Source organism: Parasteatoda tepidariorum, chromosome X1, assembly GCF_043381705.1.
Source record: "Parasteatoda tepidariorum isolate YZ-2023 chromosome X1, CAS_Ptep_4.0, whole genome shotgun sequence".
Lineage (NCBI taxonomy): Eukaryota > Metazoa > Arthropoda > Arachnida > Araneae > Theridiidae > Parasteatoda > Parasteatoda tepidariorum.
Window position 1 is genome coordinate 27657175 of NC_092214.1, and position 62605 is coordinate 27719779.

General features: G+C 28.5%; 2 protein-coding genes across 5 annotated transcripts; both read left to right on the forward strand.

The window, feature by feature from the left end:
- The first annotated feature begins 1596 nt into the window (after positions 1–1596).
- On the forward strand, positions 1597–17512 carry LOC107446670 (transmembrane protein 107). Of its 4 annotated transcripts, none has more exons than XM_016061381.3 (4): positions 1597–1706; positions 7605–7705; positions 8047–8147; positions 15545–17512. In XM_016061381.3, exons 1-4 carry the CDS (start codon positions 1647–1649, stop codon positions 15700–15702), a joined length of 420 nt encoding a protein of 139 aa, XP_015916867.2. In that variant the 5' UTR covers positions 1597–1646; the 3' UTR covers positions 15703–17512. The 4 variants fall into 4 exon arrangements, 2 of the variants coding, with proteins under 2 accessions (XP_015916867.2, XP_015916866.1); XR_006225336.2 differs by lacking the exon at positions 1597–1706 and adding an exon at positions 1876–1994; XM_016061380.3 differs by lacking the exon at positions 1597–1706 and adding an exon at positions 1922–2153.
- A 7313-nt stretch (positions 17513–24825) lies between these two features.
- LOC107446659 (pituitary tumor-transforming gene 1 protein-interacting protein) lies at positions 24826–42691 on the forward strand. The gene is made up of 7 exons (XM_016061356.3): positions 24826–25226; positions 27382–27431; positions 31671–31773; positions 36633–36804; positions 39692–39738; positions 40715–40761; positions 42247–42691. Exons 1-6 carry the CDS (start codon positions 25076–25078, stop codon positions 40756–40758), a joined length of 567 nt encoding a protein of 188 aa, XP_015916842.2. The 5' UTR covers positions 24826–25075; the 3' UTR covers positions 40759–40761; positions 42247–42691.
- The last annotated feature ends 19914 nt before the right edge of the window (positions 42692–62605 follow it).

A 62605-nucleotide genomic window follows, 5' to 3' on the forward strand; every position in this document is an offset into this window, starting at 1 on the left:
TAGTTGTGCTCTCGCGTCAAACGAAAGGCGCTCTTTCTTTACTTAATTCTCAATGCCAATGGCAGGTAATTTTGGCCTGTCTAAGTGTCATTAAAGCAGCATATAAATACTGTAACAGGAACGTTTAATTATCTTTGCATATTTTATTTTACTACCGGGATTGAAGTTGTTGTAGTTGTAGTTCATTTACGTAGCACTAGAGCTGCACAATGGGCTATTGGCGATGGTCTGGGAAGCATCCCTGAATATGATCTGAGGACATGCCATCATAATTTTGATCCTCTGCACAGGAGATTGCAGCCCCGCTTCGGTAGCCCAACGACCTGCACGCGAAGTTGAGCTTTTTACGGTACAACAGTTTAACGAGGACTAATGCTGCTCACCCTTGCTCCCTACGCAGAATGATCCATGTGTTCACCCACCTGCACACTGGCAGCAGTCAGTGGTGCTTGACTTCGATGTTCTGCTGGGAACCGTGTCTTAACGATCAGTCCACTACAGGACAACCGGGGTTGAGAATCCGACCCAATTTTGAATGTCAACTATCAATGTTCAACTCCATAGCTGTAATTTTTAACCCAAACCAGAAGACAAATGAACTCCTGGATAAAGCATTGAGACATAATAGCCTTCGTGGTGAACTTTTTGATGGAGCTAACTCGCATTTGAGCACCGGAACTAACCCTCTCACGGTTAATCCAACAGCAAGGGGATCTGAACAATGATCCGTCTACCGCTAAGAATATTTTTACATCAGCACTGTGTTCGCTGCGAACCGAGAGCAGAATTTGTATGGATCAACCGTCGTTGGGTTTCGAACATGGATAACTTCATTGGTAGGAGAGGGCTCTATCTCCTTAGCCACCAAGCTTCTCACTTTACACCTTGCACTGGAAAAAGTGAACCAATTCTATCAATTATGGGGTCCACGGGGAAATGGGTCGCAGCAGTGGTCTTCACTCATGTTGGTTGCTGGCTGCTTAGCGAAAGGCGGGTGTTAACTTTATAAGTATTCTATCTGCTTTAGCTTTTATGTTTATCACAAAGTTTTATAAGTGCACGCTAGGTGAATGCGATTTTTTTTAATTTTAATATGATTTTGTTCTCATATCGAAATAAATTATTTGTGATTAATAATATCAGTTTTATTTACTCATCAGTTTTATTTTACTTAAAAAATTAAGTAAATCAATAAATCTAAAGTGTATAGTTAATACTTAAATTATAAGTTTAAAATATGCTTTAAAAGAGAATGCGAAATAAATGCTCCCGTTTCACAGCTGAGAATCGAACCCTCGACCTCTAGGTTTCCAGACTCGTTTTTAAATTCATTTTACTGTCAGAAAAAAAATTTATATGGAATTTTTAGAAAATACACACTATTCGTTGATAGGTAAGTACTTAATTTACGTCGCACTGGTGCAGCACCATGGGCAATCGGCGACGATCTGGGAAACATCCCTGGTGATGATCCGAAGACATGCCATCACAAGTTTATCCTGGGCAGGAGAGATGGCTCCTTCGCTGTGGCAGCCTGATGACCTGCACTCGAAGTTGAGCCCTTAACGGTAGAAAGGTTTAACGAGGACGAATACCTCGCATTTTCGGTCTCAACACAGGCTGATGAAAGTGGTCGTTAGTCAGTAATGCTTGAATTCGGTGTTCTATTGGGTTGGGAACCATGTCTTTATGATCAGTTCACCGAAGTACGTACACTATTCGTAATATATACATAGGAATATTCAACTCAAGTATTATATACTTATTTTTCATATGAAGAAATTAAGCAGTGCGAGGATTGCTATGTTATAAGATGGAAAGTTTCTGCGAAACTTCAGCCTGTTCCTACTACTAGCGCCACTAACGGGGTGTAGTAACGGGGCATTACCTCAGAACAATATTGGCGTGCGCGATTCGTCTTGCATAATATATCTCTGATTTTGTTGAAACCGCTCTTTTTCGTTCTGCTTTTTCTTAAGATGTAAATTTTATGAGTAAGAAAAACTTTTAATAAAAGATCTAGTCTAATATAATTAAAAAAATTAACTGATTTAAAGTTAATGTATTGATCAATAATGTATTTTTTAAATCATTTGAGGTTATTTGCTATAACTCTTCATATAATGATAGTGTATTATTTCATTGGACACATTGTAAGTTATTATTTAAGTTATTTATTTCAAGATTTTTATCTTATTTCTAATTAAAAATATTCACTCTTTGAAACTTATTGCACTAAGTTTCTGTAACAAGTAGTCACTGAATAACATCTTAAGTTTATAATGCTTTTAAGAAACATTATTTTAGTACCCCTATGTATCAAAGTATTTCTACAAAATAAAAATATGTCCTGTAAATTAAATTCGAGGGGGAAATGAGACTCTAAGCTTCTGAATCATTTCATGTTTGTTTTCTATTCAAATGCATTAACTGATGCAATAATATTGGTTTTTAAAACACTTTATTGTTTAGTTTTTGTTAAATATCTTTGGAAACATTTTTGTCAGCTAAAAATTATGTCTACCCTAGACTTTTTCATCAATGAGAATACAGATTTCACGGCCCTAGAACAGAATTTATTTCTGACCCTTCTTCAAACTGAAATATCCGTATTTTATTTAATATTTTGTAAGATTTTTGAAGTAGCAAAATTTTACTTTACACTTTGATTTTTAAATAATCTATTTTATAAATATGCAAAAATATTTACTTCCACTTGTGTTAATTGTTCTAGAAATTAAACATTAACAGGATATTATGAATGGGAACATTTTAGAATACCTATGTTGTCAAATATATATAGCCAAGATCTTTGGTGTTGCTATAAGCATAGATTGCCAAATCAACAATTAGCCTCAATTTAACCTCTTAAGTGTTACTGAAGGCTTGGCTTTGTTCATCTGTGTTTGAACTTCAGACTGTGTAATTTATTTTAGCATGAAAGAGTAAATAAAATGCACTCATTTCATTGTGAATAAGTTACACTTGATATTTTCTACTGATACTGTATATTCTTCCATACACTTGCAACTTTGTTTTGTTTTTTTTTTAATATTTGTTACCATAAATTATTACTGAATTGATGACAAATTTCACTCTAACCAGCTTGTCATGGTTATTATTATTAGAGGATTAGGGTACATTGGAAAATACATCTGTTTAGGAAATACTGGGATCAATGACACTTAACCTTTAAGTGATTATTAATAATAGCCATATTTCATACACTAATATTTTCCTTAATTTTTTGTAAGAAAAAAGAACAAATTTTTAAAAAACAACTTCACCCAACAAATTAAGTAAATAATTGTTTAAATATATAGTTAAAACATTGTAAAAATCAATAAATACAATTTAGCTCGGTGGAGAGAATTTTTTTAACAATTAAAGTAATGATGTTGGTAAGAATGAGTAGTAAAGAGAACAACTTAGTAGAATTATTTATCATTATTGGTGATGAGACACTCCTTACTAAATTGATGCAGGTAGATATGCTAAAATTATTCCGTATCAATATTTATTTTATGTATAAAAAAATTTGCTGCATTTTTTTATATATTTTTATTACATATTAAATTTTTTGTATGGAATTTTAAACTACTTAGCAGTCTTGAACCTAATCCTTCTTTCTTGCATAATCGAAGTTTTCAAACGATTCTTATCAGTGATGTACACAGACTGACTTGTATCTTCTAAAAGATTCATTTATAACATTATTATTAGTGTTGGAACTTTAGTTACTTGAACTAGATCTGAAAATAACCACTCGCCATGTGGCGAGTAAAAAAGAAGTGGCGGTTTAAATAAACAACTGGTCACTTTCTCCCATGTTTTTTTTAAAAAACTCGTTTATTGATAAAAGTACATTAACATAGAAAGAGACTCTGGAAAACAGAATTTTCATTAAAATGTCTGTCTCCATTCAAAACTTTGATCTTTCAGAATCCAGCAATTTGTGATGGAAAGATTCGCGAGGAAGAGTTTTTTAACAATTAATGTATTTCAAAGTTCTAATGTATACATTAAATGTATTGTGTCCCAAACAATTTTTACATGAAGTTTTTTTTTTTAAGTCGGTATGTTTAATAAATTATGTAACATATTTTTATTTTTTAATTAACTTTTTATAGCTGTTGATTATTTCTAATATGAATTTTTTTTTTTTTAAATTTAATATTCAATATTAAATGAAAAATACCTATTAAATGGAAAAGACCTATCGGTATTCGTCACTGACTTTTTAAGTTTGAGTAAAAAGTGGCTACTAAGTTGTTAAAGTCTACTAGTTACTGGCAACTAACTGAAAATTTAAATTTTCAGGTTTAATTGAACATTTAAAAGATTTTTGGTGACTGTTAAGTTAAAAAAGAGCTGACTGAATGCAATTGGTCAACAGTTTTGCCTACCAGATTCATTAGTTAAAATTTCATTATTTTTTAAAAATTGAATTTTTATTGTTAAAACTATCCTTATATAAAATGTGGTATTGTAAATTAAAGTGCCTTTTCTTGATTTTTTTTCTTCTGTTTTTCTTTTCAAATTCCCTTTGAAGCATTGATGCCTTTAGTTTTTGTGATTTGAAATTTATAGTCATTGTTATATACTTATATTTTTCAAAATAAATAAAGCTACTCTACAATTAATTTTAAAGCTCCAGATTAATGAAAAGTGATTTTATTTTTTCATGATTTTACAGCATCCTATGATGTAGAGGTATTTTGCAAAAGAGCTAATTCATGTAACTAATTATTTTTTATTGTGAATAATCAAGCCCATTGTTATTGTTGCTAAGATTCAGATTGGGAAAGAGATAATGTTTTTTAATGTCTCTACAAAACTTTCCTTTATCAAGAAAATATGTCCTATATTAGAAATGGTCTATTAATGTAGGCAAGCTCAAATTCACCAGTCTGCTAGTGATTTCAAAGAACTTAAAGCAAGTGTGAACATTCAACGATCACTACTTTTTGCAAAGACAAAAAAACTACGTAGATTGAAGAAATAATAATTTGTAGTATTTGTTGCTGTCAGGGTTGGGTTTTTGACGTCAAAAAGTGGTTTTTGACATGACAAGGGTATAATACTGGTTTAAACTGTCAAAAACCCGTCAAAAATGACAAAAACTGAAGTTNGCCCAAAAACGGCTATGCATCCGGCTCTGTGCACTTTTATTTCTAACGATGTCTAAAGCAAAAAAATAATATTAAGTCACTAAAACTTGCTGCCCCTTATCTTCTCAGAGCAGTTGCATATTCCAAGATTTATTGGTTACTAGTATTTTACTTTCAATCAAAAGTGATTTTAATGTTTTTTAATTTTTATTTTATTTTACTTTTTAGGTACATTTGTTATATCTCTAGAACTAATAAGTGTAATGAAAATTATTATTTTTCCCATTTATGAAATTCATTTCCTAATAATCTGCAGAAAGTAATTTTATATAATTTTTTTGATTATTATTTTTGAGTATTTGTTTTTTTTTTATTTACTAGTATTTTTCAGTGATAAAATATATTGCAAAACAAAAAGTGCAAGAAAGCAAGATTATTTGAGTATAGAAAAATTAAAAAGTGATTCTTATATATATATATATGTAGTCCCTGCCCAAATTATAAGATGCACTATAAGATTCTACGTAAAATCTTAATTATCAGGTCAGGGTTGGGTTTTTGCCGTCAAAAACTGGTTTTTGACATGACAGTGGTAAAAACCGTGTTTTTACCGGTAAAAACTGTCAAAAACCTACTTTTTTCTTTAATTTATAGTATGTAGCAAACTAATATTATTTTCACATAATTGCCTTTATAAATGAATGTTGTAAATGATTGCTATTGATTTTGCAACTATATACACATATTCATATAGAAGGATATGCATTCATATAGAAATATTGTAATATACTTACTGAAAATAGTAACACTTACTGTATCATTATAGCTTGATTTGCAAAGGATTCAAAATTTTGCACTTCTTAATTGTTAGAAATAAAGAAACAAACAAAAAAGCTTGGAACTATTAATAAATTCAGGAACTAAAAAGAAGAATTTAAAATTTGGCATATCTTAAATATTAGAAATAAGCTAAGCAAAATTTGCAACTGCTAACAAACTCTAAGTCAAGAATGACTTGACATTTTTCAGTAAATATGCCAAACAAAATGATGCTTGGAAATGTTGAAAATTTTGTTTAGTGTCCTAATATTTTACTTCAAATAGTATGTTTTGATATAATCATGTTGGGAAAATGTAAAAATCTGTTCTTAAATATCTTTTAACAACTTTTTTTCTAATTTTATTGCCCAAAAATGAATTAATTTTAAATTATAAACAGTTAACTCAAATAGAAATACAGTTTTACCAAAACTATGGGTTTTGGACAGCTTATGACGTTTTTGACAGAGGGGTTTTTGACATGACGGTAAAAACCATGGTATAAACCGGTAAAAACTGTCATGTGTCAAAAACTTGCCAACCCTGTATCAGGTAATACTGTATAGCTTTATTGTTTTTACGCGGCTGAAACCGGTTTGCATTTGTGTATCAATTGGTTGTCATTGTAAGTTAAGAATAAATACAGATGGGAAGTATATAAAAAAATCTCCTGTATAACAACCCATTACATGTATGCCTAAATATAAAAGTATTGCATATAAATGTGTGCAAAACATGTAAGTATTAAAAAACTACAGTGTGTCTAATAATTTGGTCAAATTATCATAATATACTAATATAATACCTGATATAATAAATATTCTTTATTTATATAATATATTGTTGAAGTTATTCAATCGTCTAATTTATATTATATCTCATCTAATTTAACCAATTGATACATGAACGTAAACAATTAAAACCGGTTTTAGTCGCCTTGAAACAATAAAGCTATATAGTATCATCTGATAACTAAGATTTTTATAGTGTGTCTAATAATTTGGCCAGGGACTGTATAAAAGAAAAACTTATTAAATATATCATTGATATGTTTCTGAGAGAACATTTCTATTACAAAGAAAGTCAAGCATAAAAGAAAACAAGATATGTCTATAACTCTTTTTTATCTTCATCCCTTCTAAATATATGCTGATATGTATATAGTGTATATATATCTGTATAGTTTTTATAAGTTAAATACATATAAAAGTTATTTTTGAACAAATTTTTAGCAAAATTAGATCGCGATGAAAAAGTTTCAACTAGTCACTAAATTGCTTGCAGAAAGTTATTTAATTGAGATTTTGTGATTGCTGAAAGTTTTCCTTTTATCTAAGTCAGGTGTGTATGTAGCATGCCTTCTGTTGATATGCTGCAATATCCTTAAGAGATATGTGTATATCTTGACTATAAATCCTTAGCTATAAATCTAAATCTTGACTATAAATCCTTAGTCATTAATTGAGTTGCATTTAACACTATTTAAACGTAAAATTTGAATTTGCAAACTTTACCATTTATTGAAACATATACTATGAAAAATTTTCTCTCTTAATTCAAACTTAAAAATAATTTATACTTATACTCTACTGCTAAAGATCTGTTTTTCTTATGTAAAAAAATAACTTTTCAAATACTCTTTAATTATCTTTGTTGACTTTTCTTTAATTGCAGGAGGAAATAACTAAGATTGTTTTGCCTCTCCGCTTAGTAGAAGAAAATGGTAAATTAACTGTTCGTCATACTGAAGATGAGCAGATATTAACGCAAAACAGGTAATTCTGAAGTACAAAAGAAATATATACAGTAGAACCCACTTATAACGAGCCCACTTTTAATAAGATTCCGGATTTAATGAGTGAGATAGAATATCTTTATATCTTCTAAAGAATCTGGGAGGAATTCACTTACATTGTTTATTTGAAATATTTTTTTACTAAATTTGGATTTATCAAGCATTTTTCTATTTTCTAAGTAACACGTTATGTACTGGTCCTTCTGTATATATATTTAGTATAATGCCAGTTACAACTAAGCATTATTGTTAAATAACCATGCATTATTTGAACATGTATTCATTGAATTTATTTTAATAGAATACTCTTTTTATATTTAGATTATACAAAGCATTTGTTCCTTGTGTTGTGTTTCTAGTCATGGAACTAATTTCATTTTTTGCTGGATTTTCTCTCTTTGTAAAAGCTCAGCAACAATTGTGTATCCTTTATTTTTGCTTCAATTTCTTTTCTTTCCAGGCAAATTTTTTTTTCCAGACTTCTCAACCATTAATTAATTTTTGATTATACCAAAATACTTGATATGATGCTTGATACACACCACACTACTTGATACTTGATACACACTACCCTACAATTATGGAGGACACACTTTCAGTTTGACATTTTTTTAAAAATTTCACTATAAATACTTAGAGGAATACTTAAAATTTTTGTAACTCTAGAGTTTAGTGCATGCGATTTTTCATAGTTAGCAAAAAGGTTTAAAGTTTTCGGAGGTGTGAGGAACCCAGGGGACCCACAATAGATTATGAAACAAAACAAGGATTTTTGAACACCCTATGCCAGAAAATCATGCAATAAGTTTGTAACTTGTATCGATTACTTTGGTTGTTAATTGCAATAACTTGTCGTGAATTCTGTAAAGGTAGCTTAAATATTTATGGATATGTTGACATTTTTATGGAAAAAAAAACTAATTTTATTGTCATACTTATTTTGCTGTAACTTTAAAAATATTGAATAGAATTAAACAAAATTTTTGGTACAATTTGAAATTGATTACAAAATTATTGTTTTGAAATTTTTTTCTTCTTAAAACTACATAACATTTGAGTATTTACAGTTGTTCTATCATACTGCACCTGTGCAAAAAGTATTTGAAAAACTTTTTTTCGTGATTTTGTAGTTAATTGTATTTGGAAACTAAGAAAAAAGGCTTGATTTGAATATGTTATTAATTTAAAAATTTCCAAGCAATTTTTTAAGTAGTTTTTGTACCATTTAAAAGAAAGCTTAAACTGATCAGGGGTTTTCCACGTATTTCACTTTGTAGTATTGCTAATTCCCTATAATAACTGGAAGCTATAGTCGTGAGATGTGATTGTATAAGGAAAGAAACCATTTGAAATATAATGTAATTTAGTAAAGAGTTAGTCTTCTATGTGCTGCAATGACACTATTAACTCTTCTAAGCATGTGTGTTGCAAGATTTTGATATATAGCTTAAGGTATTTGCATCTATTCCTGCTGCAAGAATGTGACCAGCTAGGCTGTAAATTTTGGATGCAATTCTTTGTCTTGTCAACAGCAATCGAATTCGTCCGACAAATGTTCTTTAAGGCTTAATTCAAGATTCCGAACAGACCAGAGAAATACATTTCACATATATATATCGGGATGCCACTCCTTGATAGAGGCTGTGACAAGGCACAAAGCATTGTTGTCTCGGAAGTAACTTTCCCCATTTCCGTAAAATTGCCAGGGTGAAGGTAGGATCTGATTGTCCAGAATATTCCTGTAGACCTCTGCATTCAGTCTGCCAGAAGCAACATGTAAAGGTCCGAGACCATACCATGAAAATATCCTCCAAATAAGTACATCACCGCCACCCAACTTGACAGTTGGAATAATACATGCAAGTAAGAGAGGTTCACTTGGCGCTTCGCCATATCCAAATTATTTCAGTTGACTGGTTGAGCATATTGCAAAACTCATCGCTCCATAAAAAGTTTTCCAGTAATCTACCGTTCAGTGTTGTATGCCCCAAGCAAGTCTAGCAGCTTTGTTGGATGGTGTTATATTGAATTTGCTTGTTGATAACGTGGAGTGGTTTCGTGAACTTCCCTGCTTCAGGACATGCCGATCTCTTTCACTAAGTTTACAGGGATGACCAACGTGCACATTTCCTATCCCAACTCCTGTAGTTTTCCGCAATTTTGCCAATATGCTTGCCACTAATGTGACAACAAATTATCATACCCCTTTCAAAGTCACTGAGTTCCTGTTACTGCAGCATATTGTCACAACTTCAAATAGAACTAATGACTTGACTATTTCACATATCGTATTTGTCTTTAATAGAGATAATGTGTGAACACTGGATCTGTATAAATATTGAAATGAAGACTGATTTTATGCATACCCAATTCAGTTTTCTTTTAACTTTTCCCCCCAGATGTGCAGTGCAAGAGCTACTTTTAATACTCATCTTGCACAGTTTTTAACAAATTTTTTTGAATTAGAAATTTTAAAAAAATATTTAAAACTGAAAGTGCCTCTTCCATTATTTTTGGTCAGTGTATCTTAATAATGCTTCAAATTTTATGCTTTTTATTTTTTGTTTGTTTTATTTTTATTGTTTCAATCAAAAAGTATTTAATCTTAAATTTTTATTCATATTATTAAAAGTGTTAAATTTTTGTTAATTAGAACTTTCTGAGGAACTGCAGTTTTTTTTTATTTTTACATAGTTTGACCGTATCTGCATTGAAAATGCCCCGTGGCAGAAACACGGCGACACAGCGACATTGTCGCAGAAAGCGACTGAGTTCTTGCAGAAAGATTTTTTTTATTTGGGAAATAAAAATTTTTGGTTTGCCACAAACAAAAGTTCTCAAAATAAATTCTGCAGAAACAGAAGCTGTTTTACCAACAAAAAAAATCATTTTCTTCAGAAACAAAAAAATTCTGCAGAAGCAATAATGGTTCTGCAAACTTTTTTTCTTACAGAATTGTTTTAAATATTTTTTTTTCTAGCGTACCGCGGAAGGAGAAAGCGCTCGTAATTCTCCGTTAATCTCCAACACAAACTGTTACTGGATAAAAAGGGGAGAATTTTTTTCCCCTTTATTAAGCTATTTTTGGAAATTTGCCAACTTCGGTCTCTATCGCTGGCGCAGTAATTTGCTTTGTGTTTTTTTATGAGAACAGAGCATTTTATACGCATGCGAAAAAAATCGCATCCAATGAATATGGCTCTAATACCGATGTTTCAGTACTGATAAAGACTATTTCGTTTCGAGATGTTGAATAGACTTGAGCATATTGAGTCGGAAACTGCTTCTGCATACTTCGTGTGGAATCAGTGCTATATATTTACACAATACAGTGCGAAATCACAAGCGCTGTGTATTTTTTTCGTTCTGAACTTAATCTGATCACGAAAAAAGTTTTATTTACCTCCTTTTTTTTAAAAAAAAAATCTTTCAATAAGTCAGTACAATATTAATCGCATCTAATTAATTAGATAAAATTAATTAGATGTAGAAAAAATTGAAACAAACATTGCTTTAATTTTTTTGCTTTTAGAATTCGGTTATAGTCAATACTATTTTATTATTTTGATTACTCAACTTCAATATTAATTTTTTCACCTGATTTGTTTCTGTACCTGATATAACTACTATAGTGAAACATTAAATCATACTGTTTTAAACTGATACTTCAAATTCAGTTATCTTGTTTTATAAATTTAATCTTTTTGTCCATTCTTAGCTATTTCTATAAGTTCTATCTTATTACAGGTTCTGGGTAATCTTTATTTATGCTCTAGTAAGCATTTTTGTCTGCAGATCTATACATTTATAACTTTTCGTTATTATCGAAGATTATGCAAATTTATACTTAAACAATTTAAACTTATTAAGAAATGTAAACTTATATTATGAAATTAAGAAAAAAAAATCTACACAGTTTTATTCTATGCATGTAGACTTATTTTATAAACACGAATTTCATCTATTATTATAAATTCATTACACATACATTTATAACGATAAAAATATCTTGCAGAAAGATATTGGTTCTAATTAGGTTTGTTGCAGAAAGTCAGAAAAAATTCTGCCACAGGGTGAAAATGTTAAAAAGTTATGGGTTGAAATTTATACAAATGGGAAAGATGAGCAAATTTTGTAATGCCATGTGTATAAATGAAATAAGCTTTTGTTAACTTCAAATGGCTTTTTTTCTAAACAATAATTTTACTGTCAGAAACTCTCTAACTCATTCAATTTGCTAACTGAAACTTACTGAATAAACTAAAACATCTTGTATACAGCAAAAGCAACTTCTGAGATATATCGAATTTTTTTCATTAATTTTTTTTTTTAATGAATTGTTTTTCTCTGCTTTTTAATGTAATTCCAAAGATATAGTTTCTCTCTAGCTCCTCCAAAGACTGATTAAAAAATTATAAAAGTATTAAAAATTTTTAGTCGCATTAGAAGCAACAACATTATTTTAATCCATGCTATTAAATTTAAAATCAAATTTAATAAAAGTTAAAGAGTTTAAATGTCTGCATGTTTGAGAAATGTTATTTTAAGAAAAGGTAATTAGAAGTTAGTAAAAGTTTATTTATGCAAATATCCTCCGCATAATTTTAATAGTGTGGTATCTTTATTCATATGAGTTTCAAATTTTATTTTAAGAAAAAAGAAGCATTAGCATAATATACTTTGTGGGGCCCACTGTTTTAAATATAAAAATTAAATTACTTATTTTTCTGTTATTAATAATAGGAAGATCTCGAAAAGTGTCTGTTCCACCGTGATAATACCATTGCATTGGCACATCTAGAATTTTTTGCATTAAGGGGAGGGGACACTATATTAAATTTTCCATAGTAAAATGCACAAAGCTTAAAAATTTTACATTATATATATATATATATATAATCTTTATCTCTAAAATTGCAAATCATCCATCTGAAAAAAAAACTGCACAGTTTTGCGGGTTTATAAACGTTATTTAGCAGGAGCTGTAGCCTCTAATATGATTAGAATGAAGTTAAAAAATATTAAATCTATGATAGTAAACAAGACCATGTTGAAAAGAGCAAATGAAGCTTTCTCTGATCTTCAAGCGATATCTGAAGTGAACAAGACTGAATGAACGTAAGCAGTTCCAGAAGTTTGCTAGTGATACCAAGCAGATCAGAGTCCCTGATTTAAAACAGCGTAAATCCATATATTATATATATTACATTTTTTTGGAAATTACATTATTAACAGTAAAATCAAATCAATATATTACTAAAGTTATTTTCATCATTTATTTTTATTCTATTACATTTTCATTAATTTATGCAAATTTTAATTATTTTATTATTTTTATACAAAATTTTTGATGGAATTTTAAATAAAAAATATTGTGATTGTGTTAATGTAATACGGTCAAAAGTGAGTGGTGGATACTCAGGGAAAGAAGTGTAAAGGGCGAGCGTAACAAGTTCAGATCACAGAACGATCTAATAAGAACAGGGGTTAGGATGCAATAACAAGCTGAAGTGGATTTTCTTAGTAAGCGCAGGGCTGCTTGACCGAAATTGATGGTTGTCTACTTTTATTGGCGAATCTAAAACAATCATATATTAACTTAGGTAAATATCTGGAATATATGCTAGATCTGATTTGATAATTACACTTGCCCCGTATTTCATACACTAATGTTTTTTTTTTTAAGATCAAGTGGCACTGTACACATTTGCTTGGTATTCTGAGCACTGATGTTTTACCTAATTGAATACTAAATATCGAATATTTATTAAAATATTAACAAATATATTAATGTCAAATTGGACGTAATAAATATTTCGGACATTCACCAAGTGACTGTGATTGTTGACATTCAATAGTGCAAGTCAATGTTCTTCAGATTTCGAGCATCAGTAATAGATATAAAGATAAAAAACCTATATAAAAAGATTGTGGAGTGCAGCGCTTATGTTGTATTAATATCAAATGGCACATCATTTATGGCTGCTGGCACAAATACGGTAGCACATCCAATTTGCTTATACAGAAATGGAAACCAGGACCTTTGCAGTTCAACAATTGTGTACAATGGATGGTGGGGCTGTTGAAGAATTGTATGATAAAAGGAATCTCTTAGATACAAATTTATGCCATAAAATGCATAGACCACTGGAACAGAGCAAATATATGTTAAAAAAAAAAGTCGGGGTACATTGTAAAAAGCAACTGGCCCTCTATCGGATTGTGACTGGCTTTTTACCTATTAACACAGCAAACTTTCGTATGATTTCATCATATAGAGACTCTTATTCTTTCTTTTTTTCTCTTCTTACTCTAAGAGGTATTCTTTTACAGCCAAGTTTTATCGTGCCTTATTTAAAAAAAAGACTTTATAAATTTTTACGAGATATGTGATATACCCAGAATGTGTGGTTCTTACAAAATAATTTTTTCTCTCCAATTGACGTGGATGTGTCTATTCACTTGCAAGTGCCAATTTGAAAATTGCACTGGAACATGAAAAGAGAGGGAGAAGTATTCTACGAATTGGAATGCAAGTGCGCATTCCACTTGTCTTGCTTTAGGAGTTTTCTTTTTTTTGTACAAAGTTCGATTACTACATCATCTCAAAACTCGATGAAGAAATTCCAGACTAATCTGGTTGAAAATGGACTAAGGAAGACTGTTATAAAGGTTTTGAAAATAAACAGAAATTCGAGAGATTGTTAATATTTCCTATATTGTAAAATATTTTATTTAATTTTTATTTGTAACATTGTATATTTATTTTGTAATAAATTTTTGAATACAATTTTTCACCTTGATTTAAATTGCACAAATAAAAAAATGGGACAGATCCTATTTGAGACCATTTTTAATGACATACTGGGTGCTAAGTTTGGAAAATTGCTCTCTCAGCAGATGGAGAAAATATTGAAAAAAATTACTGTTTAAATTTGTGTGGGAGAGTGAATTGCTTATTCAGCGATATCCAATAATTTACATGTGTCAATATTTCTTTTAAAAAGTGTATTTTAAATTAGACCGATGTTGAGTTTCTTACTCGTGAATTATGTCAAAATAATCAAAAAAGAGTTTTATTTATTTTTTATTTCTGTACAGTCCAAAAAAAGTAATTAATTTGCCTTGAATGGTCAAATTCTTTGCTGTGTTATTGTTTTTCAGACAAGACTCATATCCTGAAATAAATCGTTGACATTAAAAATGTATATTTCCAATAAGACTGAACAGGAGAAGTGGAATGAAGTAAAAATTTTATGAATTGTATAAATACTGTTTGCTAAAGCCGAGGTTTGCTTGTCAAAAGCAAGCTATGCTTTAATAGACTCTGTAGCAACCAAATATTTCCGATTTATTCTTTAAATTCGATATCTCGTAAAATCAGAGCTATTATAAAGCTAGTTTACCTCTACTTATGTAACTTAAAAAAATTACAAAAATTTGTTATTTTTTTAAACATATGGGCTTATTTTCAGGAGCATGTTTTTTTTTTTTACGCATTAAATGCTTGCTTAAGAAGAATTACTGCTTAGGTAGTGAGGTGTACCTTAAGCTGCTTATTTGAAAAATAATTTGGTCGTGAGTCAACCAATAGTTACCTGTTACGCAGAAGGCGTGTAATTGTTCAAATACCTTGCTAAATTGGAACAATTCATATTTCTGGTGTGATTCTCAAACAATGAGGATTACACAGCAGGTTAGAGAATGCTAGTAATTATTAGAATCTAATTATAATTAGATAGATTTGAAGGACTTTTTTTTCATGCTATACGATAAATATTCTATTAGTTGTTTTTGTATATTTCTTAACAATTGCTAGCTTTATTTTGTCACATTGTTGGAATATTACTCTTATATGGTTTCATTTACCATGCATATGTCAAAAGTTTTCTTCTTCTTGTTGTTTTGAGCCCAGCAGTATTGCCTTTTATATCAGAACTTGTTATCATCATCAAACATTATTTCATTATGTTTTAATTTTGATTAATGTCACAATCATAATTTTTTACTTATCATGTTATAACATATTTAATTGCATTCTTCGTGCATTTTTATCATTGTATAGTTTTCATTAAGTTATCATAAAGAAACTTTTTTTTTTATTCACATTAAGTTTTAACCTAGTTTGACAAGTTAGCTGAACATACTGCGCGATAAATGTATTGAAGTATAAAAATTTCGTTTATTAAAAAAATTATGTATGTTTTTGTATAAATTGAAAAAGTAATATAAGATTTCCAAATTATTCACTTTACCTACAGATTTCTTAAATTAAAAATGTTTTTCATCGATTCTCAATTATTATGCATACACTATAATATACATTCACTGCACTGCATCCCACAATCAAATTAAACATACTTCATTAAAAGCTCGAAACTCATTGCCGGATCTAAACTGACAAAGGTAATACCAAATTATTGCAAGGTCCCGCAGTAGATGGATCATTAAGACACCATTATTGGCAGATCACCTAAGTCACACATCACTAGCTGTGGTCATTTTCATCAGCCTGCGAAGGGATTGAGGGTGTGAGGTATTGGTCTCCATTTAACTGTTTATCATAAGTGCTCGATTTTCCTCACAGGTTGTCCAGGTACCAAAGCAGGGGTGCCATCCCTTCTGCAGATGATCAAAATTGTGCTGGCATGTCTTCAAATCATCCTCAGGGATATTTCCCAGACTGTCGCCAATAACCCATTGTGCAGCTCTAGTGCAAAGTAAATAAATTATTTCTACGACAATTGTGACACTAAATCTGCACCAAATTTGTATAATTTTGATGACCTGCTGAAATCATTGAAATTTATCTATTTTTCACTAACCTGCAACGAGAATGTTTGTAAGCCAAAAATTTCATTTTTGAAAAGTCACTAAAAGTGCGCTTATAATAGGTTAAGTATTACTAGGTTTGCCAGATGTGTATTTTGCGTTGTGACAACCTACTCAATGCATGATAGAGTTTGGTAATTGTAAACTTTTTCAATATTGGGTACAAATGGGTGTGAATGGGTACTCCTAACTGTTTAGATTTAACTGTTTGTTGGCCTCATAAGTGAGGGGATCTCTGAAGCAGGGAAAGGTATTCAACGTAACAATATTTGCTTTGTGTATTTATGAGGAAGGGAGAACCACTTTGCATGCTTCAGAACAGGTCTTTGTTTATATTTAGTGCGAAAGACTAGCTTTTATGCGAAAAATATCAACGAGCTGGGTCGAAGCTCAGGTATTATCGTTGTAACTTCGTCACAAAATGAAAATTTGACCAGTTATCCATTGCATGAATCTGATACTTTTTTATTAAATATCTGTCCACAAAAATTCCAACATATCTTATTTTTATGTTTTTTTGAGCATTGTGTTTGAGATTAAAGCTATTTGAAATTGTATATAACTCCATGCTGCATACTTATAAAGTTTTATTTTTATTTATGCATTTATCTAGAAAATGGGACATATAATTAATAAGGAATGAAAGAAAATTAAACATATCATAAAAAAGAAACTTATAAGAAAATAATACAGAATATAAATCCTTTTTAAACAACATTTTACAAAAGGAATTGTATTACTAAAATTAGAAAAAACAGATAAAATGAGATTTTGCAAAGCCTTTAAATTTTATTGTTCCTATGTTCCCGATTTCAAAATAAAACTTTTACATAAATCATGAAAAGTTTATTTTACATATCATATGAAAAAATAAATAAAAACATGAAAAAAAAACTGATATAATTGTAATTTAATTACTGTATTCTCATTTGAAATAAATGCTTCTAATGAAAAATCTGTTTTCACTTGCTTTGTTTAATAGTATTGATCAAAAGTATAAAAATGCTGCTAACATTTGAAACTCCTTCTATGAAGTCTCAACTCTTCCAGTTTTCATTTTTTCACATAAATTTATCTTCCCCCGATTCAATAAGGCCTGGTTTGGGGCCTTAGCATAACACTATACAGTAGGTATCTTACACTTACTGTATAGTGTTATGCTTCTTTTGCTATATGATAGTTCATTATTTTTTAAATCACTTTTTGTTAAATATATATTTGAAGAATGAATGCTCACAAAATTTCAGTACAGTCCGCAAAAAAAAAAAAGATATCACCCTGAATAACTTTCGTTCTAATGATCGGATTTTCACGAACTAAGTATCAATCTTAATGGTTCCTGGGGGTGACCTCAAATATGCTAATTAATTAGTGCTAACTATTAATTAAGTTACGAAATCAGACACAAAAACGTACTTTTTCTGAATAAACATATAATTTTTTTTACATATTTGGAATCTAGACACTTGAATTAGGGGGGGTAGACAAAATTTTAAAAAAATTGGGTGGTAAATTGGGCCGCAATAAAGGTTTATATATTTGGCGATAGTCCAGAAAACCGCCAAAAAAAGTCGCCTGCGCAAATAAATATTTTAAGATAACCCATTGACTAATTCAAAAGAGGAGTGCTTAATTTTACTAGGTTGCTACGCAACCAAACTCTGATAGTAAAAAAATTGAAATAATGTTCAGTGATTGCTCGGAGGGGCTTAATTTATTGTTAATAGAAAATATCTCGAAGTTTCCAGGCCATAAACAATTTTTTTAGGGGATTTCTGTCCAAAAAGCAAAAAAAATATTATTTTAATCTCCTTTGAAAAGTAAATTTGAATCGATTTATAAATTATTTATGATAGTTTTTAGAATTTAAATACATGAACTTTTTATCTGATATTATTTAGATTACACTGTTTTTACTATATTTATTCGAGGATTTTATACTAAAATAAAATGAGCATAACTTATTATAGCTATATACAAAATTTTAGGGATAATCATTTTTACAGTTTTAATCGAGTCTTCTAGGCAAGAAAGTTTGAAGAAAAAAAAAGTGCTTGAAAAATAAAATGTAGATTGTATAATAATTCTAATGCACATTCACAAGGCTTTCTATAATTTACGATATTTCTTTTTTCTATAACTCAAGGAATTGCTGAATGTTTAGTGGCATTTTAAAAAGATTGAAATATGTTATGTTTAAGAATAAGATATTGAAATAATATGTTGCAAATTGTAGGATTCATTGTTTAAAAAATCGCTTCATTCTACTAGATATTTAGGTTACATCGTTTCCTTTGGATAAAGATGATTAGCAAATAGCATCCTCATGTTTCGATACATTCTGAAACTTATACGTTCGCAAATTCACCATAAAATGTCGCACAGCATATTCTTCAATTACGATAAGCTACATTTACCACCAAATACTGCTACTATGGTTATTTTTGCTTTCTTATATATATCTGATGATCTCTTTTTAAACAGAGCTCGTAAGGCCCTTAAGATACTGAAATGGGGGCACGAAAACTTAAAAGATTTTTTTTTTCCTAATGCCCGCCTGATTTAACATCAGTCAATTCAGGCATCTACAGGGCGGCAGATATCTGTGTGGCCTAAGGATTCCTAACGAGCATCAAACATTCTCAAAATTAAGTGTTCATTCACTGGAAAATTTAGTGTTTATTCAATTTAAGAACTGTTCCTTCACTTGGTTATCTTACTACTTATTATTTAAACCACCAAAAGCTTGAAACAATATAATGTAAGTTATCTAATTTTTTTTTACATAATTTGCATTTAATAACAAATATGTCGGCACCATCATTTAGCTGAAATTACAAAATTTGAAATTTTTATGATTTTTTTTAAAGGCAAGCTAAGCTTAAGTATTCCTTCACTAGTTAGTTTACCCTATAAGATGTTGAGAAAGATGCTTAAAAATGTTATTTTTATTAATATTTATGAAATATATATCCAAGAAATTGATGAATATTTTATTCCAAATTTATTCATACATATGTATATTATTGAAATTGTATCAGTTATTGAGGGAAAAAAAAATAATCACATTAAAGAAGCACAATCTGTTGTATAATCATATTCTATCAGAAGCATGCTTTTATAAAACTCCACATTCTCTGAATAAAATGTATTTTATTCAATAAAATGTTTTATTCAAATTTCTTTACTAAATTGCAAATAGAATTTTAGACGACTAAAGAAGAAACATCGTATTTTATAGCTTAAAAAAATAAAAATGAAAAGATAAGCAAACGATTATTAGCGAAAAAAATATGAATGAAATTTTACGCTACGTGCGCGAAGTCAAGTTCCTCGCACGTTTATCACATTTTAATCTTCTCTACACATCAGCTTCTAATAAATAAAAACAGTTGAAACTTTGGATTTTTCAATTGAAAAATATGTAGATTAATATGGTATAAAAAAATTCATACCTTATAATTCAAAAATTTTTCATCCTCAATTTAATTAAATGATATAAATTTATTAACAATTATTAAAAATTATTTTTTTCATGAAATTATCTTTGGGTAAATAAGTTTTATGACTGGGGGAAATTTTCTTTGAATTGCTTTATTAGTTTTAAAAATATGACTAGAAACGTAAAATTAACATTAAGGGGTACGAACTTTGGATCGCTCTCCTGACCAAACTATGGGGACCATATTTCCTAGATTGCGGCTACCCCCTATATTTTGAAGGTTAAAAATCCAAATATGTAAAAAAAAATATATGTTTATTCGGAGAAAGTACGTTTTTGTGTCTGATTTCGTAACTTAATTAATAGTTAGCACTAATTAATTAGCATATTCGAGGTCACCCCCAGGAACAATTAAGATGGACACTTAGATCGTAGTTCGTGATCATTAGAACGAAAGTTATTCAGGGTGATATCTTTTTTTTTTTTGCGGACTGTACATGGAATTATTTTATGTGAATGATGATGTTTTGAAATCTATGCTAAATGAAATTTGTTTGTTTCAAAGACATTCTGCTGTTTAATTTCCAAAGTCTGGAATAAACAACTGTTTTCTTCATATTCCCAAAAAGATGATGCAGCAATTATTAGTTAAACTGGAAATGAAGAATAGGTGACTGACGATGACATTACTCATGTGACCAAAAAGTTAGTATGTTCCCACAAGTAAGCAGCAGTCAACAACTTCTACATCAAAATTTGGTTCAGAATTCTGAACATGAGTAATTATTTGATTAAAAAAAAATATCCTCATATCAGTAAAAAGATTACTATCTTCTAGATCTGTATGTGAAAGCTTTTTAACATTATTCTGTAGTAGAAAATGAGGCAATCTTAATCCAGGTTACCTGCTGCAGTATTTCTACATGAAAGACTTATTAGGAGATCCTTTGATTCCTCTGGGCTAAAGAGATTAGAAGGGCTGGTTCACTCCTTTGAAGTATCTCTCGCCACGCCGATCCTGCGACGTCACTCTAGTGACGTCACTTTGGCGCAAAGCTCGCACTTTTACTTCAAGAACGGAGCGTTTGGCCTTACTAGCTCTAACTAATATTGGATCATTTCTTTTTGCGAGATATTCTAAGACATTTGTTATTTTCTATAATGACTTTCCTCAGTTTTTGCAGTGAATTTACAAGAATTTAAAACTATTATCGAAATGCCAGTTTGCGCGATTGCAACTTGCAAAAATTCTGATANTTTATAATAATAATCGTTTTTATTAGAATAATAATCGTTATACAATAATAACGATTTTATTTATAATAATATCGTTTTTATTTATAATAATATCGTTTTTATTTATAATAATAATCGTTTTTATTAGAATAATAATCGTTATACAATAATAACGATTTTATTTATAATGATATCGTTTTTATTTATAATAATATCGTTTTTATTTATAATAATAATCGTTTTCATTTCTAATTTTTATAATAATAATCGGCAATAAATATCGTTTTTGAATAAGCTACATTTTTTGTAATTTTATTCAAAAATAAGTAAGTTTTATTAATCAGTTAGATAGTTCACTCTTGTCGGTCAGAACTGTATTCTTTATTTCAAAATGATTTAAAAAACACTATTTATAAGTAGATTTTAATGGTTTAAAGAAGTTTAGTTAATTGTGCAAAAATGGTTACAGAAGCTTATTTTAAAGTTAAAACACGCAAAACAAATTTTCTTTGAATATTCCCAAATTATTTTTCTAGTCAAAAGCAGGAAGTAAATTTTAAACAGTCACATTTCTCTCTGGTTTAATACATTCAAAATTCCATCAAAATTAGGTGTTTTCACTGAATTTAAGATAGAATTCTTGTTCATTTTTTTTTTGCATTTCCTTCATTGTTTGTCTTTTTTTAAATGTTGTAGGAAAAAAATTAATTAATTTGCCTGAATATAAATGAACACAATTACAAGGGGGAATAATTGACTTTCAATTTTTTTCTGATGTAATTCAGAATATTCGAGACAATTAACTCGAAATAAGAAAAAACACATATCTCGTATTAAAGTCATTATCAATTTACCGCCGATATAAACTTTAACGTTTGTTTCGTTCTCTCTACTTTTATTAATAAAAAAAATATATATTGGACATCCATTTAATAAAAATGAATGTTTCTTTTTATCTTTTAGGTTAAGAGCGATCGTAGCTTCAGCTCTAAGAGCGGAGTGAACTAGCCCTTGTATTCTCTTTAGCCCTGTTGATTCCTGCAGTGAATGAAACTGGATGTTTCCCAGACCGTTACCAATAGCCCATTTTGCAACTGTAGTAAGACGTAAATAAAATACTACTACGGCTTTTGATAGAAAAAGTTAAATTAGTATACCTACATTGGAAAAAAACAAGCTATAATAGTGTTAAATAAACAATAATAAAGCTCTTTTTAAATTGAGAGTGAGTTTCATTTTAAAATTTATAAACAAACTATACTAATAATTAAGATATACAAGTAAATATAACTCCTAGTACTAAACTGAAATGTGTTTTCAGTATGGAAAGCATAAATCCCCCCCCCCAAAAAAAAATATAACTCGTTTAAAAGATAAAGCGCAATGTAATCTACATTGCATAACGCGTATTTGAAAAGTTTGCAAATTTTGTATTTTTCAAACTCGATTATTGAATTTTCATTCGATTTGATTACGTGGGTTTGATTTCGTTTAATTCAATTAACATAGTTTACGGTGTTTGTGTGATATTTTTCAGTTTATACTTGTACTTATTTAAATAATATTTTAAAGATATTTTGTATTTAATGTGTCGCCATTTTGTTAATTATTTAAGCAAAATTGTCAACTGTCTCAGCGCAATTTAGTGGTTTTATAAACAGCTTTATGCATTAATAAACTAATTCACTGATTCGGCCATTCGCTAAAATGATTAAAGATTTAGATTGCTTGTAATCAAGATAACAATTAATTGATTACTATGTACAATAATTAATGTCTGCAATTAATTACATTTGTAATTGGTGAGCAATTTTCATTTAAAATGACGTAACATTTGCCTTTTGCACCCGTTATTTAAAAAATTATTAAAGATGCATGAATTTTTCATCAATTATTATTATTCAAAAATTTGCATAATGAAAGATAAATAACGACAAAATTTACATATGAATAATCTTCGAATAAATTTATTCTGACTAAAATTTCCGGGAATGATGCCCTGCATTGTGAGTTTCGTATGTATGGCTATAATTTAATATTTCATAGCTGAAAGATCGGATATAGCATTTTTACATGCACCACCTCTAAATTGTAAAAGTGTTTTCAAATAAAATATTTTTAAGCAATAAAAGTTTTCCAAACTTTAAAGAAACGCATTTCAATTAATTTCCAATAGAAAAGGATATTTTATGAATCAAATAAAAATTAAAGTAGACATGTACTTCTTTACATCCTTGAGCCATAAAGCAGCTTGAAAAGATAAATTATTTAACGACATATTCATGATTACAGCAAAATAATGCCCATTAAACTTTTTAAAAAATCAAAAAATTTTCCGGATTGAAAAAATATACATTTAGGCGGGATTCGAACTAGCTACGTAGCGGACTGTACTGATTGGGCGGAGAGGCCCCAATTGGTGTGACTAATTCACTGTTGAGCGTATGCAAAAAGCCGCTAGCCTGCATGTTCACCTGCTGATTGGTGAAATATTTCCCCCCCGCGAAATGGACTGCTCACTCTGTATGAGATAAATCGCGTATGCGAATTCGGAGATGCGACCTTGAATTTGATTGGTGAAATGTATTCATTCAAGTAAAACTCGCCAATCAGGTTCTCGTCCGCATCTCCGAATTCGCAAATGTGACTTTTTCACTTATAGTGAGAATTACTGCCTCCCTGTAAAGCGAGATGTGACGTAAGTATGTCGTCTCTGGTTATTCCCCAATAGATATAATTGATTCCCCGTTCTGTTTTCTTTGCTGCCAATTTACGTACTTCCGATCATTACAGAGATGGTTGTTGTAGTTCATTTACGTCGCACTAGAACTGCACAATGGGCTATTGGCGACGGTTTGGGAAACATCCCTGAGGATGATCCGAAGACATTCCATCACAATTTTGATCCTCTGCAGAGGGGATTGGACCCCCGCTTCGGTAGCCCGATGACCTGCACGCGAAGTCGGGCACTTTACGGTAGAACAGTTTAACGAGGACCAATACCGCACACCCTCGGTCCTACTCAGACTGATCCAAGTGGTCACCCACCCGCACACTGACCGCAGCCAATGATGCTTGACTTCGGTGATCTGCTGGGAACCGTGTCTTAACTATCAGTCCACTGCGGAACCGTTAATAACAATAATAAATGTCGTAAATAATAAAAAATTCTTCATGAGATAGAGAGTCTGATTTGGAAAGTTTTTCTAGTCTGAATATTAGCAATCGCAATGTTCGAATATGCCCAGGAGAGACCAATTTAATGCTTTTGGCCCTTCTCCCTTCCCTCTCCTCCTCTTTTCAGTTATACAGGAATGCTCTACGATATTTTCTATTTTCTTTATATATTTCCTTTTATTTAATAAAAATATTTTTTAACATTTCCATGATGCTTTTCTTTAGATCTATGTTTAATGAAGTTTTCAGTTCCATATATCTTTCCAACGTAAAAGATTTTAATCTATATGAAAATCAAGAGAGAAACTAGCGTACTTCCTTTGCGCATGCCACGCTAATGGGGAAAGCTTGGCCACCACTAAGCCAAGGGGGAAAGCATGAGAAGTGTTGCCATAGGTAGAGAGTTCTGCTTTACGCCACCTGCAGCCCATTTCGATCGCCAATTTCAGTGATCGTCGTCACTCGCCTACTTTTAATGCTGGAAATAATCGTTGTACGGAAGTGAATGCAACTGCTTAAACAATCATATGATTGCATTGCATATTTTGTTTTTATTTGTGTTCTGTTTTTGTTTTGTTTCTTGCGAAAGTGGAGCACATTGAGAACAGTGTTTGGCCTAGACATTTCATAATTTTTTTTCCAGATACATAACATATTTTCAAAATGAATAAGTATCCTCAAATTTTCTCTCTTATTTGTAACATTTGCCTTCTTGCATCCTTTGCTTATGGTGAAACGACTGAACCTGAAGTAAACGCTACTTCTGTCACAGAAGAACCATTTCCGTCTACAACAACAATAGCGAGCAATATTAGTAAGTGTGTCATTTTTAACACAGAAATATTCTACTACACTAGTCCAGGGGCAAGAATTTTAATCAGTGGTGTAAAGTACCAGAGATGACTAATAAAAACGTTTCACTTGTCCGTGAAAATTTTTTATTAGTTCATTCACCTGTCTATTAGCCTTTTCAAAAATAAATTAATAAACTCAATTATTATGATAAATACAATATTTAAATCGTAGTCCATTTGTGTAGCTCTAGTGTGGCGTTAACAACCTAACTAGGACAGTTTAGGCTGAGTACACCCCACTATTACAACAATTCTTTCATTATAACGACCAGCTTGTGAATTCTAGTTAACTGTTCAAAATACGCAATGTTATTTTACCGTCTATAAGAATGTCTTAACTTCCCCCCATTTTGATATTCTGACAGAAATTTTGTTAATATTTTTAATTCCAAGATAAAAACTCAGTAGTTAAGTCTTGCATTTTTTTTCTATTTATAATGAATAAGTGGACAGCATAAGTATCCAGGATTCTAGATCATACTCTGTAATCCTAAAGATGATGAAGCATTGTTTACTTTTCTGTGGATAATTAGAAAGTGTGCATTGCATCCTCATGTAGAAATCGGAGTAATCAGTATGCATTTGTAACCTTTTTTTTTTTTTTTTTTTTTTTTTTTACAAAGGGTTCAATAAATTCGTCAATTATATTTTTCTTCATTGAAAACTATTTATTCTTCTTGATTGTATTTGTACCTTGACACTGTTCTCTGAATATATATAGTCCAGTAAAATGGCTGTTTGTTAACCAGCATAATGCCATATCCTTAGAGTAGAAATCAAACTTTTGGAAAGATGTTGATTGACGAATAATGTCTTTGTCAAAGCAATACAGTCTTTATGAGTTGTGAATAAATATTTGGTATAATTTTATGCACTCACGACATAGCAACTTCGTGTAATAATATCCATTTTTGTTTAGACTACAAGGATCCTTATATTGAGCATTGACTGTATTTAAATTTTTGAAAACTAATTAAAAATGCAAATGTTAATCGAAATCTTATCAATGTGTTTAAAGATTGGGGTTAAATCTGACATGATTAGATCAATATATAAATATTAAATGTTAAAACAAAATGTTATTAAAGTAAATTACAGAATATGCAATACTTGTACAGACAACAATATTACAGAAAATGCAAAATTGTCACAATTATGATGAAGTATGCTATTTTGTGATCAGCAAAATGTAAAACCAAATTAGACTTATGCAATCAACAGTGATCAGTTACTGGTCTGGGAGAAGCACTGTTAATTATTTCATGATTGTCCTATTCAAATTTTAGTGTCACTGGACCTTTTGGCCACCAATAATCAAGAACTGTTAGTCAGATTGGATTATTCTACGAAAATCGATTATTGTTGTGTTTGATTACTAACTTCATTTGACTTCTTATGGATCTTTTTGAGAGTGTTCAGCAAAATAATTGTTTAACTAACCGATAAAGTCATTATGTTGTTTTTTATGTAAGATTTAAGTTTAATTTTGAAGAAATAAATGATGGTTGAAGCTTTATTAGGAAATTTGGCATTTGTGAATAGGCAAAATTGTAAATCAAAGTCCTGTTTATATATTAAATTCTGCTGAACTGAAAAGTCCTATATTGTTTAAATATCAGTAATTTAATTTAATATAATGAATAACTCTTAAATGTGACCGGAGTTTTACTTTTGCTTAAATCTGTTTTATCATATTTTTAAAAAAAAAATGTTTGAAAGAATTTTCATGGAAATATAATATTTTTGAAAATGAATGTATCTATAGCTGAATAAGCAATAGTTAGTATTCAGCATTGAAATAGTTAGCTGGTCAATTATTCAGTATTCAGCTGAAACGACTATTCAGTGCAATTTTAATTAATGTGTTTAACTTCAGCAATCCTAAAACAAGTTTATTAAAGTTATCTATGTATACCTATGTAAATCTTTAATTTTCAGACCAACAAGTAATTTAATTTATTAAAAGGATATTTAAAAGTAGGATTTATAAAAAATTTTAGTAATAAAAATAATTATTGCCAATATCTTAGTTAACTGTTTTTGCAGTACATCGTATATGCTCTATATAAACTATGTTTATTGTTGAAGATTATTAACTGACTTTAAATTTTTCAGCTTGTGAAAACCATAACAATGACTGTAAAGCATGTGTAGCTTACTCTGAGGTAATGTTTTTTTGTTTTTCTTATTGTATCTACTTTCTGTGCTAAGCTTATTATGTATATATATAAAAAAAATCAAATTTCATGCTTTTATGGTTATGGTTTGTGCTTAGTTTTTCATTGCTATATGTATGTATAAATGATCTCTGTCATTAAATAACTTCACTTTCAAAAAATAAATTTTGGAATGATGTTGCTGCTGAAATGCTTTTAATGGTTAAAAGTTCGTATGTTTCTTTTATAGAATTTTATAAACTATGTAACTAAAATTGGGAGAGAAACATTTGTATTGTGGTGAAATTTTTTTGAAGGATGAGCATTTCTAACGTGAATTACTGTAGACTGTGTTTATTGCATGTTTTGATTTTGGCTATTTAACTGTTCATTAAAAGAAACTTATTACTGTATAATACTTCTAACTTTCCACAAAAGCAAAACTAAGCAGCAAAACAAAATGTGAATATTTTGTAGGTATGAATTTTAGACAACCAATGCTCTGACATTGCTGAATTTCATTAAGATTTGAACCAAATGTTGACTAACGCCCGTATTCACCATTGACCCTAACCCTCAGTCAGAGTTCAAAACAGGTTTTATGAGAGCAACTCCAGGTCAGAGTCCAAAATTTCATTTCACCGTGTACGTAACTGCGAGTTACTCTAACCCAGAGTTAAGCAACTTTAACCTGAAAATATTCCCGGTTAGAGTAACCGCACATGCGCAGTAAACGAGTGTTTGTTCATAGACTTCGTTTTCTTCGTCGGTATTTTTTATATTTCTGCTCTTTTTCGTTTGATAATTTTAATTGTTTTGAATTTCGATTCTTTTTTTGTATTTTTAACCTGCAGATTTCTCCTGTTTGAGCAAACGCGGATATGAAGAAGGAGATTTTTTATTTATTTATGTTTTCAAAAATAACACTTTTGATGTTCGGTTGCTTATGTTCAATGAGGTCAATTTTTTCACTTGATGCAACTATAATTAATTTATATCTTTGCCTTGCCTTCAAAAAAATATAGCATACCATAATATTAATAAAATGAAAATTAATAAACACTTTATTTTGATGTTCGGTTGCTTTTTTTATGTTTAATAACATCGTTTTTTTACTAGATGTAACTATAATTAATTTATATCAAATAAATGCTTATTAATAAAATGAAAATTAAATTTTCTTGAGTTAATATCTTCTACAGAAGATACTATATATATTTCTCAAATTATTATTAGCAGTCGTTACAGCACTTAAATAATTTTTCACTCGAAAAAAAAAGTCGTGAATAATAAAGATTGCGGATTAAATAATTCAAATCAATAGTGTGAGTAAGAAGATTGTAAATAATTAAACTACCTTTTACTTATTTTTTTAAAAGAAAGAAAACAATCGATACTTGAAAGAAATATAAAATTTAAAAAGGAATATAATTCATTAAATGTTTTTAGATTTCGATAATATCTATCGAGATGATAGATCTTGCCCAAAAATAAAAATAGTTTAGAGTTGAATTTCCAAAATAATGTGCAATATTTAGATATGAAAATAACGAAAAGAATTTAAAATTTTTTTTAATCCATAAAATAAAGCTATTAATTAAATTTAAAAACATATACATTATTTTAAATATATATTAGAAATTATGCTGAAATAAATATTACTTAATCAATGTAAATTTTGATCCGAGGTAACATTTTAACTACACAATAATTTGCATCAAATAACTTTGCAAATCAGGAAATTTAGAACTTTATGAGCATAAAATAATGTGCTGAATATTTCGAAAAAATAGGATCATTTGGAAGAGATTTATTGATTAAAACTATACGAAATTAAAATGCCCGTCTTTAGTTATAACTTTTAATATATAGCCTGACTACTTTAGGATATATGGGGCATTTATACAACTGATATATTTCCATGTACAATTATCTAAATAATTAAATTTTTAAAGGCATAATTTTTTTTAAATTTTGGAATATTTGTTCCGATTATGACATTTTCCTTTAAAATTTTTTTTATCTTATTCACCATATCACCGACGTCAATTCTCTCTTATCATCAGCAGATGGCAGCACAATAGTAGTCATTTATAACTTCTGAATAATATGAATGTGTTGATTTATGCTTATCTGTACTAAGTTTATTATATACAATTTCATTTAAAATTTAAGAACAAAAATTCTTCTCAATGGTTTAAGTTATCGATAATATGTTATGAAGGGGAAGAAGAAAAAAAGATTAAAAATATGCGGATAAGGATGATAATAATGTTAGCATAATCCCCTTGATTATATAGTAAAATAAAAGTATTAAATAATTGTGTGAAATAAAAATATTTTTAATTGAATTTCAGTTACATTTCTATGGTTGCTTGCGGCTTTATGATATCCATAATAATAAAATATCTAAATTCATAATAATAAAGCTCGGATCCTTTTGCTCATCAATACAGGTCAGTTAGAATAACGAAACTAAACATATTTTTTATTTGACCAGTAAAAGAGAGATTCAAATTTAATTACTCGATGCAATCTTTTTTTCTTCTTTTAATATAAATTTTTTTTAAAAAATAGCAACGAAAATTGAAAACAAACGCTGTTAATACGGCTATAAATCTACCGCCGGGATGCAATCTACCGCCTGTAACTGCCGGTCAAGTAACCCGCAGTTAAGAAACCGATGGTCAAAAAATAATGGTGGAATCGCTTTTGAACCGTCGGTCAAAGTTCCCAAACCGGGGGTTTCGGAACTGGGAGTTACGCGCTAGGTCAGAGTCAACGGTGAATACGGGGGTAAGAGATATTAAAAATGATGTAGCTTTCGCACGTTTTGTATTTTGCACTTTTAATAAATTTTACAAACTTAATATCTTGGAAATTATTTTCTGAAGTAGGATTAGAAAACTATGTCATACAATTGTTACTGTTTCTTTTGTATTGCATACATGATGCAGAATAATTGATAAAATGGCTACTCTAATGTTAGGGAAATTTTTCTGATACCTTTTTATTTTGCAACGTTATTTAATTATATGCCAGGAGTAAGTACAACTGATTTGGTTTTGATTCCTGTTGCTTTCAAAAAATTACAAAGTTGCTGCACTGAGTTAAGTTTACTGATACTATTAAATTAATGAATTATATTGAGTAAAAGTACATAATTAATCACTCAGGCTAAAGTATGAATTATTAAGAAAGAAAAATATAATATATATTTTTTAATAGAAGAAGTTGGAAAATCTATAAAATTTTTAAATATAAGGCCAAAAACAATAGGTGAAATTCCAAGAAAAAAATTTTTTGTTAAATTTATTTTATCTGCTGAAGAAGATAAATTTATTGCTAAGTAATTAAACAATCTTAACTTTTTCTTTTTGACATTATGGAACCTATTTTCAATTTAAACTGAAAAATGAAATAAAGTTATATTATAAACCAGATGGCTACATGTACTGTCTTTTATAAAATTTATGAATTTGATTCTTCTCAGCTAGGCTTTAAGCTCATATAGATAACCATGAAGACTTAGTAATATGATAGCATACAAAGACCAAGCAGGTAGGTTCTTCCAATTTGAAGACCTACCAATGACTAGGGCTATACTTACAGTTGATATGCTAACGAGACAGCTTAAAACAGTTAATTATTGTACCTTGGATCACATGGTGCTCCTTGGATAATGTGGCAAATCTTTAACCTTCCGGGACAAGTGTTTTTATAAAATCAAAAAAAGTGGCTGGTTTTAAAATTTTTTTTAAAAAATATTTTATGCAAGCTTACAGTGCATTTTTAGAACAACCCTAAAAAAAAAAGACACTATGCATGAATGAAAAATTGGTAAAAAATGTAAATGTTATAAAAGATTTGTTCTGTAATGCTAAAATTTTGTTTGTGTTTTTTTAATTTACAAAATATATTTGAGTAAAATGACTTAAAAACAAATAATTAATGTTAACTAAAGTTTGTAATTGTCATGGATACTGTTGAAAGGTATTAGACCGTCATTGACTAGGTATGCAAAGTTAAATTTTATTTGTTATGGACATCATATTAGAATTTTTTACTTACTTCTTAACTTTGAACTGCATACTTTGATCTTTAGTTAAAGTAATTCTTTATTTGATGTAAACTTTCAGTGTGTGATTAGGGAAATTTTTACAGGTATCTTAAATTATCTTAATCGTTTAGTAACTTTTTTTATTAAATTTGTTTCATTACAATTTCGTAATTTATTATACTTTTCAGTGTTTTTATTGTGGAACCGATAATATATGTCGGAGAAAGATAACAGATGCTATCACTGGTGATGAATGTAGTTTGAAAGAAATCCACTATTTAACATGCAGAGGTAAATATAATATTTGTTAACTTTTTAATATTAATTTTATTTTGTACAAGCTGTTAAAGCTAGTATAAGAATTGAATTTCTGACTTATTTGATGTTTAAGAACACTAGTTTACACAAGAGTTAAGGAATTGTTAATAATTTTAGGTTACAAAAGTAAGACATATAATGAAACAAATTAAGGCTTTTCTTTTGAAATGTATTTTAAAACTTGAAAAAATGAATGAAAAATCTCTGAACTTGTAAGGAGGAGAGTGCGGTCGTGAAATTTCTTGGGAAAAAATACTTTGATTAATTTCTTTTTTTACCCTGTACGAGGAATGGTTTATAAAGCAAATATTATTAATTTTTAAAGAATTTGATCTTCATCTTTCAAGTGAAATATTTATTGATTGATTGCATAACTTGCATAGATTCTAATTTATACAATTGCCAGACTTTCATTTATATAGTAGATAGGCTTACTATATATATATATATATATATATNCACAATATATATATATATATAAATAAAACTCTTTCAGCGCTGTCTGTGAAAAATTGCGTATTTAATTAAGCTTGTTAAATGCTTTTCGCTAATTGTTTTGACAAATATCAAATTCAGAAGCTTATTTTAAGTAATAAACCGAGATAATATCTTTAGCTTTATAAGCATTACCCATTTATATTTTGTTTATTCATTATTTTTACTTTTATCTTGTGTAGTTTTTTGAATACTTTCTTATAAATTATGTACTTAATCTTTACACCAATTTTCAAAACTGACACATATTGGCAAAAATTTTTTACAGTCGTAATAATAAGAAATGTGTAAACAGAGTGCTTTATGTGGTGTAATTTACTTATGATCATTCTTCCGGCTGGTTCAAATTATATTAAAAATAATGTATAAAATTCTTTTATTTTTATCTAAAGAAATTACTTTTACTTGACTATAATTCCAAAATATTCTGTGTTTCAGACTATGAGTAACAATTGCTCCGTTTCTAAATGTTATAACAACTACACAACTGCTCCTAAGATATTCATATTTCAATTTCTGAAACAAGACAATAAGTATAAAAAATAATAGATTTGGTGAAATATGATTGAAAATCTTAGGAAATGTTAATTGATAGTTTTACATGCCACTTCTGAATTTTGTCTTTGTCTAAATTTTTTCAATGGATTTTATTAGAATAATACTTTGACATAAATTATTTTATTTATTCTGTTGTAGTGATGTCTAAAAGGTAGTTATTTAGAATATTTAGATAGCTTCTGATGAGAGACAGGGTGCTCAGAATTGTTTCTCAATCAATTTTTTGGTAGTTATTGCCATGGTTATCCGTACAGTTTTTGGTCCAACAGTGGACTGATTATAAAGACCCAGTAGAAAACCGAAGTAAATTAGGGGGACAAGTAATTCTCCATCACATTAGGGGGACAAGTAATTTTCCATCACGAAAAATTAGAAAAATAGCTTACTAGAAGATTTATGCAGGTCAAAGTTTGACCAGAAGTGTTTCTGTGTTTATAACAGAAGATAAAATTAAAATAATTTCGAGCTGAATTAATAAATAAGGTTTTTATTCTTTGGTGAATATTGCAAAGTTCTTAGCTTTATTGAATAAATTTATAATCAAATTTTTTCCTAGTCATAAAATATTTGATTTTTTTTAATGTATATCTTTAAAGTAAAGCTTTTTATTTTAAATAGGGATCTGATTTTACTAGAAAAGGGCTCAGAAATTGAATGTGTTGGGTCATGAATCTAGTGGAATCACTGTGTTGAAAAGGAAAATAATTTTTCAATACAAAACATCTTTTTCTTTCCCCCTTTAAATTTTATGAACATTGTTTTAATGTATAAAAATGGTGTATTATGCAATATTTTTCATTTAATTTAATGGAAATATTTATGAACAAAAAATTAGTTTTAAAAGAGCTGCCATAGGTAATGAAATTTTAATTCACAGGCAAATCTATCTAACCATTGAGTTTCTAAAAGTTTTCAGATAAATTCATGTTTCAGAATTTATGTTCGACACAATCGGGCTGTTCAGACTGTTTCATGAGGTGTTTATTAAATGGAATGAAATTCTAATTACATGAAATGAACTAAATAAAAAATAAATCATTATAAAAAGCTGAAACTGTCTAACAAAAAAAAAAGTGTTGCCCAATTTTTATTATTATTCTGTCTTTGGTTTTTTAGAGAAAAGATGTAATGACTGCTGATTTTTGTTTTCTAAGTAATGAGTTCCAGACTCTTTACAACTATATTCAATTCTTAAGTCTTTGTTTTTTCTTCAGATTTCATAGTCTTGACATCCAGTGGCATACCATAAGCTTGCTTCATTTCTTTCAAATCGCATTTTCGGAGGCATTGATCTAAAGCATTTTCATGACGTTTCTTTGAATTCATTGTATTTCTGTTTCTTCAATTCAATACCTTCCATCAAAAATTGCCTTTTTTTAATTTTTTTATTTTTTGTAATTCCTCTTCCAGGTCTCTTACCTGTTTTTCTGCCTCACTTATTCTTTTCTAGTATCTCTATTATCTCATCTTCTATTAGCATTCTTCCAATTAGGCTGCATAATTTTGGTGAGCTGTAATCCATATTTAATCTATTAATCAATCATTGGCACAGGATAAAGAAAGTTAAAGTACTTTTAAAATTTTTTTATGGTCATAACTGCATTTAAATATCATTCTGTTATTGCAGTTTCATCTTCACTTAAAGGCCAGTTTCAAACTGAAAATATTTACTCTATATCCACATTGTTATGTGGGAGACTAAGAACTGCTTTGACAATTTTTTCCAGCATTCAAAACTTTTTAATCTCTAGAATTGCCTCTCTTGGAAATATACAAGCATGAGAGGGGGACAGAAGCAAAAAGTCTGAAAATACCTATCAACTCAAATAAAAAATAGTGTGAAAATATTTTGCACAAAAAGAAAATATTTACATACTTAATTTAAGTTTTTTTCCTCTTTAACTTTATGTGTACTCAACTGACTCAAAAGATAGATTTTCAGTTACTCATTCATTTCTACCAATATCACATATTCAGCAACATATTCACATATTCAACATCACTTATTCAGCATACTTTGCTGCTATAAAGTATTCTAACATGATGGCAAAGTGTAAACCCGCATGAAAAAAATTAAAGAAGCAAAACCTTTAGTGCTAAAAATCTGCAAAAGGATAAAAAATTTTAAGTAAGGTGACCAATTTTAAAGAAATTGTAATAAAAGGTGGGAAATTGGACTCACTCCTCACCCTAAAACCTTTTAGAGGAGTTCTCAAACAGACATGTAAGCTGAAATATATAGTTTTACTAGGTTTTCATCACCATCCTATTTAAAAATGTGTAAAACATTTAAGGTCATTGATAGCATGCATAGGAAAAAAGGAATGTTGTCAGTTATGGATGATAAATATGCATTTATTTTAAGCAATGTGAGAATGTTTCTGTGCTTTCTGTTTTAAGCAAAACAAATTAGACTATTTAACTTTAGAACTATTGTTAAATCTTGTAGTTAAATTAAAAATGTATTTGGACAAATAAAGCTGATTAATGATGAAAAAGTCATCATTTAAATATTAAAAAATATATATTTTTAAAGTTAATTTTAACACATTTTAGAATTACTTTTGCTATTATCAACATACTGCCTAAGAAGAATATTTTCTTTTTTTGTCAAATGTAACACAAGTAACTTATATATCAAATTGTTTATTCAATTATTTGAATTCCTTAAATTCATGAATGGGGCTTTAAATTTAGTTTTATAAATTATTAGTATTTCAATATATTTTGATTTCTACTATTTTTAACATGAATGTATAAAAATTAACCAAGAATAGAGTGAGCCAAGAATTGTGTGAAATCAAATAAATGTTTTTCTTTGTTAAAAATTATAAAGAGATTATAACAATATAAAAACTTTTCTTACTAAAATATATTGTAAAAGATAATGTAACTAAATAAAACACCATAATTTTGGGGTAAATTTCAAACGAAAAAACTGCATTCTGGGAACTTTTCTGTACTCCTGAGCCTGGGTCCTTATGACCTATACTAATCAAAAGTCTAGCGAATCACTGCATGGGTAAATTATAATTCATGGATAAGATTTATTAATCATAATTTCATGTGTGTTAGCCAAGGGTAAAAATAATCCCATCCTTATGTAAGTCATGTTCAAAAGTGAAAAAAAAGTAACTTTATAAACGAAAGAAAGAGTACAATTTTGTATGTAAAGAGAATATAAGTTCTAATTCTATAAATATGAAAAGTAATGAAGCAAGCCTCTTAATTTCAAGCTAATGGCAGATAATGAATTTTTTGAACTTATACGTAACTCAGATTTTGACAAAGGAGAATGGTGGGAAAAGAAACTAACGACCAAGGAAGCTAAAATGGATAATTAGCCTTACCGAGCTAAGTTCAAGACACTCAGCTTTTTTTTTTTTATCTGGCCAGCAAAGTACGCAATTATCATATATTATCATTCATTAACAACATCTTATACTAGCTGTATATGCCGTTGATGCAGCATCCTTATAAACAGATAAATGAGGCACATATCTGTTTACATTATTATTTTTGTGTACTAACTAATTATACTACTCTGTTATTACTGGTCTGCATTTCAATACTTTTCTGTTAGCTGCACAGTCTGTATCTAAGCTGACCTTCCCACTTACTTGAAAAAACTTAAAAAAATTTCAGAAATTCATTGTGTATACACAAAAAGGCTGTATCCCAAATTCAAAGTGTGCATATACTTTCTTGCTTTAGAGTATGCATGTTTATAAAGTATGCTTATAATTCTTTACTTTTATTCATCTGATTTATTTTTGCAGTGAATTTCCAGTATATGTTGATTGGAATTGGCATTTTGATTCTGGTAGCCTTTTTAATTATTACAATATTTTGTTGCATTTGCTGCTGTAGAAGAAAAGGCTTAAAAATATCTAAGGCTGATTTGAAATGGGCTCGCCAGCGAGAAGAGCGTAAACAAATACAAATGGAAAGGTATTATATAATTTCTTTATTTTGGTATATGTTGTTGAATTTTATGTTTTTGTAACTTTTGTCATGCCAATAGAATCAGTTTTTCGTTCTTTGAGCATTATACCATCTTTAAGTTTAAAAATTATAGTTTTGTTAACTTGGTTTTACTTTTTTTGTTACTTCATTCTTTTTTTTATAACTTGCAGAAGTTGTGAATAGGATTTAGTTTGACTAACAATTAGCGTGTTAAATGAGGGGGCTTTTTAAATCCAAATCTACGAAAATTTTCAAAAATAAATTGCACTGTGTTGAATATGAGCTAAAGAATGTTTATAAACAGCTTTATAGAAATTTTTTTTTAATTATGCTGATTAGAATAATGTTTGATTTTATGTTTGAATTAAATCTGTGTTATTATTTGACATACGCGTGGCATGAAATACCATCACTAACTCCTATTGATTGTAGAAAAGTTTACAGTTCCTTGAGAAACTTCATGTTTTTGAATGTTGAAAGGGTATTTTCTTTTTTTTTTCCTTTTGAATAATTGAATTTTGTGTTTAATGTACATTTGTCTAGAACTTGCACCCAGACATGAGCAATTGTATGTATATAAACTTTTCAGTTGTTTGCATAGCAACATCACCTATTAAGTTCATTTTTATTATGCTATTAGGGGATTCATAGTAGGATTAATTCTATGTAGATAAACAGAAAATATAAACAAGTGAAACTTTCCTTCCCTTACATACATAACTTTGCCATTTGTCTAAATAAAGTTTTCAAGTAAATTGAATGAAAGGGCTATTTTGAAACCTTTTCACTGTGTAATAACTTAAAAAATTTCTAATCTGTGCTCCATAGTTTTATTGAGCAATAAGCAAGTACTATTTTGTGTGGCATGATGAAATGCAAATTCTTTACTTATGTTAAAATCTGACCAGGATTGATTTAAATTTTCTCTCCAATTTTCAGTTTTTAACTAGGAGACTGTCTGCCAATTGTAATTTTATCAATTTATTAATCTATTAATGCTTCTCAACCTTCCCTGATTAGTATCCAAATTTTAATGTTGAATTTTTTTTTTAAATTCCCAAAATTGAATATGTAATAATTATTGTATATCTTGGTGTGTAAGTTGACCTCCAATTTTTTTATTACAAGATAGCAAATTTCTGGTGTGTTGGGTGTATAAGTCAACCTTTGTTAGCAAGTCTATTATTATTCCTATGTGTCAAATGTCATGTGTCAAATGACAATAGATACATGAAAAAATGTGGTTTCAATTGTTGTTGTAAAATATTTTAAAAAATATGGAATCTTGAATTCCTTGGATGGAGTTGAAGATAATTTTTTGTGGGACTCAGCAGATGAGGACGAAGTAAAATCCATTGTAGAGAGGGATCCCTATGACAACAATGTTAATGTTAATGAATCTGACACAAATGGTGATCTGGAATCTTTAAATTTGTAGCTTTTTGGTATGTTTTAAAAGTTTTCATTGTGTTATATTTTTTGAAGTACTCTTGAATTAATTATCTTAACTTTTTTTTATTCTTAATTTTTATGAACACAATTTAATGTACTGTTTCTAAAAAAGAAAAAAAGCCTTTTTTAGAAAAAAAAATATGAGAGAAAATGTAAAATTATTTACATATATCATATTAAAATAGTTTTTTAAATGGGTAATTTTTAAAGGTATTTTGATACAAAGTTATTTATATCTATCTCATTGTTTATGATGCATCAATATTTCCTGTTCAATGAATGTCTAATTTTATTACTGGTGTATAAGTTGACCCCTTGTTTTACATAAAACTGAACTGAAAACTTCGTAAAACTTTCGGGTTTAAAAAATTGATACAACACTAAGCAAAAAAGTAGTAAAGCACATTTATTGTTCTACATCTAAAGGGTAATTAGGGCAACTGCCCTACTACAATAGGCTCTTGTGTTTCCTCATTCTGCAATATGCTTATTCTCTGTACCTAGTACAATAAACCTTATGATCAGAGTAAGTTGTAGCTTTGAGGGTTGATAGTCTTTTTGTATGTGATTTCAAAGGAATTTTGAGTATGATTAAGTTTTCAAAAGTGTCCATACTAGTAGCCTGTGTACACAGAAGTTGAATCGATGTCTCAGTATTTCCTTCATTAAACCTGTAATGACTGGAATAAAGGCTTAAGACAGAAATCTTATCCTCAACTATTACAAGCTTGCTGTTTCTTTGGATTATCACCTTTTGAGCCACTGTCTTTTAAAGTGTTTGTGATTCTTTACTGTTTACTCATTTATTTCTGGAGATCTTGCTACATGTGTTTTGTTTGTAATACTGATGCAACCAATTAGGCAGCAGCATCAAACTTGCAGCCTTTTGTCTGATCTGCATTGATAATCTTCCACTGATCTTAAAATCTTTAAATTTTACTCATACATTCTTATTGCTCTGGAAGCAGCTACAAATTCTTTAACTTTTTCACTAATACATGCCTACTGGTCAGGTAGCAGTCACAAACTCAAAACTCTTTTCATTGATTCACAAACTTTGTTAATGATTTCTCATTTTACTTGTTCTCTTCTCATTAATATTTCGGATTTAACCAAGTTTAAGTATTTGTGTGGGCTTGGAAGAGTTTGTTAAATACTGATATTTCTTTATTAGTTACAACCTAATACTGATACAATTGATTGTCACTAGAAATTTATTTAAAATAATAAAAAAGAACAATAATTATGTTAAAAAATAGCAAAACGTTTCAATTTATCATTTTTAATAACTCCAGTTTTATTTTTAAGTGATAAAGCACTTATGGGAAAATTTTTCTTAATTTTTTTGAAATCTCTGAAATATTGCTGAATGCTTATAATGTTTTTCCACATTGCTCATTAGTTTTTTTGTACTTTTTAGGAGACAAGAGAGGGCAGAACGCACTGAAGAAATCCGTAAAAAATATGGTATGGTTGATATTGCTTCTATATCTTTTTTTTTCTCCCATGACCATGGAATTTTTACATGAAATTTTATGTTTATAATTTTATTATATTTTTTTTGAATTCATTGCCCCACTTTTTGCTGAATTTTTATTATGATAACTTTCATTAGGCATGTCTTATTATTACAATAACAATTGGGGGTTGCTGCTGTTGTTTTTCTTTGTTTCTTAATATAAATAAATAAAACTAGCTCTACATCTACTAAATTTTAATAATTGTCATTTTAATCATTTATATATTTTTTTCTCTTAAGGTATAAAATCTTTTGCTTACCTTATTCATTTCCAATAAAATACTATTGTGATTTTTATATGATTCTTATTTAATTTATTCTGTTATTTTATTCTAATCCTTTCCAATTATTATCCCTGATGAGGACATGACTAAGTTGACCCATACAGGCTATGCAGAAATGAAGCTGATCTTTCAAGAGAATAGTTGAAATAAGATATAGAGAGCAGTTATATTAATTCCTCCGGCTAGATCCATCTTGCCAGTTAATGAAAATTGCGAAATTTGCAAATTATTGTAATTTTAATATAAAGAATAATGAGTAGTCCAAATGTGAAGCCTGATCGCTCTATATTTTTGAAAGAAAAAAGTTTAATTTATTTATATGGTTTTTGTCTAGTTTGAATATGAATAATTTCCCTTTTTCTGAATTTTTTTTTCTTGGTTGATTATTTCACATTTTAAAAATCTTAGCCAATATGTTTCTTTAAACATTTGTTATTATTTAAAATCATTTTTCCAAATTTCATTAATAAAGCATTAAGTTTTATGATTCAAGTATTCGTATTTATTTTTGTGAATTTTTTTGATATTTTAATTTTTTTCAAAATGTACACATAATAAACGTTTTTATTTGATCAGCATATTTGTAGATTTTTTTTAATCTTCAAATTTCTCATTAGGTTAATCTTTTTTTTAAATCTAGGTCTAGTAAAAGGATCAAACCCGTACCAAAAATTTGATGCCTAAGTGGTATGTTTTAATTTTCTATTCAGAATTTTTGCTTATTATTTAATCATTCTATTTTTGTCTTTGAATGAATTTAAAATATATTTTAAAATCATTCTATTTTATCTTGTTAAGGTTTTTTCTTAAATTGTTTTAAATGTTTTTAATTTATGGATTTTTTATTATATACTTTCTTTATTCTATGTATTTCTTGTTTTTTTTTGCTCTTTTTTTATTAATGCTAATGAAAAACATCAATCTATTGTATCGTTTATACTGAGTAGTTCTTGATATTTTTGAATTCTTTGGTCGAAAATTTATATCAATTATGGGTTTAAAATAAAAAATAAAATTTTAAATAGCATTTTGAGAGTTATATGGATTTTTCTTATCATAAATGGATTTTTTAAAAGTGTATGGAATCAATATTTCTGAATATTATCTATGAAAACTAGTTAAACAAAAAAGTAACAAATAATTTTAACAAGTTCTTTTTGCATATTTCTGTTGTTGAATGAAATAGTTTAATTTATTTTTTATTACAGGTTATTTATATAAAAGTTTTTTATAAAAAGATATGTTCTTAATATCATTTGATTTTAGAATAATTTATTCTCAAAAATATACATCTGAGGGTTGTATATTAGACATGTAAACAAAGTTTTCTGTTTATAAGGTTATATGTTCCTTCTGGGATAATCACATCTTTTAATTTTTTACTTGCAAAATCATAGAAATTCTCATTAATGTAAAAGACTTTTACTGTGCATTTCAGATTTCCTATAGTAAGCAAGATGACCCACAAATTGGAAAGAAAAGAAAAAAATCTATAAAAATAAAATTCTGGCTAATGCGGGACTTGAATATAACAAATTTATGCACTTTTCTACTGTGTCACTGGAATATCACAGTTGATGCTATCTTTTTCCTTTGCAACATTAAAAGTTTTTTAATTATTTCTTTATCTCAAAATCTAAAAAAAGACTTCGTTCTGTATAAAAATTTTAAGTTACAGGTGGTGACGCTTTCTGGTATGTTTGGCTTCAATTTAAAAATAATATTTTGCTTTATAAATCAATTAAGCAAGTTTATGCTGATATTAAGCAGTTCCATTAGTGATCTTAAGGGTTGCTTCACAAATTAAAATATGCTTTGTTTGTATATTGGGTGCAAAACAGTTAAAAAATGTAATTTCCTTGGGATGTAACTCTTTTCAAGTAATTGAAAGCTTCTTATTTTGGACCACCCTTGTAATCTTTTTTCTTTTTGTTGTGTTTTTTCCGTTTTTCTTTAAAAGTTTAATTTTTTTTAGTTAATAATGTTTCAGTTTGTCACAGTTTAGCCACTACTTGCTCATACATATACTCAATTATTAAGCTGTTTTATCTTTTTAAACTTGAGTTCAAATGCAAAGTAATACCTGGTTTTCTTAAAATTTATGCTATTATAGAATTATGTAATTTTTTAAATTTAATTTATAGTTAGCAATTCATAACTTTTTTATTTCAGGTTCTTGTATTTTTAAAGTTTCTTACTGTGAAATGCAAATGTGATGACTAAGAATTCTTTGAAGTATTTATCTTCCAGTTCACTATGCTATTTCTTCCATATACTCTCTAGCGTAAAATATTAACAGTATTAATGATGGTATATGCTTGTAAAACATCACATCTCTCGTATTTACCATCAAAATATGTATTTTTTAATATGATATACAGTATTTTTTAGACTGTTTTAATATATTACTCAAGATATGTTTATTACAACTAGTTAGTTTTTGTAATTTTTGCTACATTCACATGTGATAACTATATTATAGAGGGACAAATTAGGCGTTGCTTTCAAATATATTTATTTACTGTAATGTATCTTTAATTATTATGTGACTTTTTTAAGTTGCAAATGTTTTCAAATTGTGTATAAAGTCTCATCCTAATTATCTTAATTATTTACTTGAACAATCTTAATTATTTACATAAACATATCAAGATTGTGTAGTAATTTCGAAAGATATCTTACTTTGATGCTTAGTTATGTACATGATTCTTAACTGTTTATAAAAAAATTATGTTGGTTATTATTTTGTTATTTTAATTACAAGTAGGAAATTTTCTCTTTAATATTAATTAAAAAAATATTTCAAGATCATAAAGTTTTTTAAAATAAAAGTTACACTTGTTAATTATTTCTTTATAGTTAAAAAATATATTTTGATTTTAAATTAAGTTAGCTTAATAGTTTTTGAACTTTAAAATTGAGCTTTTCATCATATCAGAGCAGTTTGTTGGAGTTAGTGCATAAAATATGAATAGCTACATTTCATTGTTTCGCTTATACAAAACAATAATGCAAAAAAAAAATTTGATTTCTTCCAAAATACATCAAATGTGAATAATTTTAACATGTTTCAGTCAAGTGATTGATTTGTTTTTATTTAATTTTAAAATCATTAAATGTATAATTATTAACAAACTATATATTATTCTAAAATTAAACTATTGGGATGTCTTAGGGGTCAAAGTGAATTTATGCTAAGAAATAGTAGTTAAGAACAAATTATTTTGGTTTTCTTTATCATTCTTTCCTTAAACATTTTAATTTGATTATAATGTTAATATATTTATGACAGATATATAAACTGATAATAATGTTGATAGATCCGTATTTAACAGAAAAATTCTGATAATTTTTATAAACTACTTGTCAATTTTCAATAGCTTTCATAGGTAGTATTTCTTTGAATTTTCTATATGCATCAAATGAACAAATTTTTCTGTGATATTTTTCATTGAAAACATGTTTTAGATAGTTAATTAATATAAATGTAAACTGTGCAACTTGATAACAATATATTTATTATGTAAAATGATATTATTTTGGTAACGACTGCATATACACCAAACTATTTAAGGCTGTGTTTCTTTTATTTTCAGGTTTTAAGAATGATGTGTCATTATTTTTTAATTATTGAAAAAAGTTAAAAACAGTATCTGTAATGATTGAAAAATGGATTGATATCTAAACATAAGTATTAATTAAAATTAATCGTATTTTTAATATTCTGAAATACTTTTAATGCAATTAAAATAATAAAAATGCAAATTTATTATTAATGTAGAGCTTAGTTGATGGTGACCTTTAAAATTGATATTCGAAATTAGTATTGAAAGCTGACTTTTTGTTTTTAATTCTGCTTTTTCTTTGCCTGATTCATTCCACTGTGAATAAAAAATATATGGAGAGATTATAAATATGTTCATGTCGCTGAAATCTTATTGTTCAGTAAGTTGTAGAGAATTGCCCTAAATATGTATGTGTGTATATTTGATTGTGTGTATGTATATTTGTGTGTGTGTATATATATATATATATTTATAAATCAATCATCCTTTGAAGTATTTTTTTTTGGAAAATCTGTAACAAAAAGAGCTATTCTTTTTTAAAATATAAAATCAAAACAAAATTTGAATTTTTATTCTTATAAATTTTTAAAAAATCTGAAATTAATTGAACTCTAGTTAACATGTTTAGCCATAATTTTTTTTTCTTTTTATACTTGTGTGTTGTTTTTTTAATTCCTTTGTAATGCACAATATATTTTCTCTCACATTAGATATTTAGGTACAAAATCGGCTGAATTTTTTTTGGTGATAATACTTCTAAGCCTAACTTATTTGAAAATTACCCATTGCAACAGAATTTAGCGTGCCCCTATTTGTTGTTGTAAGTTGTATCAAATGCTGAAAACATAATAAGTTTCTGCTGAAAACTTTTTATGCATTACAGTTTCAGAGATAACTCTGATGCATAAAAAGGTTTTAACAAATGAAGAAATAAACTGTCAAAATTTAAATTGTGTAGCAGATAATAATCAAATTAAAATTATTCTTACACCCAAGACTTCATTGGATCACACCAGGAAACAACTGATATATGTAAAAAGAAGTAAAATATATTTTCTTTCCCCCTTTTTTTCTCAAAGTTAATTTTTTATGTGTAATCTTAAATTGTATTGGGTATGAATTTGGTTTGATGTAAGATAAGTGCAATTCATTTAAAGTGAACAAATGTTTTATTTTTCAGCTTAATGCAAAATTTTGGTTTTAAGTTCTTAAGTAATTTTTTCAAGTATTGATTTTAAAATATTTTAAGTGTTAGGTGTTTAAATTTTCTGCAGTAAACACAATTCTTTTAAGTGTACTTTGTCTCCGCAAATCGATTTAAAATCAATTAATTTATGTGCAGTTTGATTCAAGTTTCTTGAAGTTAAATTTTTTTTGTTTAATATCTATTTAGAATGATTAAATTATGTAGATTGCGTTATATTTATATGAATACATTATTTTTTTGATTGATTTGACTAGAATAATATTAGCTTTCTGAATCAGGCTCTAAGTAAGCCTACATTAATTATATGTATTGTAAATATTGTATAATTTCTATTCTCTAATAATACCATTGCACATTGATGTGTAAATATTCATACTTGTCTTGTGTTTCTAATTTTCTGTTTTCATTTGAGAGGTTAAAAGTGAGGTATGTTCTAAATCATTGTTATTATAAATTTTTTTTTGTAATTAAATAAAATATTTTGCTTTCTTTACTTAATTTTTTGCGTCAATAATGCATATATTATTTAGTAATGTGTCATGTAGTTGAAAGGTATGACATGTTGTTTTTAGAAATAACATGAAGTGTATTTTTCCACAAATGTGTAAAAATAAATAAAATATATGTGGGCATGGTTTAGCTTCGTACTTTAACATTTAAAATGATAAAACTGTTTTAGCACTGAAGGATTTTGGTAGTTTGAAACAGTTGTAAATATATTTTTTTTTAGATTGAACAAGTCATTTGTCATCTGTCATGCTGCTTCAGCATTCATATAAATTTTTATTTCTTTGAAAAGACGGAAAAAGTATTTTATATTTGTCATATTTCAAATTCTTTTTTAATACTTTGATATCAATCTAAAACAGATACATAAATCAAATAAATTTATCTTTCTCTTAAAAGTTAAAAAAATGTTCAAAATTTTTTTCATTTGATTGTTTAATACCTAGTTCATGATCAGTGATTTCTTAGTAATGTTTTGCTATGTCTGCTTTAGTTTGAAGCAAATCAAATAAAATATTGTACAAGGGTTTTCACTCTCCTATACTAAGAAAGTGGTTACTACAGTATTTCTCATTAAAACCAGAATGAAATGAGACTAAAATATTGTGAGCCGAAACTTATTTGTACATTTTTAATTTCTCTGCTTTATGACCTTTTTTTTATAACACTTATTTAAATTAGAACAAATTCAAAATCGGGTACTTTTTAATAAATTTTTATTCTAGAAATATTTTTCTAAGTCGTAATTTATCATCCAAAAATACTTCATTGGAAAAAGAAAAAAATTCGTATTCTAGAAAAGAAACATGCCTTCATGAATGTTAATTTCCGAAGTTGAAATACTTCATTATTGTAGAACAAGAATTTTCATTTTGAAAAGAATTTCTACAATACTTAAAACATAAAAGCTGTTTTTTTATATTTAAGGAAAATAATTTTCGTGTCAGAAAATTTATATGTACCCTAAAATTAATAAATTGAATTGTCAACTTTATCGCAAGCTCGATGAAAGATGTTTAATACACGTAAATAGAAATGATTGAATATTCTTTTAAGTTCCAAAAAATACTTACTTCTATTCCTAGTACTTAACATCAAGTAGTGCTAAGTTGAGCCATTGGTATTTTTTGTAATGAAGATTACTGTAATTAAATTGCTTTTGATGAAATGAACACAAAAGCTCTGAAAACACTTTCTTCAAGATTGATTTATCTATATTCAATGTTGAACCTTACCTTTGAATTGTTTCTATGTTAATATGAAAGTGAGATTAATGTTAAGTTGAAAAACTAAAATATAAAGATTAGTCTACATTTCATTATTTTTTGAACACTATAGTCTAAATAAAATTTGCTTTTAAATTTCTAAAGAATGTTGTGCTCATATGTTGTTGTAAATGAAGAAAATTTTGATGTGTATTTAAAATGTATATTTAATGTATTGGTATGCATTTTGTATAAATATATATATTTAGTGTACACGTGGTTAAACTATTGATACATTTTTATAGACTAGAATTTATGATCATCGAATGTTCTAAAACATTTTTATAAATAATGGTTTTGGAACATTTCTACTATTATCTTCCTCTGTGACAAGTTTGTAAAATTTCTTGTACTTTTAATGATTGTTTTTTCTGTGAAATTGTATTGATTATGTTTAATAAATATCCATTTCAATTAAATTATGCAGTTTATTTTTTAACTTCTTTTTATACCTGATTATCAATTATGTCTTTTAAGAGGCTTAACTATCAATTTAATACCATGAAATAAGATTAAATATGAGGCAATTCGTAAAGTAACTCCCTTTTTTTTGTGTTAATGAAATCAGTCAGTCATTTCAATATAAAACTCAAGTACATTTTACTCCTAGTTACTTTATCTTACATAGTTCGAGAGTTGCCATCAAAGGATATAAGGATATTGTTTTGATTGAGGTAACAAAAAGGAAATATCAGAAGTTTGAGTATCTTTGCAATCTCTTAGTGAAGTTTCTCTCAAACTTCACTTTATTAGTCCGTGTCAAAATCATACAAAATTTAAATCCAATGATTGTTTAAAAATAATTCAAAATATATAAAGCTTTTCCGGTATCTGTATAATACAAGCTGTCCAGAAATATATATAATATTAACATCTAGTGTGATGCGATTATTGCATTAATAAGTTGAAGTACTTATACAATTATTATGCTTTTCTTATAATTTTAAAACATAAAATTGCCAGAAATATTTATGATCATAATAGGGGCTTTTGTAATATATTTAAGAGAAAAATAGTTAAAAAGGGTCGCATTCATGTCGCCGGCATTCTCCTTACCGACAGATCTTATCGTCGACGCTACTTGCGTTGTACAATCACTTCGCCGAAAACTCACATCACCGACTTTACATTACGATTATTTTGGCGATTGTACATTACGATTACATTCGATTATTCACCGTTTTGATTATTTTGGCAATTGTTCATTTCGCCGACATGATCGATTTTGATTTAGATTTTCTGCTTCACTTTCTTTATTAGTTGTTGAAGTTTTTTATGTTGAGAAACTTTTTGATTTTTTTTAAATATTTAATATGCATTATTTTGTGGTAATCAAAAATATACTATTAATAATTTATTTACTTAAAAGTTAAGTTATTGATGAGACCTAGGGAAGCAATTATTAAATATTAGCTCTGTAGAGAATTCCTAAGTTTAAAAATGAAGTACATGTCAACTTAAAATTTTATTTGTAAAACATTTGTTTTTGGAAATCAATTCGAAAGTGCTTATTTAAAGATTCATTTAGCAAAATTAAATAATTTTTATTACTTAAACTTTTTCTTAAATTGAAAGTAATTGTTCTAACAGTTTAGGGTTTATTGTATGTCATGCAGCAAAACAAAAAGCTCGTACTAGTATGGGTTTTTATGCGGGTTATCAACAGGCATATATCTCTATCGATTCTAAAGGCATGAATAGCAATAATTATGAACAAGTTATTAAATAGCTCTGTTATTTCTTTTTTTAAATTTTTTTTTTAATCACAAGTTGCAATTTTTATTCTTAGGAAAATATAGAAATATAAGGATATTGTTAATAAGGAGAATACTTTTTAACAGGAAACATATTCAACAGATTTTTCTGGGAGAGATTATATATTCTTTAAGGGTAATATATTTCTACGACAGTTAATTATATCTTTAGCGACAGCGCCCTTTGTGCAAGTTATAAAAATGGCATAGTTTGTGAAAGTAAAAAGCGTTTGTTATGCATTTTTTACATATTTGAAAAGATGCTTTGCTGCATTTTTTGTACTGTTAAAAATTTGTAAGAAATGAGAATTATTAATTGATCGTAATGATTTTTATCTAGATGGAAAAATCTTGCCGGATCGGCAACTTTTTAAATATAATTTTAAATTTTTTAATCATTTAAGTTGTTTTAGGTTCCTAAGTTCAAACAATTCAGTAAGTTAGTATATATTAATTTAATTTTAAAATTTTGTTTTGAGCTTACAGGCTTCAATTTGTAGCTTTTTCATGTTTCTTGGTAGAAGAGCATTAAAGATCACCTTTAGGCTTTGTCTATGACTGCTTATATATATATATATATATATATATAAATTCACTAGGTAAATTCCTCTGAAACAAGATACAAGATACCAAGATACTTATAAAACTGCTGGGGTGTTAACTATTTCCAGTTTTTTTTTGACATTATAGCATTTTTTGAGGCATAAAGCATTAAAAAAGAATACCATTTTGAAAATATTGCAAAGGCATGAAACGTAGCATACATTTTTTCCTTCGTGAAGGCTATACGTATGTTCTCAATAATATAAATAGTCTGCCAATTTTGTAAAATTTTCATTGTATGACAATTTTATTTTAAAACATCTCGAAACCGTAGCTAGTTTGGTACATGAAATGTGGAAATCACTCTCTAATAATTCACACTTAATTCGAGTTTTAGCAATACTGTCTTCTAACATTTCACGTTCATTTACGTATCTTCTGCTCAAGAATAGTCTTTACACATTTCATAGTTAGATAAAATGGCGTCATCAAAGTTAAAATCAGCACATTTAAGGATAATGCTTACACCCTTTATTATGGTATACACAGTATGGACGACAATTTTATTTTCTACGCAAACAAAAGAGCGTGAAATATTATTTGAAACTTGAACAATATACCAAATATCCACTACAGTTTTCTTCTCTAACCTGACAATAGTACATAAGTTTCGCATTTGCTTAAACTATATATATTTTGAGACTTCTATATAAGACATTGTATTATAAAGAAGACATATAATAGAGTTTTGTGAAGTTATTCAAATGAAGTCCGCTGTTTAATTGTTAACGAATTGAAATTGTAATTTGTCTCTTCTATTTTTAGTTGTAATTTATGTGAGGGGGGAAACAAAATATTATTTAACACGGTAATTGTCTGACGTTTAAAAGAGGACATTTGAAAGCCTTTCTTAAGAATCTTATTGGCGCATATACAAACAGAATATTTCTCTCTGCTTTGGATTAGGTTAGAATAGTTAAAATATATTTAAATAACTAATTATAAGAAATAAATAGCTAATTATAATTTTAAAGCTAGTAGTTATTTAAAAATAATGATCAATAAACTAAACAGGAACATATACATTTTCATTATTGTATAATTTTTCGTAATGATATCTCTTCTTAAAAAAGAAATGATATGCTTTTCCAATGTAGGTCGTTAATTAATTAAGTGATAAAAAATACGTCGGAAAATAATCAAACTCCAAGATTTAAAAGTGCATACTGATCGAGAATAAACATATTTTATTTTATTTTGAATTAAACAATTTTCGTCAACGAAAACATCTTCCTCTATACTTTGTGCGTGGTAAAGTATGTTTTGCACTGCGCAGAATAATAAAAAAACAACTTGAATAAAATTCAAATAAATGTACAGAATTCGATATAATATGGTTTCCGTTCGATAAACAAGAACCTTTTTTAGTGTCTAAAAACAAAATGACAGTATGAAAAGTAACAAGACAAACACATAAAAAGTGGTTTAACTAGTAGGGTAAAGATAACTAGCTTGAACAAGATAATTTAAGAAGGAAGTTATGAAACGGAAGTGAGGCATTTTGTGAGAATTAATTAGAATTATTTCTTATTAATTAAATTAATTAGACATATTTATAAACATTGAGAATGGTTACGATATTAAAAAGATCATTAACTAAGTCATTATAAATAAATTAATAATTTTTAGGAATTTTAATAGTTTCATAACATTTCAAAATAAGTGTGGAATTTCTTGATGAGTTAAAATATATGAGTTAAACTACAATAAATGAATAAATAATTCTACTCATGCTCTTAGTTATTTTGATAGTATTTCGAATTTCATTTTCCATGAGTAAAATATTGCATTAAAATATATTGTTATTCTTCTTACAGCACTATTAAATATTAATAAAGAGAACGAAGCACTGAAGTTGTGTTACATATCTTATTCAATGCTAATCCAAAAATAGTTTCTCAAATCTGCAATTTTGAATCTAATGTTATATCACACGCAATACGCTTATTATAATATCTATTGAGATATCTAATAAATAGTATAAAAAGTAAGATTTCCTCATTTTCTCNTATATATATATATATATATAGAGTCTTGATTGTTCGAGTTTGCTTACGATTGATTTTAAGAAGTAATACTACGACTGAATGTTGAAATACTAATTTGTGTATTAAACACTAAAAGGTGCGACGCCGAGGTATATTGGTTTTTATTTATTAATGTTGCACTTTTTATATTATTTCATAGAATTCTAGAAAATTTTCTCTTTTATATTATTTTATTATCCCTGATGTAAGTGTTCAACAAACAGATATATATATATATACATACATACATACATATATATATATATATATAAACGAAGAAAATTTAAATAAATTATAAGTTTTATTTACTGTGCATAAACTGCAAGTATATAGAACTCATAAAATAAGTTAAAAATATAGATAAAACATAGAAAATAATTAAGATTAATGAAAAGAAAAATTATTAGAATAAAATAAAAAAAATATTAAATTTTATTTTATTATACTTAACTTTATATACATATATAACGTTTCTTATAAAAGAATATTTTTAAGCGTGCTTTATAAATGATATTTATTCAAAGCTATTAGAAAAAAACAAACAAATAATCATTAGAATTCTTTCTTAGTTTGGTAACATTTTTTTGAATAATGTGCAACTTATCCTTTCAACATTATCGATATCATAGTTTGATTTATTAAGAATGTTCTGAAGGAATAACAATAATGGCCTGAAACAAAATCAATAGCGAGTAGCTCTTAGTTCTAAGTGTTGTAATATGTATCTATCGCAAAAGGTATATTTTGTTTCGATTGTCGTTATTTCTCTGACGTCAAAGTAGTCAGAATGTGATTTATAGAGAATATTCCTCTAACTTTTCATCGTATCTATATAGATACGATAAAAGGTTATGAGCCCTTGACATTTGAGTTAATCTTACTTTTAACACCCTTTTCCCTAACCTGTCTAGCCATTTCAAAAACTAATCATTTTGATCTCGTTGCCAATTCAGGTATTCATTGGAAATGTGATAATGAGTGGCCTATTGAACAATTTATTTTATCGTGCTTTTCTTTTTTTCCCCCCTTCTCCTTTTAACCACAGAGAATGAAACAAGAATTCGTTTTTTATTCTATAAAAAGTTTTATGTTTTTTAATGACAATGATTTGATTCGTTCAAAGTTGTTTATTATGAACTCTGATTTAACGAGATTCTAGGTTTAGCGAGGAAATTTTTTAACTTTTTAAGGTTTAAAATTCTTTTTAAAACCCCATTATTACGGGCATAACTCGAATTTACGAGGAGTTTTTGAAAAAAATTCTTGAAAAATCGTCTATTGAATCTGCCAGAAAAAAGCAAGTTCGTTGAAATTTTATTTCCTTTGAGAGGTTAAAAGTTCAATTTGTTTTAAAATTGTAAGTTGGTAAGTTGTAGGACAGTAAAGAGAAACAAAGGGAAATGTATGTGTCTTGCTATAATTGCAATAACTAATAACAGATTCTACTATACAAACCCTTGAATATGTGTAATATCTATCGTTGCGCATGTTTCTGATCAAATGTTTGTAAAACATAGAATGAGATAGGGATAAGGAATAGAATAATAAAACTACAGCATTCTACATCCGAAGACGAAAAAAAAGGAGATATCTAAAATAATAATAATAACAAAATTCCTCCAATTTAAATTCAGTCAGTGTAAATAAAATTTTTTAAAATGTGTATTTTATTTTTTTATAAGGTTTTTTGTTGATTATTGTAGAGTGCGTAAAAAAAAGAAATAAATAAACGAAACACGCCGAATCTTTCACTTTTAATTCCCCTAATCATCGGATTTTCTCGTTGTAGGACTCAATCTTAATGATTTGAGGGGTTGACATCAAATAAGGTAATTAATTTGTGTAAACGATAATTTAAGTTACAAAATTAGACACAACATGTTTCTCGCAATAAACAGACCTTCAAAGTATAGGGGGTAGCCGCAATCTGGGTAATTAAGTCCCAATAATTCGGCCAGAAAAGCGGTCCTAAGTTCGGACCCCTTAATTTTACTTTTTGCGTATTTCGCTATATATCGACAACTTTTTAAGCGGATTAAAATAATTTTGTACACAATTGTAAAATTCGTTTTTTCAAAGATAATTCAAAACCTAAAAAAAAAATGAATTCAATAATATTTTTTATTGTTTTATTTAATAATGGTCGAAAAATTTTGAACTGCAAGGTATACATTTTTTAACATGATTTAAAAAAAACGTAACTTTAAATGGCAAAATACAAAAGTTGTACGAAATTGATCGAATAAAAAGTATATTTAAAATGCGATTTCCCAGGAACTATTTGACCGACTTCACTGAAGTTTTGCATTTTGCCATTTAAATTTACGTTCTTTAAAATTATTTAAAAATTTTTAGAATAAATGTAAAATAATTATTGAAAATTATTTTTTTTTGTTGAATTATTTTTGGATAAACGAATTTCACAATTAAGTGCAGAATACAATTCGCTTAAAAAGTTCTCGAGATATGGTGAAATACGCAAAATGTACAATTAACATTAAAAGGACCAAGTCTTCTTTCCTGACCAAATTATTGGGACCATATTTCCTCAATTGCGCTACCCCTATATTTTGGTGGTCAGGAATCATAATTATTATTAGCATATTTGAGATCACCCTCTCGTACCTTAAAGATTGATTCCTAGTACGTGTTCATCCGATAATTAGATTAAAAGTTATTCAGGGTGTTTAATTTATATTTTAGCGCGCTATACATTATAGCTTTTATATTTGATAATTTCTGCTGCCCCGGTTTTAAAGAGTTTTCTTGGTTCCTACGTTCTTGTTATAAATGGGTTCGAATGTACACTACCCTACAATAATGGAAGAAACACTTACAATTTATAAAATGTTTTTTAAATTTCTCAAGAAATGCTTGGATATTATTTACAATGGCTACTTAAACATTTTATGAAGATATGGACATTTTTATAAATAACTAATTGCTAAAACTAATAACAAATGATAATATCTTACAATAATCTTCCGGACACCAAATTGTGATAGTATACGGTACGAAAATAGGGGAAAGAAAGTATTCTTTCATGGGCGATAATCCTCCACAATGCTGGCGTCATTTTTAATAAATCTTGTTTAATAGCACAAAATAAAATTCGTGAAAAACCCTTTGTAATTGTGAGCTTTCTTTTAAAAAGTAAAAAAACTACTTAGAAAATTGCATGAAACTCTTTAAATTTTTATGATATTCAAATCATACTTTTTTTCATTAGTTGCCACATAGGATAGAGCTTACAAAATTATAAAAAAATAATTTTTAAATTTTTTCCGCGCATGCGCAGTACTAAAGAACTACTTTAAATAGTCATAGTTTGAGAATTTTTTAACAATTTTTTTTCAAGTTTTAAAACAAAAATTCAATAATTATTTTTAAATTGCTCAAAAAGTTCTGTTTAATTTTATTGAATATTTTTGAAATTATAGCAAAAAAACGATAAAAAAACTTTATTTTTTAAAAAATGTTCATATGTCCATAAATATTTAAGCTAGTTTTATGACTTTATGCAGTTATTACAAACAATAACCAAAGTAATCGGTCTAAGTTACAAGCTTATTGCCTGATTTTCTGGCACAGGGTATTCAAAAATACTTGCTTCCTTTCTTATTTTATTGTCGGTCTCTGAAACCTCTGAAAGTTTTAAACCTTAATGTTAAGTATGAAAAATCGCATGAACTAATTATCTCGAAAGTTACAAAATAATCCTCTAAGTATTTATTGAGAAATTTCAAAAAATTTCAAAAACTGAAAGTGTCTCTTCCATTATTGTAGGGTAGTGTATGTAATTCCTTATGGATATGCTTTAGAATAGCTTATTATACAAAAAGTGACCTTATTTATCATATTTTGTAAAAATTTATTATAAATATTAAATAAAATTGATTGTAATTGTTTTATTTAAAAATTAATCAATTCAGAGTCAGGGAAATTATTTATATTTCTTGAGCTAGCGATTTCAAAAATGAAGCATTTTTGGTATTGTTTTCTAATACTCTATATTAAGACTTTATTTAGTATAAAATAAAACTTATTTAGTAGGTTTCGGTGTAACAAGTTATAACTTGTTCGTAACACGTTAGTTATAGTTTAAAAATATTGCAAAATTTGAAAGTTAGTTATACCTTTATTGAGGCGCTCTGAATAAAGATTGTAGATCCTGATCGACCTCGAATTTTAAGATAAATCAATGAATACAGTTCGTTTTCACTTCGGTATATTTTGAAGATGAGATATAAGAGTTTTAATCTATCCCAATTCATTTGATTATTCAGCATATGAAGTATGAACAGCAAGAGTATACTTTCATACACTTATCTCATAATTTGGGTTATCTATCATTAGTTGTTATCTACCATTTTTTTCTGCAATTATTATGCGACGTGGTTTTAAATTAATATTAGTTTCAATTGAGGGTTTAGGACAAAATAGTGATTAGTCATATTTTTTTTAACATCAAATTTGTTCAATTCTGGTTTATAAACAAGTATTTTACAAGTTTACGGACTTTTCTCTATAAGAGTTCAATACACATTAACATCGTATTGCTTACATGAGTATTTTATTGCCGTTGTTAAACAGCCGACCCAATTTTTGAGTTTACGACTAATGCTCATTTCCGTAGCCCTTTAATAAAGCCATTCCAGAAGACAAGGGAACTCCTGGATCAAGTATTGGGTGAAATTCGCCTTCATGAAGGATTTTTTGATGAAACTAACTCGCATTTGTGTTACATATAAGGAAAATCACGAAAACCTCGCACGGTAAGCCTGATGGTGAGGGAACTCTATCCCGTGATCCGTCTACCACTGAGGATATTTTACGTCATTGATGCGATTGGTGCAAACCGGGTGGGGAGTTCGCATCGACCAACCACTGCTGGAAATCGAACCCGGGTCTGTGTTTCTATCCCTTGTGCCACCACGATCGCGTAGTGTTGGTAAAGATACGGTTCCCAGTAGAAAACCGAAGTCAAGCATCACTGACTACGGTCAGTAAGCGGGTGGGTGACCACTATGATCAGCCTGCGTAGGGACCGAGGGTGTGCTGCATCGGTCCTCCTTAAACTGTTCTATCATAAATTGTTCGACTTCGCTCGCAGATCATCGGGTTACCCAATTGGAGTAGCCATCCTTTCCTCAGAGGATCAAAACAACAAGTGTTGTGATGACAAGTCTTAGGATCATCCTCAGGGATGTTTCTCCATCGCCAATAGCTCATTGTGCAGCGCTCTAGTGCCACGCATATGAATTACCTACGTTTACTTTTAAAGTTTTATTCTACATATGTTGGTGAAAGTAATTTTTAATTTAGTGTTTAAAGATTCCGATTTACTGAACCTAGAGGTAATAAATTAGTTTCGAATGTCTATTCAGAATAATTATATCGCTAACAAATTTCCTAAACCTTTTATAAATTACGTTTTAAAATTAGAATATTGAAATTCAGAAGTTCAAAAGAGGCATTTGATTAATAATGTTACGATTAAGCAGCAAAATTTATAGCTAAATATTTTTCACATGTTGTTATCTGATTGAACAAGTTAAAGCTCAATTTTTCAGTTGGAAAATTTTATTTTATGTGTTGTATGTGTGTTAATATTGAATACAGTCAAACTTATTTATAGTTTCGATTTTTTTTATGGATTATTTGTTTTAAAGTTCCGAAAGCTTTGTTTCATAGCATTCAGTTTTAGGGAAACATTTTAAGACGGAGTGCTTTATTATACGGAAACATTTAAATTGATGCCAAAATTCTAATATTATCTAACCTTAGGTAGTGAAACTTAAGTCAGTTAAATAAAGATTGATCACTCTTGAATTTGAGAGAGAGTCTGAAGGTCAAAGGAATGTAACTAAATGTAATTACTTGAAATACTTCTGACCTAATAATCAGATTTTCATGTTCTACGACTCAATCTTAATGGTTTGAGGGGGTGACCTCAAATATGTTAATTAGTTAGTGCAGGCTATATTTTAAATTACGAAATCAGTCACGAAAACGTACTTTCTCTGAATAACTCTTTGACGCAGAATAATGTTAACATATTTGTTATATTTTGTTTGTTAGAATAATGTTAACATATGACTTAGAATAACTAAACATATTTTTCATAATTTTTTCTTTATTTTGTATGAATTTAGGTCAAAACAAGTGAAAAATATATTTTGAATTTTAATAATTTATGATTACGAAATACAGTATGAAACACCGGTTTCTTTTTCTTCGTTAAAGGTAAAATCTTCCAAGCACGGCTCATTTTCAAACAATAATTTTTTAAATTTGTTGTTATTTGTAGCTATTTAGCTCTAACAGAAACAGTAATTGATCACTGAAGTTTCTTTAATTTACAAAATCAATTATTGATAAATTTATGAAGAAAAAAAAAATTCAAACTATTCTTTTTGGATTTTATATTTTAGTACAAATATAAATCCGATAATCTAACAGACTTTTTAGTAACTAATTAGACTGTTTTTTTTTAAATTAAAAAAAAAAATACCAAAATCTATTTTTGCTTGTAATCAGAGAGTCAGGAAAAAATGCACAAAAGTGACACCGATCTAGTATCAAAAATATCATCATCGTCGAAGGATTAAACATGCCTTTTTTACGACGGATTTGGATTTCTTACCGACGGATTTGGAAATTATAAGTGATAGGCGTAATCTGGAAAATATTGTCCTAATAAAGTTGATATCCATATCCTCGTCGTAAGGAAAGTGGTCGAGAGTTTGAACCCTTTCATGTTAATTTTTCTTTTTTTCTTTTTACTCCATATTTCGAGAAAAAGTTTTGCATACAATTATAATTATGCTTATAATTAATTAAAGTAAGTAAAAAAATTTTAAGTCTGGCAGCAATGCCACCATATACGCGGTATTGGATTCAGTAAGTAGAAGTGCCATGTTGCTGTTATGGCAGCATTAATCCACTAAGGGTTAGTTCAAGTATATATTGCATGTGAATGTTTCATGTAAGCAGTGTTCGCCANCAATAAAACCCAGGCGGGTTGGGTTTTTTCAAAAATCCCCGGGTTTTTTCAAACCCTGCATGTAAGCTATATATTGTAAAGCGATTAGCTCTTTAATTTTCATAATTTTAATAAAATAGCTTTTAAGTTCTTATTTCTGTATCTTTTATTTAAAAAAAATTAAACATGATTTTGAGAATAGAAAAATAGGAAATTATTCACCAAATGATTATAGGATGCATTCCGTAATGATTTTACAGAGTATCTATTTTAAAACCCATTTTAATTTTGCTATGAAGAAACCATAAAGGAAAATTTCTTTTCAAATATTATATAAAACATTATTTAACTTAAACTGTTTAAATTGATAAAAAACTGAGAAAACTAATACCTCCGTTGTAATAGATTATTTCCCCGAGTTGGTTACATACGATTTTTATATAAAATAATGGAACCACTTCCATACTTACTCAATTTTTTCTCATTTCTCAGGAAACATTTAGATAATTATTTTGAAACTTTTGAAGTATTTAGGCCATGCAATTTCTCATCCATATCAAAAAAGTTTGAAGATTGTAGAGGTTTAAGATTAAAGATTAAATTATGAACAAAATAAAATAAATTACGAACGAAAATAATATTTTAAAACATTATATAGCGATAAGTTTGTAACTTGTGTACAATTATTTTTATTAAAACTTAAAAATAACTCTAAAAGTTTTGCCTAATTTTATTGAACATTTTTGCAGTTATAGTAAAAAAACGTAAGTCAAAAAAATTCGTTTATTTTTAAATAAAAATTTTCATATTTCCTTGAACATTTTAGTTAGGTTTACGAAATTTTGCGCAGTCATTGCATATGATAGTAAACGTAATTGACACAAGTTACAAGCTTCTCGCTATATTTTTTGGCACAGAAACTTACAAAACATTTTCCAAAAGCATTATTGCCTGTCAATCAAACCTCTAAAACTTTTAAATTTTATTGATATGTAAGAGAAATCGTGTGGCCTAAGTACTTCTAAAGTTTTAAAATCATTTTCTAAATAATTTTTGATAAATGTGAAAAAATGAGTAAGTATGGAAATGTTTCCATTTTTTTTGTCCAACTCTCTTGTATATTAAATATCTTGAAAAAATTCCATCAAATTTACTTTAATCGCTCGTTTTGCGAAAAATTTCCCAAGCGAAAAAAAATAGAAAAAAAAAGTATTCACATCTCAATTCCTGTTTTTAGTCATTTAAAATAAAAGCTGATTGGCGAGTGATACTTGGGGAACCGAAAGTACTGCGTCTGTTAAGATGTTAAGGCCAGAAATTTGAAAACGAAGGAAAGAGATGAAATTCATAGAGCAATATTCAAAATCATTACTGATGGCTTATTTTTGCAGTTAATAAAGTATATTTCGAATTAATGTTAACAAAAAATAATGTAATGTGCTAATAGCACTTTTTTCAATCAATATTAATCTCAATTTCCTGTTAGAGACCTGTTTCCTGTTTCCTGCATAACAGGCGCTAGGTTTCTTCATCTATTGATGTCCGAGGTTTTTAGATCTTTTTTCACAGATTCAATCCATCTAGTGTTTGAACTTCTCTTTTTTCGGTTGCCAGTAAGCTTTTCAAAAGTCAGCTTTTTGACTGGGTCCTCATCATCTTTTCCACGGATGTGACCCAGCCATCTTATTCTATTGGATTTAATAACTGATATTTTGTTTGGTTGCTTGAATTTTTTGAACAATTCATAATTGTACTGAATGTGTCAAACATCGTTTTTTTTAACATCTCCAAAGATGGCTCTGAGTTTTTTTCTAATTAGAGGTTATTGCACAATATTTAAATTAGTATTCTAAATTTAATGACGATTCATAATAATTTTCTGAATTGGACAATCATTAAACACTTAACCCTTATGCCTGAATACAATTCGAGTACTACGATTTTTTCTTTTGCACGTACAGGGCGCTAAAGAAGAAAAAATGAACCACCCTGAATAACTTTTGATATAATGATCTACACGTTCTAGGACTCCTTCTTAATAGTTCGTGGGTGTGACCTCAAATATTTCAATTAATTAGTGCACACGATATTTTAAGTTAAGAAATGAGATACGAAAGCGTACTTCTTCTGAATAAATATAAATTCTCTTTAAAAAACAGATTCGGTTTAAGATGTAGGGGGTAGTCGCAATCTCGGAAATATGGTGTCCATAAATTGGTCAGGAGAGGGATCCAAAGTTTGGACCTCCTAATGTTAATTTTATTTTTTTAAGTATTGGGAGTACAAATTAGTTCGGTCTGTTTTCAAAAGATGGCTCTGCTGTTATGAATGTTTCATAGTAACAGCTGGTTGCAGTGGTTTCAAAGAGGTTAAACATCTGCCAATACTATTCAGTTTATATCGCTTTGAGTTCATACAGAAACCCTGTTTTTTACTTTGTTGAATATGTCAAATTTTGTGGTGACTAAGCAGTATCTGTTATAATTCGCAGAAAAGTGCAGCTGAAGTGCCTTGAATCCTTGTAGAAGTTTATGGTGACAATGCACCAGCTGATAAATCATGTAGGAAATGGTTTCGACGTTTCAAGAATGGTGAATGGTTAATGGGGAATGAAGAATGGGGAATGGTGTTTTATACAATGAGCTGCTACAACCTGGCGATTCCATTACGGGCAATTGGCATAGGCTACAATTGATTCGTTTGAGCCGTGCATTACGAGAAAAACTACCGGAATACGAGCAAAGACATGGCAAAGTTAGTCTTCTGCATCATAACGGTCGGCCTGATGTTGCAAAAGTCGTAAAAAATTATTTGGAAACGCTCCAGCGGGATATTTTACCTCACCCGCCGTATTCGTTAGACATTGCTCCTTCTGATTACTGGTTGTTCCGACGGATGCAGCATGATTTGGCAGGTCACCGGTTCACTTCCTTCGTAGAAATCAAAAATTGGCTCCTAACTTGGATCGCCTCAAAAGACGAGACATTTTTTTCGAGATGGAATTCGAAAATTGTCCGAAAGGTGGGAAAAAGTAGTAGCCAGCGATGGATAATACTTTGATTCAGTCATTTTGTTCTGAAATAAATGCATTTTTGACCACAAAAAAGAAACGAAAAAAAAATGGACCGAACTAATTTGTACTCCCTATATTTCGGCATATATCGAGAACTTTTTAGGAGAATTGAAAATTTTTTGCACACAATTAAGAAATTCGATTATCCAAAGATAATTACATGCCAAAAATAAATTTTAATAAATATTTATCATTTTTTATTATTTTATTTATTGATAGTCCAAAAATTTTGAACTGTAAAGTATACAATTTTTTTACATCATTTTAAAGTATCTAATTTTACATTGCAAAATTCAAAATTTGTGCGAAATCGGTAAAATAGTTCCTGAGAAATCAAATTTTAAAAAAGTCGCGATCACCGGAACTATTTAATCGATTTCGCTAAAATTTTGTACTTTGTCTTGCGAAATTAGATACTTTGAAACGATGCGAAAAAATTTTATATCCTTACGATTCAAAATATTTTCGATAATTATTAAATAAAATAAAAAATAATAATAAATATTTACTGAAATTTATTTTTTGCATGGTATTATCTTCGGATAAACGAATTTTACAATTGCGTGCAAATTTTTTTCTATTTACTTAAAAATTCCTTGAGATATGGTAAAATATGCATAAAATAAAATTTAGGGGGTCCAAATTTATCCTAACCGAACCATGGGGACCATATTTCCCTGATTGCGGCTATCCCCTATATTTTGTTGGTCAGAAATCCGAATCCATCGAAAAAAAAATATGTACGTTTTCGTATCTGATTTCGTATTTTAAAACATCATCTGCACTAATTAGTTAGCATATTTGAGGTCACCCCCCTCGAGCCATCAAATGAGTCCTAGAACGTGAAGATTGATTCGATCATTAAATCAAATAATATTCAAAGTGGTCCGTTTTTTTCTTTTTTTTCTTTTTTCGAATTGTACATCGCTCAGGCAGTGTATTTTCTCACACCAATCCACTGATTTGCCCGGCTTTTTCACATTTTTTACTTTGCAGTGTTTATAATAAATGTCTCTTATGAAGGAGAGTTCGATTTGTAAAAATATTTCAGGAACAGGTTTTACCGTTTTTCATTTAGACGGGAAATTTGATATTTCAACTTGTTCAGTATATTATAAACTGCTGTTTGTAGAAAATGCAACACCATGAAAGAATCATCAGAATCAAATGAAATTTAATGCAGAAACGACTTGTACTGATACAAATAAATGATGAAATTTTCAAAACAAAAGAAACAAATTAAGCGTCCGAAATCAGTATTTGGTGCAGCCACCACGCGCTGCAATAAGTGCTGCTATACGACGTGGCATGGAGTCAAACAGATGTTGAATATCTGCTTGAGGAAGAGAATTCCATATCGCTTGTATGCGCAACCAAAGTTCGTCTTTGGAAACTGCAGGACGCGGATCACGAGTGAGACGCCGACCAACCATATCCCACACGTGCTCAATAGGCGACATATCCGGCGAATAAGCAGGCCAAGGAAGAAGTTGCATGCGTTGTGCTGAACAGAAGTCTCTAACAGTCCGCGCAACATGTGGGCG

Excerpts from the sequence above, each read along its gene's own strand:
- LOC107446670 (XM_016061380.3), top strand. The coding sequence starts at position 2,076 with ATGTATTTTTTAAATCATTTGAGGTTATTTGCTATAACTCTTCATATA. Across the intron at positions 2,154-7,604 it reads ATTATTTCATTGGACACATT|GAGGAAATAACTAAGATTGT; the intron begins GTAAGTTATTAT and ends CTTTAATTGCAG. Across the intron at positions 7,706-8,046 it reads CAGATATTAACGCAAAACAG|ATTATACAAAGCATTTGTTC; the intron begins GTAATTCTGAAG and ends TTTTATATTTAG.
- LOC107446659 (XM_016061356.3), top strand. The coding sequence starts at position 25,076 with ATGAATAAGTATCCTCAAATTTTCTCTCTTATTTGTAACATTTGCCTT. Across the intron at positions 31,774-36,632 it reads CCACTATTTAACATGCAGAG|TGAATTTCCAGTATATGTTG; the intron begins GTAAATATAATA and ends TTATTTTTGCAG. Across the intron at positions 36,805-39,691 it reads AAACAAATACAAATGGAAAG|GAGACAAGAGAGGGCAGAAC; the intron begins GTATTATATAAT and ends TGTACTTTTTAG.